Source organism: Gobio gobio, assembly GCF_949357685.1.
Source record: "Gobio gobio genome assembly, chromosome: 11".
Classification (NCBI taxonomy): domain Eukaryota; kingdom Metazoa; phylum Chordata; class Actinopteri; order Cypriniformes; family Gobionidae; genus Gobio; species Gobio gobio.
Window position 1 is genome coordinate 10,196,021 of NC_137104.1, and position 72,089 is coordinate 10,268,109.

The following is a 72,089-nucleotide window of genomic DNA, read 5'->3' on the forward strand; positions in this document are numbered from 1 at the left end:
ATATTTCATGTTTTGTCTGGTCAACTTCATGTCATTTGTAAATATGCATCCTTTCCTGTCATTCAGACCTACAACACATTTCAAAAAAAGTTGGGACAGGAGCAATTTAGGGCTAGTAATGAGGTAAAATGTTTAAATAATGATGTGATTTGAAACAGGTGATGTCAACAGGTGATTGTAATTATGATTTGGTACAAAAGCAGCATCCAAGAAAGGTCTAATCCTTTAGGAGCAAAGATGGGCCGAAGATCGCCAGTTTGCCAACAAATACGTGTGAAAATTATTGAAATGTTTAAAAACAATGTTCCTCAAAGAAAGATAGGAAGAGATTTGGATATTTCACATTCAACAGTGCATAACATAATTAAAAGATTAAAGGAATCTGGAGGAATTTCAGTGCATAAAGGACAAGGGCGCAAGCCTAAGCTGAACAACCGTGATCTCCGATCCCTCAGGCGGCACTGCATCAAGAATCGTCATTCATCTATAAGCGATATCACCACATGGGCTCAGGACTACTTTGGCAAACCTTTGTCAAGTACCACAATACGTAGTTGCATCCACAAATGCCAGATAAAACTGCACTGTGCCAAAAGGAAGCCCAATGTTAACAGTGTCCAGAAGCGCCGTCCACTTCTCCTGGGCTCAGAGGCATCTGGGATGGACCATCACACAGTGGAAATGTGTACTGTGGTCAGATAAATCAGTATTTGAGGTATTTTTTGGGAGGAATGGACGCCGTGTGCTCCGGACCAAAGAAGAAAAGGATCATCCAGACTGTTACCAGCAACAAGTCCAAAAGCCAGGGTCTGTCATGGTATGGGGTTGTGTCAGTGCCCTTGGCAAAGGTAACTTGCACTTCTGTGAAGGCACCATTAATGCTGAAAAGTACATAGAGATTTTGGAGCATAATATGCTGCATTCAAGAAGACATCTTGTCCAGGGACGTCCATGCATATTTCAACAAGACAATGCAAAACCACATTCTGCACACATTACAAAGTCCTGGCTGCGGAGGAAGAGGGTACGGGTACTTGACTGGCCTGCCTGCAGTCCCGACCTGTCTCCAATAGAGAATGTGTGGCGCATATTGAAGCGCAAAATGCAACAACGAAGACCCCATACTGTTGCCCACCTTAAGACTTGTTTGCAGGAAGAATGGGACAAAAATGACACCTGAAACACTTCATCACTTGGTGTCTTCAGTCCCTAAACGTCTTTTAAGTGTTGTGAAAAGGAATGGCAACATTACAAAGTGGTAAATGCTTTACTCTCCCAACTTTTTTTGTAATTTGTTGCAGGTCTGAATGACAGGAAAGGATGCATATTTACAAATTACATGAAGTTGACCAGACAAAACATGAAATATTTTGTGTTCATATTGTCTGCAATGAAATACAAGTCAAAGTAAATTTAGAAATCACTTCTTTTTTTCTTTTTTTGTGAGTTTTCCATACTGTCCCAACTTTTTCTGATTTGGGGTTGTACAACCTCATTGTTTAAAAAACAGTCCAGCTGTCAGAATCCGTTCCCCCACCCCCATGATGAGAGATGTTGATGTATGGATTGGTATATTATAATATTTCAGCACACATCTTTAATCATAATTTTGTTTTATTATAATAACATATCGCAGATAGAGGCATGACACTAAGATGTCAATTGTACCATTTCACCTGTCAGTGATTTTTCTAAACCACATCGTTTGGGGTTCTTTAGATCTTGTTGAAGCCTGACTTTGCTATCCAGCTCATCCATGAAACCCTCATCCACAGACTCACTGTCCCTGTCTTCCTCCGGTCCAGCACCCTCTGCAGGCAAGAACACGTGCAGCTGTGTACGAGACGTGGCAGATGAAGCGCTGGGTAAATGCCCGGTGGGGAGGCAAGTCTTTCCTCTGACAGATAAAGTCTCAAGGTTCATGGGCTGCTTGCACTGCCGCACTAACAGCTGTCGGCCTCTGCTCTCTGTGGGCCGCCGCTGACCGTGAGTAAGGGTTTGTCCAAGCTTTGGTACAGGCCTCAGAGGCTGAGAGAAATGCATGTACACTTGATGATAGCTCTGCTGAGGTGTCTTTGTGTTCTCAGGGGCCTTGCAGGAGGGAAGAGATTTGCGTAAAAGGGGGCGATGGTTTTTTGAAAACCCCTCGAAAACCGCCCTCTGGCCTGGGGTGAACAGGGAAGGCTCACTGACACTGTGAGATCAGAGGAGACCAAAAACAGACACGTATGAGGTTAATCAGAAAATCTTCTGGTATAAACAAAGTCCCTTTAAGACGAGCCATTTCACTTGGTGGCCATATTAGAAATGCCTCTCCTATCTCTTTGAATGGGTAAACATCAAATTCTCCAAAAATGTTATGATTATATTTGAAATCACCAATGAAATCTGACAACAACGGTCTCATTAATTTAGTTTTTAAATGCTTGAAATGTAACAAAAAACTGAATTTTCAGCCTGGACAAAAGCACTGCCTGTTTCTATAGCAACTGGCGCTTCTAAGGCTAAGGCTAGATAAAGAACTACACTACTGTTCAAAATAGTAATGTATTTTGAAAGAAATTAAAGCTGCAGGCCATAACATTTTGCGCTCTAGCGGTTAATAGACAGAACTACATGCATCTTGCGGAAGAACATTGCAGCCGGAGCTACTTCCCTCTGTTTATGTCTGGCGAGTCACGCAGGGACTGTGCTCCTCCGCCGTGGATCCTACCAGTCTGGCCTGAAATAGTCCCAATATAAACACTTATTATAAGTGTACCATAATGATTCAGGGTAAGACAAAAACACGGTTTTGAAAATGGATTCATGTTGTATATTCTCATTATATAATTTTTGTAAATCTTGAACACAAAAAAGTTACGGACAGCAGCTTTAAGTTTAAATATCGCTGCGAGCAGCCATTAGCGGGGCCAAGCGCAAAGAAGACGACAAGACATGCCAACATGGCTGGGAGTGTGAGACCAACTGCAACAATGAGCAATTAAAGGCATTTTAAGATGATTTTAGGCAATAATGGCTGAAAAATCCTATATACAGTCACTAATAATATGATTTAATGGTTTGTCACTTTTGACCAATAGGTGGCGCAGTAACGAAATTGATGTGGTGTGGTCAGAGTGAGAGGACAATGACAAAGGCAAAGTTTGGTGTCAGTATGTCAAAGCATTGCAGAGATACAGCCTCAAGAGTCATTTTGGCATCATGGCTCAACTTTGTCGCTGCACAATATGAAAACAGTTTTGTCTGTTGACATGAAATTAATAATTTTTGCTGTAATAGTCTGAAGATGTTACAGTTCGATTTTGGTGAAAATCAGACAAATGGTCTAGGAGGAGTTTGAAAAAGTAGGTTTCTAAAGGAAATCAAATTGGCGAACAGAATGTAAACAAATATGGTAAAATTGGGATCTATGTTCTTGGCATGACCCAAGGAATCTATTAAATTCAGTTTTATGACAATAGTCAAATTTAATCAAAAGTTATTAGCATTATTGGAAAATTCATTATAACTTTTGTATATGCCTTGAAACTTTTTGAGTACTTTCAGGGCTTAGTGACGAAGACACACACAGAGTTTCGTAATGATACGCCAATGCGTTTGTAAAACATAGCACTTTCTGACAAAATTCAAAATGGCCGACGCCCAAAATGGTTGATATGTGAAAATTGGGTATGGTATGACTCGGCGTGATGCCCCGACTCTAAAGAGACCAGTTTTGTGATATTTGGCTAAAGCTTTCTTAAGTTATAATCAAAAATATAAAAATTTTTGTGGACCAAATGGACCACTAGGTGGCACTTCGCCAAAACGCTGCAGGCAGCCTCAGGTCATGGTTGGCATAACACACACCAAGTTTGGTTAGAATATGCTAAAGCGTTGCGGAGATAGAGCCTGACTTTAATTTTGTACTTTGTCGATTTAATTCGAGCGTTGTTCAATAACAGTTTGACAAATCATCTCGAGTCTAATACGGTTTTGTCAGCATAGTCTGATGATGATCGGGTTCAATTTTTGTGCAAATTGGAGCGACGGCCTAGGAGGAGTTCGCAAAAGTAGGTTTTTCGGTTAATTAAAAATGGCGGGAAATTATTATGACGGATATAATAAAATTATTATATAAGTGACGGTGCAATCGAATTGGTTTGAGCCAAGGAATCAGAGGAAAAAATAATTTTGTTTCTAGCCCTTATGGTTCAAAAGTTATTAGCAAAAATATGAGTCAAACTTTGGACAGGTGGTGGCGCTAGAGGGATTGTTTTAGAGATTCCAAAATTGGTGTGGTTAAATCTGGGACTGTCCTCTATCTGTGTGCCAAATTTCACAACTTTCCCGCAAGCGGTTCTATGGGCTGCCATAGACTTGCGGCGGAATAATAATAATAAGAAATCTAACGATTTCAATAGGTGCCTGCACCTTCGGTGCTTGGCCCCTAATAAGGACGCATTAAAAGGATCAAAGGTGACAGTAAATACATTTATAATGTAACAAAAGATTTCAATATTAATATGAAATGTTTCTTGAGCAGCACATTAAAATAGGTGTGTTTGACTTGACGCTGCGCAGACCGATCGGACCAATTAGAGAGCAGACGGTTCCGCTTCACTCTTACTTTGATGTCATACACCAATCTATCTGCGCAGCGTCTCTTCAAGTCAAACCTAATGGCTGAATCCGAAATCTCCCACTATACCCTCAAATAGGGCATTATTTGAAGGGACAGCCATTTGTAGTGGTGTCCGAAACCATAGTGGAAGTTATCGAGCGCACTCATTCAAACCCACAATGCACTGCAATAATGAGTGTACACTCAACAGCTGTACGAATTCGCTCACTCCTTCAAGTGAACTGTGTTAGTGGACTAACATAGGGAAAGTGATTTGAGGGTTTAGGGGGCGAATTTGGATTCAGCCAATGATTTCTGTAGGATCATGTGACACTGAACACTGGAGTAATTCAGTGTCTTTAATGATATCACATGAATAAATTACATTTGAAAATATATTCATGTAGAAAAGTTATTTAAAATTGTAATATTTCACAATATTACTGTTTTCACTGTCATTTTTAATCAACTAGATGCAGCCTTGGGGCTCGTTCTTTGTACGTCGCTAACTCAGTTAGCTGGATTTGATTGTTGACGATTTGGCATGATCTCGGATTGTTTGGTTCTTCGACGCTCATCCTGGACTTGCTGTCATAGTAACAGGTCCGTAAGCTTAAACCTGCTCATGAGCGGCTTATTTCATGTAAACAGGATTAGATTGCATCTTGAGGTGATACTTAAAATCTGTCCCAGCCACTGCTACTTTATTACAAGAGTGCATTACTGATCCAGGGGCAATAATAATAATTTTAAATAATAATAATATATTTTTTTAATTGTATATGTCTATGATAATGTATATAATATTATAATGTTGTGTATAATACTATAGACACAGCCACTTGGAGATGCAGAGAATTTGATCTTGACCCTTAAGAAACTTTAATACTGTCACGTTACAAATCTGCTTCAAATTGAATTAAAAATGTAATTACAACATTGAAATAAAAATGTAAAGGGTGTACAAGTACTGTATAAAATCGTGAATATATATAATTGGTAGTCATGTTAAAAAAAAAATTATCATTGAACAATAACTTTTATGTTGGTTTGGTCGTTTAGCTGTTTCCTTATAAAGGTCCAGATATTCGTGTGTGTTTTTTTTTGTGTAATTTGCCAAGTTTTTTGCCAGGTGGCTTTTTTTATTATATGATGTCATTACGTTGCTGTCTTGACGCCAGCCAATCGCTGCATTGCTGATCGTGGTTTCAAATATCGATGCATCTGCCCTCTTCAGGGAACACAAGAACACGCAGTGATCTTAGATCATTTAATCCAGATATTTAAATCCAATCCGCAAATTCGTTTGAAGAACCAAATTAGCCAGAGATCAGTTATCATGATGAAAAGATCTGGAATCTGTCAAATCATCTCAGATGTATTAAGCGAGGTACGAAGAACGGACCCCTGGTCAGCATAAGACAAAAAAAAAAAAAAACTATTTTATTAACCACACACTTTTTAATAGTAGTGTTTGAATCAACTGTTAAGATTTTTTTGAAAAAAACAAAACAAATCTATACATTGCAACATCATATCTTTTGCTCTGGAGATGCAGGAATGAATCTATAATGAACATGTTATCATTTCAAAATGATCAATTTTGATAATCTAGTTAGTTCAGGTTGTAAAATGTGGTGAGACAGTCTATTTGTTTTTTACAGTCTATGGGTGAGACTCCCCAAAAATGCAGATATTTTTTAAAAATAAGTATTTCATATTTGTAAAAAAAAAAAAAAATTGACATATTTCCTTAATTTTAAAATATGGCCATCTTACATTGTACTGCTTGAATCCCTGGGAACATTATCTGCCGTCATTGGATAATCGGTGTAATATAGCTGTTGTTGTTTTCCTGTGAGCTGTTTGGGTGTGTTGCCATGCAAGAGGAATGTTTCTCAGGTTTCTAGAGCATTCTCCGTGGTGTGTAGCGGATTTGACACATCCTGTTACTGGCTGATGAAGAGATGTGTTTAATGCAAACCCCAACAAACTCTACTAATCCTGGGCATTGCTGTAAGTATGAAACTGATTGAATTAAAAAAAAATATCTAATAATTACAGAATTTTTTTGTTGATTGAAATACTATAAATATTAATATCACATACAGTGGCAATGATAGTTTGATGTAGTAAAGATTCCACTGTAAAAAGTGGTAACTTGCAATTGTTAAGCAGTTTCGAACTGTTTTAATGCATAAAAAATTGTTTTGTTGGTATAAATCAATGTTTTTACAATATTTTGTACTTGCATAAAACCAGTTTATTTAGCCATTACCATTTTTTCCCCCATGTGTATATAATTATGGACTTTTCTAAAAATGTATCCTGGGGTCCCAGCGCTGATGCTCAGCCCTAGACTTCCAGGCTCCAGATATCAGCTTACCTGAGAGGCATCATGGTGGTCCGACCATGTGTTGATCTGGACAACGATGGAAGCCTGAAATCATCTCTGCTCCGCGAGCCAGGAAGTGGGAGCGCGGAGCCGGAGAGCAGGTACGTCCGGACCAGAGTGCGGTTCCTCTGCATCGCCCACTGATGCTTTAACCCCACAGTGTTCACGCTCAGTCCAGGTCTCGGGGTTGCACTCATGTCTGCACCGACAGCACCAGACGGACTGCGGCCGCCCCTCAGGGGTGCATGCGTCCACATACAGTGATCAATCATTCATGCACATTAAAAATACATCAGGCAAGCCCATTGGTCGCACACCACCAAATTCTCCCTTTCCCTCGTTCCGTTGTCATCTTACAGCACACAGAGAGACTTGAGCGTTTCTGAGACATCCTGGCACATGGAGATATCTGATGTCAGGGTCGTCTTTGAATCATCTTTAATTCAATAAATCATTGGCAAATAAATTCAGACGTACTTCAGAAGAACCATATAAAATAAAGTAGAATGTATGTAGTAGTAGTATATGGTTTAAAATTGGCTAAAGTGAAAATAACATTTTCTTAGCGATGATATTTACTAAATGAAAATAGTAATATATTCTATTCACACCATGTAAAAGTAGTTCTTTGCAATATGTGGAAATAGTAATAAATGCTATTTATACTTTTTGACAGATACAAACTATTTGCACCTCAGTATTGTTGTACATAAACAGGATGCAATAATATTTTATATTTATTAAAATTATTAAATGGATGTCGCCTTAATGGGACAATACATGCCCTCCCTAACCGTACCCAATAAATGCTTTTATTATTATTTAACATTTTGTAAGCACTTTATTTCCATTTTCAGAGCATTTTCTTCATTTTTAAAGTAAATGCCTTTCCGATGTGATTTGTGATGGGAAAAGAGCGAGCTCTGCAAAAGGGAGAGTTGAACCCGGGTCGATCGCGTCAAAAGCCTTATGCTTTACTGACTATGCCACAAAAATCGTCTGTTATTTTTTAAATCTTGTTTTTTTTCAAACAGGCATTGTTAGACGGAGCTAGTGCGAATAGCACTTGCCAACAAGGCCCGCTATTTGCACTTGGTCTAAATAAACACTGCGAATAGGTGTATTTCGCATTCAGGGTTAAGATAATATCAGATGAATGATTCTGGTAAAGCAAAGTTTCCATCAAGAGTTTTCTGACAGTTCCTGTTCTCTTTATTGTAAATCAAATGAGCCAGATTACTGAAACTCTCACCTTTTGTGTCTTTAATGGCTCTTGGAGCCCCTGCCCCATTCTTTTAATAGTTATGCTGATTGGATTAGGACTGATGACACTCGAGTGTGGGGGTGGGTTGCTATAACTAGACTTTATTTGCATGCTTTAAGTTTGTCAGCCAGGGGCCTGTACCATGATGCCGGTTTAGCTGGCTAGCCAGATATGTTCAAGCTTCGTTTGTGCCAATCCTGGGTTTTAGCTACCATTAAAATGGCTTGGCTTTTAGCAGTGTTCATCTCCATAGTAACTTATGCTCCACGGCTAAACTGCTCCAGGGCAGGTTATGTTCTGGATAAGAGATCAAACTGAAATTGGACCAATCAGCTGTGAGCAAAGTGACACACCTCTGATGCAATAAAGTCACTCCCCTGTTTACTCCAAATTAAAGGTTACTACATAGCAAACGATTTTTAAAGACTAAAGCGTCTGGCCCTTAACAATGCTTGTTTATAATAAAAATAGTTTTGAATGATTTAGATATCATTTATTTAATTATTATACCCTTAATCAATTACACATGTATCATTTTAATTAAATCATTAATAGGCACTGTTCAAATAGCCTATATAAAGGTCATACAAATAAGCTTTAAAATCAATAAATAAAGCTATAAAAATTACTACATGTGTGCTTAAATATTCAGTTCTCTCTATATATCAACTAAACTAATTTCATAACTTTTACTTGTATTGACGTATACGATTTTTGCTCTTTCATAGACATCTATTTTGTTCTTCCTGTGTAAATGTGTTTAAATTCTTAATATTTTTCAATCATGTAATACTCTGCAGAAGAGAGAATTGAATCTCAGTTTGACTGATCCACAGCGTGTGATTGGCTGTTCACTACTGATGTCACAGCTAAACTCAGGATCAAAGCCTGAGTTGACAGAGAAAGCTGACGATCAGCATCATGGGACCAACAAAGCCTGAATAGATTGGTCTGGTTTTGTCAACTCGAAACTAATCCTGTAACCCTGAGTTTGTTAAACTACCATCATGGTACGGGCCCCAGGTGTTGTCACCAAATCACTCTCATGGACCTTTTCCTGGACCATTCCCACCTGGTGGAACGACCTGCCTATCAATTAAAGCAGCCGAGTCTGTAGCCATTTTCAAAAAACATCTAAAGACACATCTTTTCCAGTAGCACCTGACCAATTAAGACTAGCACTTAACTTTTTTTTTCTTCTGTTTGTCGGTTTATATAAAAAATAAACAGCTGTTGCCCCTTGTTTGTCTGATTGCTTCTATTGCTCTCTTCATTTTTAAGTCGCTTTGGATAAAAGCGTCTGCTAAATGATTAAATGTAAATTAAGCACAAAGCAATCATATTGAGTGACTGTCAAATGTATCAGTCTGGGACGTGAATTTAACAGCAGTTGACAATCAGAAGTCTAACAATCCCTTAGAGAAAAACACTGTCCAAAAACCCTAGCCCACATTTACTCCACCACACTTCTCAGACTGCAGGTTTATTTTCCTTTTTGAACTACTTCCAGAAGTAGCTGTCAGCCAATAGGACTAAACAGTGATAAAACAAGAGAAACATGGCACCTTGACCTTAACCGATACTGGACAGCAGCCTGGGTGCTACTGGGTTACAGAGGTCTGTCTGTGTTCATAGACCTGCAGATCTCGGAAGAAATCTCACCAGTAAGTTTAATAAACAGTGATTCGATTATGCTAACCCAAAATACCAATATACTAGCAACAACTCTAAGGCATCAATTTTAATGTCAGCTACATAATCAAGGTTCTGCACGTTCAGGTAAAACTTGCAATGGTTTAATCTAAAAAAAAATAAAAAAAATAAAATAAAAACCACAAACCAGACAAAGGAATCTTAACAGTTTATTTTAAAAAAATGGATATAATCCTGATGCATCCAGTGCTGCACTTAAGCTCCCCAGCTGCCATGTCTCATCTGTACGTCACACTCCCACAGGACTATACAGGACAAAGAAAAATAAGGTAAAAATTAGTAAACTGGTTCCATTATTGGATTCTCATCTTGGATTGAAAACAGTAAGATTTAACACCAAGTAACTTGTAGTAGTAAAATGACACATTATACAATATAAAAATTATGGGAGAGAAAAATTAAATATAACTGGTCAACAAATGTTGCTGTAAACCGAGCGGCAACCTCTCGCAATCTCTCTTGAAACCAATACGGAAGTGACTTAAACTGCAATTCACTGACTGGCCGCTAGAGACAGGCTCCAAAAATGGAGTCAATCCCATAGTTTTTGGCAAAACCATTACAGTGCTTGTTGACTTTTACTGCATATGATAATTCATACTCAGAAAGTAGAACTGAAATGACACGTGTTAAAACATTTCACATGCACCTGCAAAAATGTTTCTAGTCATGCATCTCATCAGAGGATTTCTTAAAAATACTATGTAAAAATCTCATCTCGTTCTCGTGAACCCAATCTTGCGTCTCATCTCGTGAGATAAGGGTCTTGTCACACCCCTCATATTTACAACATGTTTTTAATGCACTGATCATTGTAGCCAATCACAGACATATTTGATGAGCTTGTGAGCACAATGGGCAATCAGACGTGATTACGATTACGCTCTAAGCGTCACATTTTTCAAATTTCAGTACCGACTTGGTACCGAAGTCAGTACTTTTGACACTAATGTAAACCTTATTAAAACAGCGCTAGGTGGATTAATGTGAAGATTTAAATTAAAGGGTTAGTTCACGCGTTTGATGACGATTTCAAAACACGGCATCATGAAGCTTCGAATCGTTATGAATCAGCGAGTCGATTCAGCAGTTTGGATCGCCAAATTTCAGCAGTTTGGCGGTTTGACATGCGATCCGAATCATGATTCGACTCACTGATTCATAACGCTTCGAAGCTTCATGATGCAGTGTTTTGAAATCGTCATCACTATATAAGTCGTTATTTAGGGTTTTTTTGCGCACAAAAACTATTCTCGCCGATTCATAAAGTTATTTTAGAACCACTGTAGTGAGATGGACTTTGTAACGACGTCTTTAGTACCTTTTAAGGGTCTTGAGAGTGAACCGTGCCATTGTGCCAATGGAGGCCTTTCAGAGCCATCAGATTTCAACTAAAATATCTTCATTTGTGTTCCGAAGACGAACGGAGGTCTGACGAGTGTCGAACGACATGAGGGTAAGTAATTAATGACAGAATTTTCATTTTTGGGTGAACTAACCCTTTAAGTGAACTTGAAAAAGCTACTTTAAAAAAAAATATTGCTTTCAATTATACTGTAATGCTGAACGACTATAATTATTTTGTGCTTAGTAAAAAAAAAATGTAATAACCATTTGTGGTTTCTAAATTAATATACACACAAATATATGTTTCTATTATAACATCACACACCTGCACATTATGGTCCACTGTGGAGGAACATCCCGTGCCGAACAAGTCAGTAGTTCAGAGAACAGGTTCCTTGGTTGATCTAAAAAGACAAGAACATTTCACTCCATCACACACACAAATGCAGGATCATCGTTTGCTTGCCATCATCTTCAGTGAATGCTTACCCATTTCTGAAACGGTTTGATGCTTCTTAGCCTCCTTCAATCACCCGAGGCCCCTGCAGTAAGAGAACGACAGTGAGGATACAGAAGTAAACCAATACACAGTCCTACCTTAACTGCTGTACATGACTATTATCATTGACATCTAATACTACATATATGAAAAACAAAAGGAGTCATAGCTACTTTAGTTCTCTTTCCAAAACCAAAATTCCCCCCATCATGAAAAAGCACATAACGTGCAAGTAAGTGGTTAGGAATATTCAAGTTACACATAGCTAAGTCCCATTTTTTAAATATACTGCTGAAGAGCATATATTACTTCATGACAAAACACAGTTGCTGTACAGATCACTAACTGACAAGGTAAATGACACTTGGACTCATTTCAATACAGACAAAACAACCTCAAACACGATCGCAGATTTCTAAAAGATAAGGATGTTGGGTTAAAGATCTGCCTCTCTGAGGCAGCCATTAGGTCAAAGGGGTAGTTCTGGCATCACACTCCATAGAGCTGAAAACTCATGGTCCATACTATGGTTATCAAAATGACAGATTGGGACCAAGGCGAATGGATCACAGTGTAGATAAACAGACACCTACACATACATCCAGACAGTCAAAATGCTGATCCAGCATTATACATGTGTTGTAAAGATCTACTCCGATCCTGCACAGGAGCAGGAATACGCACACACACACACACACACTCACCAGAGTGAATTTAGAGCACCATTAATATAGACGGTTCAGTGTTCAGAAACATGGCTGCGATACACTGCTGGAGAATGAGTGCAATACTTTTGTGAAGAATAAAAGAGAATAGATTTGTGAAAACACCAAAGAAAACGTACTTTAAAGTACTTTGATTACCCAGAGTATGTCCCACCCCAGTCCACATAGGATAGTTCATAAAGAGAGGAGGCAGCATTTCTGTGATATATAAATATACCAAATAGTTATGAAGTAAACAGACTGGATAAGACTGCCAGGTTTGAGAAGAGAGAGAAAGAAAAACGATTTGCACTGACATGGATGCATTTTTGCAACAAGACAAAAAAAAAAAAAACTTAAAGGCTATCCAATATTGTGAGTTGTTGCACACTACAACAGACCACGTTGATAGTCCAGGTTTAAAGCACTCAAGAGATTTGAGAGAATATGAGTGGGAAAAGTCTGCTGTGTTATGTAGTGGAATCTAATACGCTTGGCATCAGAAAATAAAGCTGAATTAATAGAAACTGCGTACTAAGATAATCCAAACATCACCTAAGTCAGAGAAATTACTAAATACAGACAACTAATAAATAATTATAAAATTGACAGTGACAGGAAATACTTATATTGTTAAAATATATGACCTATTCAAAGAATTCTGAAACAAGTATCATGGTTTCCACAAAAATATTAATTAATTGCATTACAAAATATTTCTTCAGCCGCAAATCAGCATTAGAATGATTTCTGAAGGATCGTGTGACCCTAAACACTGGAGTAATGTCAAAAATGTAGCTTTGTTATCAGGAATAAGTGACATTTACAAAAATAAGAATTATCTTAAATTGTAATCTCACAATACAACTGTACTCACTGCATTTTGATCAAATAAATTGACTGAAAAAGTACCAAAAAAAACCCCTTATGGACACAAAACTTCCTAACGATAGTGTTTGTATATATACACAAGCAATTGTGTCAGATTTTGCCACTTCACCGCTACAGCTTCCAAATTTCTTTAAGAAAACGGTGTGATTTCTCCACGCACTTCAACAGGACAAAAACCATGTTGCTATTTTCCATTCATTAAAAATAAAACGGGGGGAAAAAAGTCAAATCTGGTATACAAAAAAGATAATAGGCAATTACTCGTTATTTTTTTCTGTTCCAAAAGCAAAATCATGTTTAGAAAGTCCCCACACAAAAGCGCAAAATTAGTTGTGCCTTTTAAAGGTGCACAGCGTAAATTTAAGTGGCAAGGTTGTGAATTGCAACCACCCACAGCTCACCCCCTCCCTTTCGAATCACAGAAGCTACGGTGGCCGGCACAGGACAAAGATGTCATCATCTGAGGCAGCAGAGAGTAGCCAGCGCTCTGTAGAACAGTTTGTCCGTTTAGGGCTACTGTAGAAACATGGCAGCGCAAAATGGTGACTTCACTGTACGGGGACCGCGGTGAATGGAGATAGAAATGGCTCATTCTAAGGTAATAAAAACACAACGGTTCATTATGTAAGGTCTTTATACACCACTGAAAACATGTATATTATATTGAGTTTCTTTCAATAGATCCTCAAATACTACACACTGCACCTTTACCTAAAATCAAAAGTGCGCTAATGAATAAGAGGATTATCTGAACATTTCTATTCAGATTATGGTTCTCAGCACCTTAAAATTCATCATATATGGACCATATTTTGTTTAATCCCTGCCTAAGCAGAAAGAAAATATTGCTTCTCACAGTACATTGAGTCAATAGAATGCCACCCCCCCTCGATCGTGAGGTGCTTGATATTTCATTAGTGTGCAATGCTTAAATGAATGACGCCTGGTCCGTCCCTGAAGACAGCTACTGTGTGGAAGACATTACAGAGCAGCTGAAATACACACAGAGGGAGCCAAAGTACCAAACACATTTCAAATATTGCTTACAAAAACAATTTCTGCACTGTGAATCCATTTTCAGGAGTGTGATGCCAGAACCCTGGTAGTATTTCAACACAGCTGATGAAAGAAGTAGTACTTTATTTTCATGGAACAAAGACAAGATCACTTACCTTTTCCGGTGATATGCAAGCACACCTCTTGATGCAAATAAGTCCAGGCTCAACTGTCCACTGATCTGTAGAACTAATCCTCAATGTTACCAACTGCTGGGGTCTGTGGGTAAGCTGGACACTGGCCCCTAATGCTCAGCTATAGCACCACCATTCACTCAATACACAGTACAGACAGAGACAAGCTCTTGCCATGTTGCTAGGTTCTCAGGAGTCTGAAAAAGGGCAAGTTTCCACTGTATTCTGCCAAGGGGAAAAACAGTCTTAACCGTAGAGTCGGAGTCCCACTATAAATAGTAAATGGAAATCCATGGTCCCAGTGTACAGTGCTAACCACATGCAGGGGATGTCAAAAAACTGAAAAAAGTTGACATACTCTGTGTGAACTACTAGCCTACTAGGAATTTATTTACTTGTGTCTTGATTTATACACTATATAAAAAAATTATTCCAATGGCTCCAAGCTGGATAGAAGTCAAATATTTAACCAAAAATTAAGTGTCATTTATGTGCCTTGTGTCACTCCAAACCAATGTGACTTTCTTGTGACCAAGGTAATTTACGTCTGGTATTAAGATGCCGTTTACACAACAGTTTTCAACTAAAAACGTATGCGTTTTGGCCATTCATTTACACGACAATTGAGTTTTGGGGACCCGAAAACTCAACCTTTTGAAAGCGGGTTTTAATGTTAAGTTTTTGAAAACAAAACCGTTATCGCCTCTGTGTAAACTACAAAAACGTGAATTTGTGAAAACTGAAACGCCATGCGCATGTGTATTAGTTCAGTCAAGTTTATTCAGTCAGTCATTTATTTACAAAGTGACAACGCCAACTACAGGCCTGGCATGACCAATTGTTTTTAGTCGTTTTCACAGATGTCTATAAGCGAAAAACGCAAAAGGAAAAACTTTTGCTTTTACTACATCGTTGACATGTAAACGTACACCTAAACCATCTCTTTTCTCCACTTTAAACCAGGGTCTATGCGGGTAATTTCGAGCCGAAACAGAAGCGACGGAAAAACACAGCAGCAGCTTTCGTTTCTGCTCTGATAGCTGCAAGAACATGCTGAACCCAGCGAGTGTTTTAGAAATCAGGAATGGTGAGAAATTTGTGCTTAGTACATTTTGTCTTCAAACTAAACTTGGGTCTTCAGCTGACAAAGTTTAAATCGTGTCTGGCTAGTGGGCTTCCTATAATGTTTACATGTAGGTGAAGAGTGGCCGGTCTTTTGTGGCCGTTTCGAACACATTCGACCACATGAGCATCTACACAACGAGAGCACTCCGGTCTAATGCGTTTTCAACTACCTTTGGAAGTGGTCAAAGAGTGGTCAAGTTCATACCTTTTAAGACCACTTTTAAACCTGTATTTAGCACCGTCTACTTGTAATCCAATCGACCAAAAATTCTTAATACCAGGTGAAAACAGGGCCTAAAAGGTGTGGTCACATTTATCGTTTATCTATGAAATTTCACACATTTGTCTTTGTAGGCAACCCTTTGAGTCATCTGAAATCTGTTACTCAAAAATGTTACTCAAAAGAAAATCATATAGGTTTGGAATGACACAAGGGTGGGTAAATTATTTGAGTGTCCATCTCTTTAAATATGGTCTGAAGTTGATCAGTGATTCCCCTCCCGATCCCTCTTCTCCCAGTGTGAATCTTGACTAAAATCAAGACAAAAAAAAAAAATGTCCACCTTATTCTTCGTTGCGGCAGTAAGCTATTTTCTGTGAATGTGCGGAGACTTACGATTAATTTGCAGCTAGAGAAACTACAATAATAACAAAATGCTGTAAAAGGTTAAATAATTTGCGCTACACACCAGTGTTTATAATTACAATAAATTAAAATAATCTAAGTTTACAATATCAAGCAGCATAACAGTTTTTGTACAGCTAATATAAATGAAATTGGATAAGACCAGAAGCCTCAACACATTCAAATTACAATGGCCATGTCCCCTCTTTGCGTTAAAAATAAGGTGGATAGTAGTTAACTGTTGAGCTGAATTGATGAAAAATAAGAAAATAAATAATTCCTTAATCACCATCAAACAGCCACAATTAAAATGGTTTGATTGCAGGACTTGGCAGACTGTAAAATAATCATGCGGTTTGCACTTACCAAGCCTGGAGGTGGTGTAGTGTTCTTGAAAATTGAGAAGCCAGTTAATTTTTATCTTTCTCTTCCTGCTTATGTCCAAGAAACTAGCTACAAGAGCTTCAGGTGGGAAGGAGAAAACTCTTCCCATGCATTCAAAGTTTTTGTTCAAGGCGGCCAAAAATTTGAGAAGGTGCAAATGCAGGAGAATATTCAGATTGATTCATTTCCTGATGCTTCCAAACAAACCACCTGTCTTTGCCTAAACACTGAATGCTTAAGTTAATTCAGAAACTCTGACTGGTTGGTTTAGAGCAGCCCAAAATAATAGATTGTGTTTTTTGACAAAGCATAGTAGTGATGCACGGGTCGCGGTTATATCCGCAGACACTGCGGATAATCCACGGGTCAAGTAATAAAAATTACACTTATTTTGTTTTCAAAAACAATGTATATCTCTTCTGGGAAAACATGCCTAGAGCACATCTTAGTGGTCATTATATAAAACACAAAGGAACCTACATGAGACATTGCTTAACTTGATAGCTTTAAAGGGGTCATGAATTGAGAAATCAACTTTCCCTTGAGCTTTGGATATATAAAAGGTCATGGTAATAAGAATATCCTGTAAGTTTCAGAGCTGAAAACTTCCTTCTTAGTCAAAGAAAAGCTTTTATTGACAGCTGGTTCAGCAAACGATCGATCTGCAAATGTGCGGCCCACCGACTCGTGCCTGTAATGACATGTTAGATAAATAACAGGCTTACGTGGAGCTAAACCGGATCGAACTTCTAAGCAATAAAGCTTATGGTATGCTTCAAACATGCCATAAGCTTCCTTCGGATTCCAAAATGCATGGCTGAACTTTATTTTTGATGAAAATCCAGCTCACGTGGAGAAGACATTGCATTTGTTCGCTTTTTCACTGCAGATTCTTTTGTAAACAAGAGACTGGATGAGATTAAAAAAACGATGCTATAGTGGCTTCTGAATCTGACAGGAATGATGTAACAATTACGTTTTTTATATGTGATAGTATTGCATTGTTACGTTTGATATCTACTGATTATGTACGTGTCTAACTAAACATAACTTCCATGCGGTCACAGGCTTTGTATTGGAGTTTGTTCATTGTCCTGCGATTTGGGATCAGACTATAACATGTATGGGCCAGGGCACGGTTCGCCGTTATATCCACCGATTGGGCCGGCCAAGTAATAAAAATAATAACAACATTCTAATTAATTGCGGGTGGATGAGAGATAGAATCTTGTGTTTGTTTGATAAAGACATTTTGCAAGCCCTGTGGGCGAATCATTCCAGTTGCCGTTTCTCCACATAATTCCTCATGTAATGACTGGTGAGATGAAGCTCATTATAATATGCAAAACGGTAATCCAATCATAGCAGTGGGCGTTTACTTTTAAGTCTTCAATGCGGCATGCCCCTAAAAACCAAGCGTTTCAAGAGCTAGGCTCAAAAGCAGTGTAAAAAATAGCCTATTCCTTATGATGTTTTTGAATGTATAAACCACGCAAATGTCATACGTTGACCTCAGACAACAGTATAAAACATTCTAATAACTCGGGTGCGCACCCGCGAACCGTACCAGAGTCCGCTTAAAAAGGGTGGTCTGGGGTACGGTTCATGTGAACTCCGGTACGGTTCTCTGCTGATGTGAACGCAATCGTACTAAAATCGCGGAAGTGAACCGCTATTAATGACGTATGATTTGATAAAAATGCGTTTCATTCATTTTCCTGACGAGCATGACTGACATACTGCAAGCAGAGAGCTGTACATCTCATTTCTGCTCGTCTTCAGCGTTTTTAAGAGCATTTGCAGTACATTTGCGGCATATAGACGCAAGTGTCATTACGTACTGAAGCTTTAGAAACAAAACCAACAGTTAAAAAACTAAAATATAAAAGTGAGGTGAGCAACACTATGCATTTCGCCGCCTTCACACTCGCTGTCGTTACTAAGCAACCGGTTAAACAGCTGCTGCTTTGATGACGCAAACGCACCCCGGTTCGGAACCAAATAATATAATATGAACACAGTCCAGCGGGGGCAGAGGGAGCAATCGAACTCGGGTTCGGTCCAGGCAATCGAACCAAGTGTGAAAGCACCCTTATTTCTAAATGTCAACGATTCCGCTATGTTCATTACGGCAGTTTCACATTGAATGGGTTAGCGGAACACAAACAGCACGCATTTTGTCGCTGCCCATGTTAATGAATAATGAGAGACTCGGCCGTCAGGCATTCGATTGGATGATTTATTTTTAACAGCGGATTCGGGTGACGTCAGAACTGAGCCACGCATCTCTAATGCATAGTGATTTGAAAGCAGTTGATCTTCCACAAAGCTTAGAAATTTAACTAATGTAAATGTGAATTTACTACTTCACAGGGCAAAACAAAATCCCCAAGTTGCCAACATTAAGGGGCAATCGTCAGCTCTCATATGGTATATCACTTGTTTCTTGAAGAAATCAGCTTCTGCAATTGGATGGTTTGATTTAAATTCACAAATTCTGGGGGGGAAAAAAAGTTTAGTCCTTTAAATTCCATATTCGTTTTGGAATTACTCAAAGATCCCTCACTGAACCAACATTACCTTAAAAAAAGAAAATACAATTACGGCAGAAATGTCTTGACCCTCAACAATGCAGTCTAGGAAATTTAGTCTTAAGTTGCTCAAAAAGGAACCACATAATAGAACAAAATGGTGGCTCTCTTGCAATTATGGACTACAATAACTTAATTCTAGAATTAAGAACTATTTAATTCTATTGCATTTTAGGAATTACACAAGAAAAATTCTAAGTTCTCAAATATTTCAGATTTTTTTTATTTTCTTAAAATGATAGGCTTTGGTGTTGTCTGACTTTATATTGGACTCACTGATTAACTTAAGGTAAAACACCTCACGTGTCTTTTTGCACTGCCTGTAGATTACTGTAATCTGCAGCGTTTTTTTAATGTGCAAAAGAGAACTGAATTTGGGGGTCTGAGAGGCAGCTTTATGTGTGTGCTTCGATTCTGTACCTGATCAGGGTAATGACAATTCAGTCAACTGACCCGAGCGTCTCACACTGGCCTCGGGCAGTTCTTATAGTCAAGCCCTGGAACGCATCCTGTATCTGTGTGCATGTGGTCTTACCTTTGGGGATTTGAGACAAGTGAAAGTTATCCTAACTTTAAGAGGTTATTTTAAATTAAGGAATTCAAATTCCTCTTAAATTCATCTTTAGATTAATCATAAGAAGAAAAAAAAAACATTATGCAATGTTTTTTGGAAAAATATTTCTAAAATTGTTTTTCAAACTTTAAAAATAAATCAACTATGAAAAACTGTATTCTCAATCTTTCATGAATCCTGCCCTAGAACTTTTAGAAAATTAACACCAATACTCTAAATGTGGGGCACAAATGTAAGAAGCCACACTAATAATTGTAATGAAGCAAAATAAACTTCATGGTTGTTCCAAATCGGACAAACAGGCCAACAAGGATTTGGTCAATGATAAATAAATGATTACATACCATAATGTCATATTTTGTAGGGGTTTAGGCTCATATTCAAACAGATGACCTAGAGCAAAAGAGGTGACAAACTGACATGAAGTGACCAACCATGGTCTGTTTTAACACACAGTGCTTAAGAGAAAAAAAAAAACTAAGAACAAGACGTAACATACTGGTGTGGTCAATGATGACCTGTCTACTTGCTACCAAATGTCTTGAACAAAGCTCTTGAAGTTTTAATGCCTCGAACCTCACAATCTTTGGCAAATCCAGCGACTAGCTCTTCCTTTTGAAGTGCTCATTGAAGAAGCCTGGGAAATTGTAAATATTTCCATATTCTAATAAAAGACTGAAAATTAAAAGCCAGCAAATCAGACTAGAGCCTGATATTCTGAAAAATCTTCAGCCATTTTGTGAGCATTATGCATTAGACAGCTGGTGAACAGTCCATTGTATTGCGGCTTAGATTAACAGTAGATAAATGGCTAAAATCCAAAACTGTTCCAAACTCGAAGACACTTCGGAAGTCACGAACAAACCTGTTAAGGAAAAAAAATGTATAGAAAACCAAACACAAGAGACAATACATTTTACCACAGTGTATCTGAGAAAATCTGTATGTGAAATTACCTTTTTCCAGCTCCATTCTTGATGCTAAAATTACCTTAAATTACATAAGCCATGTGATTTAAATACAGAACTTTATCTTAAATGTACACTAGCAATAAAACATTAACTCATATTACAACATGGCGTTTAAATTAAGAAAAAAATTGTTTTAATTACAGAATTAATTACATGTTAATAGTAAAAAATTGAAGAAAGTAGAAGAAATCAAGCTAATTGGTAGCGGTGTCCTCACTCCAAAGGAAATAGCAAAATAGAGTGAATTGTAAAAGACCAATGGCATGGGTCAGGAATAAGGAAATTTACAGAAAAGGTAAGTCCAAAAAACAAATGCCCAAAATGTAGGTCTCATGCCAAGTGCAATGAAATTAATTGAGCAATTATATTAATAATTACTAGATATAAATTCAATGAAATTGTCAAATGAATTGCTTCTTTCTCCAGCTTTGACAGCAGCAGAACATGCTAGAAGAAAAGCTACACAGTTTTAACAGTAACTTGGTGGAGAAGGAAGACTAATTTAAACGGGTATATCACCCATTCCAAAATAATGGCTTTGTGGGATGATGCCAATATGGGTTTGTCCCCAAAAGAAATATACACTTTAAATGAATCAGTGATATTACAATATACAAGTCAAGCTTTTAATATGGTTTGTGCAATGTGTTGTCAAAGTTTAATGAGTACAGTAGAGAACTGTTATTAACCAGGGCCTAGAAGGTTTTACAAAGATAATGTGTAAACTTTCTAGAAACAGTGTTACCCAAAACATAAGTCATTTTGATTTGATGCTCATGGTTTACAAGCTGCACAATATAACCTGCAATTGGCCTTACTCCAATACTTACTAATGGTTATCATTAAGATGTTGCAAATTTACAGGAATAACATTTTATGCAGCACCTCTCAAATCATACGAAGACATGGAAGGTAATAGCCTGGATGCCAGCCGAACTTAGCCCCGCCCACAACATTTTGGGAAGTTCGGTCTGGACTTGATCCGTTGTGGAGTAACTATGCTCAAACCAGAGCTGTTCGGACCAATCAAATTGTCAGGGCGGGCTTTATACGATGATGGACAGATGATCAACAGTAACGTAATCATCACGTCACCAAAGAGCGCTTGGGTTGAATTCGTTCTAATCCTAAACGGAGAACTTGTATATGCATTCACCATTACTATTTATCTAAAAAAAATGATCATGTTGATAAGTACTCCGTGTATACTTAAATTCTTTTTTGCAACACCGCCAAAGATCGTTTACACTCGTCATCATCTACTTCTTCCAGCGCGTGTGCAGTTGAGTTCTGTTGACAACTATGCGTCGCTCAACATACGTCACTTACTCCATTGCTCTGATTGGTTGTAGGTCTATCCAATTGAGTGCAGAGGCATTTTCTTTCCTGGTTCGGTTGAAACACGCCCCATAATCACAGCCCAATGGAGCAGCATCAGACTCATATTCTGACTAGAATCCGAGTATGAAGAAGTCAGGCTAGGAAGGTAAAGCAAAGCAAGCAATTTCGTTGTCTTGGCACATTGAAAAATGCTACCAACTATGCAAATTGATTTTGTTGTTGACTGGCAAAATGAAATACAATCAACAGAAACAATGCAGTGGTGTGGTTACTACACACTAAACAATTCAACCACAAACTGTGCTTTCAAGAATGGATGAGATTAGCAATATTTTGAAGATACAATTTTTTATTTGAGTCATCCATCAGAACTAGAAAAGGATATTCTTTTAAAATGGTAAAAATTAAATCACTACAAGAAACATGCTACTTGGTGAACAGGTATCTATGTACCTGCAACTTCTGCACAGTTAGTGGACTTTCACTAGTTCTACTTAGTGGTAATAAATGGGGATGGGTGATTTTTCTGTATTTAAAAAAGATAATTTCATATCTTCCCTAATGCTGCGTTCACACCAAACGCGAATAGAGCGTCAAAATCGTGTCTGCCACGTCTAGTTTGACGCGTGAACATTTTGAATCCATTTGCGCATCCGCTGCGAATTGGACGCGCGTAGAAATCGAGCGTTTGAAGCGAAATAGACGCGCGTTCAAGGCGCTCCAGGAGAAATGTCATAAAACACCACTCTGCCTTTTTTCATTTTCATTAAAAATATATATATATTAAGCATTAATACCCACACAAATGTGGTCCAGGCAACCCCTACATTATCTTCACTGCATGTATATTTAAATATCCTTCAAAAATAAAGTTATGAAACTTCTTTGCCCTCAGTCAAAACGATTTGGCAGACAACAAATTATAGATTCATGAGAGCAAAGATCGCCCGTTTGATCTACACAAGATGCACCACTACAGGACATCAGAATCAGTGGCAAATGTCAGAAGGACTAGCCGCAGAAAGGATGCTCTCGCCGGAGTTAATGAGCGCTGAGCACCTGGATCTCGCAACTCCAAAAACAAGTTTTTTTTTTTTTTTAATCACTCACGCCAGATGCTCTATTCGCCTTTCCATTGACTTAAAATTGAAATCACTCGCGCCAGACACTGTATTCGCGTTTGGTCAACGCGCCTTTCCATTGACTTAACATTGAAATCACTCGCGCCAGACGCTGTATTCGCGTTTGGTCAACGCGCCTTTCCATTGACATAACATTGAAATCATTCGCGCCAGACGCTGTATTCGCGTTTGGTCAACACGCCTTTCCATTGACTTAACATTGAAATCACTCGCGCCAGACGCTGTATTCGTGTTTGGTCAACGCGCCTTTCCATTGACATAACATTGAAATCACTCGCGCCAGACGCTGTATTCGTGTTTGGTCAACGCGCCTTTCCATTGACATAACATTGAAATCACTCGCGCCAGGCGCTCTATTCGCGTTTGGTGTGAGCGCAGCATCAAGTTGTCCTCCAAACAAATGCACAAATTGAAGGCTGTGAAAACAAATACAGTGAATGTATCCATGTAAGCTAGACTGTAAAATTGTGCAAAAAAGGTTAAAATATAAACATTAAATTCTAAACAATTGATTCTTAAAGTAGTTAAAATGAATTAAACTTGATCTAATTAAAAACAAAAGCAGACCTAAAAAAAAAAATTGGTAAGAGGTTGGAGGAACATTCACTCTTAACAGTGAATGTTATATTAAATTTGATTTACCCATTACAAGAGTACCTTTACAGTTATTACTCTTAAAATGTAATTACCTGTACCACCAAAATTGCAGTCTAAATTTTTTTTTTGTAAAATACAAAATATTTCTGAATTATCGCAAGCTATCCGTTTGACATGCATGCACACACCGGCGCTCGTTCAGAGAAGCTTAGAGAGACTCTCTTGCTGCCAGGATAAGCCTTTATGCAAAATAGAAATACTTTTTATATAACTTTCTAACATTTACAGATGAGCGTATACCCGTGAAAAAGCAAGTCATGTAGTGAGGAAACGTCAGCGCAAACTGCATTAATCTACGATTATGAGCTAGTTTGAAGCACTTATATAAAGCATGTCTTATGTTTATCAATCTGGATCTTGCACTCCCACAGCAGCTCACTCTGAAAATAAATGGTAGTCTTATCCTATATCATTTTGTGAAAATATATTGATATACCTTACACAATCTACATTCCACCCATGATAAGATCGTGGCAAATAATAAACCCCTGGTTTCACAGACAAGGCTTAAGCCTAGTCCCAAAGAAAGTAATGTTCCTGCTGATTTAACTGAAAGCAACTTACACTGACACATCTTAAAATATATATCAGTACCATTATTTTGTCTCAAGATGCACACCTATAAAATGGCAGCAGTATACTTTTCAAATTGATACTTGTAAATCTTGTAAACAAAATCAGATTTGTAGTGTTGGTTTAGAATAGATTGGAAAGTTAGATTGTCATCCAGGAACACAAACTCTGATTAATTTGCTTCTCCAACCCCTTTCGGTTACATAAAACGTAACAGGCATTGCTTGTGAATGCAACAAACATTAATCAGAAGAATTCAGTTCAAGTTCCAAGTTTCCAAGGATTGTCAAAAGGCAAACATTTTTAGGTCTATGACATCCACGTGATTCCTCTTTCATCGGAGTTAACCATGTCCAACTGCAAAAAGCCGGTAAAAATGTTGATTTCCCAAAAACTGCAATCACTATGGCACATTCAAACGCTGATCTGTATAAGCATCCCAAATGGCTCACATCTTAACCAATGGTGTGAGTTTAGGGTGGGATTATTGGTTTATCCAACCATTGGAAGATGAAGGTGGGAGTGCACTGGAAACATGTTTCAAGTAAAAAAAAATTCTCAATTACATTTGGTGACACTAATGGCATCAAAGTGACATTCCACCATAAAATCCAAATGAAATTATAGGTGGCACCGCACAAAAAAAAAACTTTGCCTGTATTAACTGAATGGAGGTAAAAAAAAAATAATAATAATAAAAATTGGCAGAATTCGATTTTTTTTCTGCGATTGTGCTCCACACTACGGTAAGTCAAGTCAATTTTAACTTTAATTTTTTTATTTATTTATTATAATTTATGGTCAAAATCAACACAATGTGTTCTGGGTGGAACCAATCTGGGGTCTAATTTCTAAAATGAAAAAGTTATACTCTCATATAATTAAAAAAAAAATGTTTTTAAATAAAAATCAGCAATCCATATTTAACTTAGGCTGCGTTCCACTTCGCTTTTAGCCAAACATTTGCAAACATCCCAAACACTTCCCCTCGGGGGAATCCCCACCGTCATTTTATTTATATAGCCCCCTCGATTTTGACGAAGTCTACTCCGATGTACACTTCAAGCAGCTCTATATCCCACAATTCAACTTGTGACGTCCCAGCAGATTGCGCTTAACTATATTATTTTGATAATCCAATCGCATAGAGTAAGATATAAATTGTTGCGATTTAATTGCATTATACTTGTGTTGACAGTGAAAGTTTATATTTTTTGGTTTGCGTAATTTTATTTCTCCAACAGCTCATATATCTATAGGATTTTAAATATAGTCTCCAACAAGAACTTCTATGCATATAGAATGGTGCCTAAAATAAATTCATAAAAAAGGGGTTTAAATAAATCAGCTCCATAGTGAATTCCAAGTGATCAAGGGCTTAGTGCGTTCTATTTAAACCCATGCTCAAACCTTTTTCCGCCAGTAGTGGGCACTCGTGCAACTTAAGTTATGACAGAGTCCACGAGACGGAAGGAAATTAGCAAGTGAATGGCAATTCGGAGTGAAACGCAGCCCAGGTCATTCAATGTCAATGATAAATCTAAACTTTGAACTATAATATAAAAAGGTATCTAGGGCTGCCCCCTAATAATTGAAGAGAAGCGACTTAGTCGACAAATTTTATTTGGTTGGTTAGCTGGAAAAAATCCTTTCCAAGGAGTGGCGAAGTGCGTGAGGGACAGATCGTTAACAGTGGGTCCTTGTGGTAATTGCAGTATGTTGGGCAGGAAATCTAAACATTCGCCTATCATTTGAAACATGTTAGTAAGTTGCCACTTTACATGGCAACTCGCGCTAACTTTAACCTAGATAAAGGTGTGCTATTATTAGCAAAGTATTGCCGTCACTTGCATTTATTCCTGATAACAGCGCAAAAATCTTAAAATACTCTCATTTGTGTCATACAGCTAAGAGTAATACATCATTCGAAACTGTAAAGAACCTGATATCCTCATTTTGAGAGCGTAGAGAGATTGACTCGATTAAGGAATTTGCAGTGCTTAACTGGGAGTGGGCGGAGCTAACAAGATTGGCGCATGTTGCAACTCTCTGATTGGTGTAATTTTCTGTACAGCATCATGGGTAATGTAGTTTTCTACACTTCGCTGTTAAACAATTATTTTAAAAATAAGATGAAATAATGCAGGCCAACGTCTCCAGCAGAAGAAAATATCATGGATTAACGTCCTCGTAGCTCAGTGTTTCTGTCTTTAAAAGGTGTATAAGTTATGAAGAAAATGAGTTTACTTACGGAACCGACTGTTGCACTCTATTGTAAACACAGTGATCGGTGACTGATATACAGATTGCTATTTTGAATGAAGCTCATAGCTTCGTTGCTAATAGAGATAAGCTGAACAGACGCAGGTATGCCTCTCATCGCTCTCGATAATTCAAATAAATGCTACAATTCATTCGTTCAAATACATGTAATCGAATGCACTACTTTATCTCTGTCTGATTCGAAGCAAACAAAATGCTAGATCTAACGAGCTCTAAATGACAAAAAAAAAGCATCAATGACAACCTTCTAGCTAAAATATTACGCAGCAAACATCTCCGCTTCGCGTTGGGCGGTTCGATGCCTCCACGTTGTGCATTAAAATCATTAAAATGCACTACTAGTCGACTAGAAAAATCTTTAGTTGGGGGCAGCCCTAAAGGTCTCCTCAAGTAGTACAACTACAAGCAACAACCTTTAAGATGAAGAAAATTTACTAGATGCCTGTGTGTGTCAGGTGTTAGATACCCGACACATCACAAAATTAAACATTGTGCCAACAACACCTGAATGGGGTTTGGGAGAACCAACTGCACTCTTTATTGAAAATGTACATGTAGTATTTTAAATGTGAATGGCGCACAACACAGCCATAGAAAGATCAGAACAAATTTACAATATTTCACCAGCATAACACAAGTAACATGACAAGATAAAGGCTAATAAGAAAGGGGATGTTACATGTTGGCAGCACTAAGCCAGTGCTGACTTCAATGGTTTTATTAAACCTATTAAGAATACAAAATAAAAATAGGACGAAAAAAATCTTGCCACAAAATGGGATGAGCTTTCAGGCTAAAATTGCAAGAAAATTCTTTAAACTTAAATACATCAATTGTGACTCCAGAATAGAGCCTCTGGAATTCCACATACAAACTTTGCTTTTAAAGTGCCAGATCAGAAGCGTGGCTTCTTGGCAGATCCATCATATTCCTCACGGACCCTGCCAAATCCTGGGTTTCCAGCACCCATGCCCCTTGGACCACCTGGCCCACCTTGCTGGAAACGCTCATTGCGCTACATGGACCATGTTCAGTTATGTATCAGTTGGGAGGGAGGGGGGTTAAATTTTGTAGAAATTATGGAGTTTACGTCCATGTGTATGGGACAAAAGCAACAAAAAGGTAACGAGTTCCATGAGTTCATATTTTGAGCAAAGTATTATTTAAGTGGGATCCAAGGAAAACAATCGGCGAAACAGTTCCAACACGCAGATCCACAGGTGCCAGAGGTGACATAGGAAAAGGAAGAGAGGGTAATGTATTCATTAGTCAAATACCATTACATTGCATTCCAATAGCGCTGCCAAGAAACTCTGTAGGATACAAATATTAGCCCCATTTGCATGGGAGATTCAGAAGCGGAATCACGTCCAAGTTGGGCTTAATGTTGGATGCCCTAAACTTACGAATATGCCAGAGGTTTGTACTTTTTTACTAGACAAAAACCCTCTTAGCCATATGGGCTATTACAAACTCCTACATTATGAATGCAAAATTAAATGCAAATCAGAATTTTAAAATCTCTAAAATTCTGAACATAAGCATTAAGCATTTATGAATAGTTTTACTTAAATATTATACAATTAGCACTTGTATGGTAACAGTGTTTTTTACATTCAAAGAGATTTGGTGATTTAAAAAACTAAAAATTCTGTATAAATGTCACTTTTGCAAACTATTTAGCCATCACATGAGTACAATTAAAGACAAATGGTAAACATTAAACTATGACGTTCATCTGACACAGGCTAAGACACCTCAGAATGTCAGAACACGCAGTCGTGATGGTTAATTGGATTAAATAGACTGTCTGTAAATGTGACAAAATAGGAAATGGCTGTTTGCGTTTTAACTGCAAACTCCTTACTTTTTCAAAGTTGAACTGAAACGTTTAACCCATCTAGACTAACAAAGTGATGCAGTGAATCGAAAGGTTACAGATGGGAGATGATCAGAATTCTTTAAAAACTGTGAAAGCATAGGGTTAAAATTAAAGTTAAATGTTAAAGTTAACATTAAACATGGTTACTTTTGCATTGACAGAACATTGGCAATCGGCAAAAATAACTATAGGCTATCCACTTGTTCAGAGTCCAATTTTTTTCAGCAAAAATGGCTGACCACTTAAAGTCAAGATGAAACTCTAATTGCAACCCATTGTTGTTCTGTAAAGCAACATTGATAAGCCCAACAATATTAAACATAGAAAAATATTCTGAGGCAGGACTTGAGGGTGAGTTGAAGACTATTCTCCTCTTAAAACAACCAGCACTCATAGGCCTAAATTAAAGGTGACGCTGGTGACATAGTAGTTTGAGCAAGTAACAACTTGTGTTGAAGTATTACAAAATGTTTTCATAAGAATAATATGCACAAGAACAGTAACTTGCATTGAATTAAGTACATGGGGTCCATTTTGATTTCATGTTGACTTTAAGAGTTAAAAATATGAGATTCTTACCTAATAAAAAGTTCATTCAGATATACAACTAAACCTCTTAAGACAAAATACTTGCCTTCAGACACGTAAAGGATCATACAGTTTCAATACAGAATAAAGCCTCTTTGCTTTGCTAATTGCAAATTCCAGGGGTGAGTTCCACTTGTTCAAATTAAACTAGGGATGCATGATATCTGTATGACATCGGCCGATAAACGCTTACTATAAAAATTGGCATCGGACGATATGGAAAAATTATGCCGATGTGATAACGTGTTAATATGCGCCTACAATAACTCGCGTGTGCAAGGAGTGCTATAGCGATAACATGTCAGCAGTGTGGTCATTCTTGAAGTGAACTTGTAAGTCAATAAGCAAAAACATTGCATGTATGGTGATTTATATTGACAGTTTGATAATGTCGCATTGAATTTGTGAATGCGCGTACAGAAGGACATGACCGTCAACAGTGACTGCCCACTCTCTAGTGTTTGCAGGTGCAGTAGCCTCCACAAGGTCCTAGTGCCCGCCCGGCAAAATGTTATATACATTTAGCGGGGGCGCTGTTGTTGTAGTAATAAAATGAAAAGTAGAATACACAAATAACTTGAAGTTAATTTTTCTGAATAAATCAGTTATCATAAACCACAAGCATGACACTTAATGTAAAAGTATTAAACACTTTTATATACAGTTTATTAATCTGTAATAAAATGTCATGAAACGGATGATGAAAGATAATCCAAGGAGCTCTAACTTAAAGCTAAAGACAGCTTCAGCTGATGTCATGCCACCCCCACTTCATGTGCAAAAACGTTAAATCCAAAAATAAAATATTTAGGTTACAACTGCATCTGTCTGGGGTGAAAAATGACTGACCTTATTTTCAGAGCTTTTAATATACTCTTATTATAAAGATAAATAAATGTAAAAAAAGTTATTTTTAACAGGTATCCTTTTAGTAAGACCACCTCAGAAATCTGAAAGCTTTTGCTCAAAATGGTGTTGTTTCCCCAACAAAGGGAAAAAAAACTTTTTCGGTATCGACCAAAATGAGTTGAAAAAGACATATCGGCAAAAATCCAATATCGTGCATCCCTAGATGAAACCACCATCGCATTTTATATCCGACAACAGGATGAGATCATGCTCATTTCGCTTACAGATTCTACTCAAAATTCCTCTTTGAAATGTGGATATACTTTATTCCTACTTGAAGCCTATTGGAAGGAAACCCCAATCCCCCGCCCCATCACTGCCTCTTAACTGGAGTATCAAAAGTCAAAGTAGAACACAGGTAACAAGTTCAACAATCCAACGAATTGTAAAGCACTGGCCTTGCTGCAGAATTACTTTCCTGCAACACAAAGCTTCCCAGCAAGAGCTTGGGCCAGATAAACATGTAATCGGAATTCACAGGTCTGTGATACTATGTATGGAAGGGGTGTGCGATATATACTATACAATAACATTGTAATTGTTGCTTTTGTTGTTTCAATGTGCAATCTGACATCATTGCGGATGTCCCTCACTTTACAAAAACACACTTATAGACTGCATGATGTAGCAGCCTTTTCAATGCATGTAGGACTGAGCGTGCGCATTTAGAGGGCAGGCTCTCACTGCGTGATTTACTATTAAAATGCCATAAAAAGCCCCTTTGTTGAGTACCGGTAGGTGTCTTTTAGGATATATTTATCTCATGATAGTGAAGCAAATCACACGAAGAATGCACATTTTCCAAACAAATATCAGAATACTGATTTTATAGAACAGTTTAATAAACACGTTATTATTAAAAGGACTTATTTTAGGCAAAATATTGTCCGTTTTGCTACATTTCGCAGACAAAAAGAGTTCCACACAAAGCCACAGCATAACTGTTTTGAGTCTCTGAGTAACATGGCAGTGTTTCTTTACCAAATGAATTTGTCGAATCCATTTGTAACTGCAGATTAAGTGCATTTTTTCACCTTTAAACAGTCTGGATAAATACATCTAAATGCCACTTCAGATGCAGCTTCTTTTTGCTCTGTATTGCAAAAACGAATTTAGTTGATACTGGTTTAATTTGATTGGTTACAGCTAGGGATGCACCGGTTGACCGGCCAAAAACCGGAACCGGACGGTTTTTGCTTCTAGCGCGCGATCGGCAACTGGCCGGTTTTCTTTGTATTTTTCTGCCGATTTATCCGGAAGTGCACATACGCCTATATTGCAATCATTCGCGAACATGTCACTTGTGTGTCACTTACAAACGGAAACTGGAGAACTGAGGGAAGAGACGAGATACGCTGAAGTGAATGAAGAGCCGCTTTCCTGCGCGAGCTGAAGTTGCGCGAGCTTACCTCTCCACGCCCTGCACAAGCGTAGATAGTGAGCGTTTGTTCAGCTCAGCTTCTCACGTGTTGGATCGGATGAGAACGAAACAGACTAACTTGTGAAAAAGCCGAAATACTTATTTTTGTAGCCTAAAGAAGAACATGCATGCACTTTAGAAATGAAAAACTATCAGTTCTGTAGCCTATAGGATGATCATTTTTTTTGGTAGCACTTTAGAATAATGGTCATTAGTTAACATTAACAAATAATGAACTGCACTTATAAAGCGTTTATTAATCTTTGTTAATGTTAATTTCAACATTTACTAATGAGAGATAACTGCATTATTAAAATCTTGTTAACATTAGTTAATGCAATGTGAACTAACATGAACAAACCATGAACAGCTGTATTTATATTAACTAACGTTAACAAAGATGAACAAATACAGTAACAAATGTACTGCTCATAGTTAGTTCATGTTAGTTAATACATTAACTAATGTTAAAGGAACTGTATGTAAGAAATGTATTTCAATTAATCATAAAATGGCCCTGATATGTCACTAGACATTAAGAAATCATGTAAATTTCAAATACTTATATCACTGACAACAGTTGTCAGGCCAAGATATTGTCATTTTAAAAGTGAAGTTGCAGCCCTCAACTGATGTTGATGTTGACATGTGTCATGCCTGAAGCGCCACCCTCCACCTATCTACCAATCACGAAGTCAGTAGTGTTTCAGCATTCGGGTTGCCAGCTCTGCTCTAGTTGCCACAGCTGCAGCTACAAACTTTTTGGAAAAACAATGTCTAACTTTACGAAACCTAAACGACCTCGTTATGAATCAGAAAAACGTTGTGACAGTGTCCGAGATAAAACAAGGATTTGTATAAGAGATGCCTTTGAAAGATAGAGACGGCTGAAAACGGAGAATAATTTGAAGACTGATGCCAACGTTGCTAATTTTCTCCTGGACAGGTAAGGTTCATCTATGTTTGGCTAACTTGTACTTAATGTAAATGGACATTTCAAATATTCATGACAGTCGAACAAAGTTATGCATGTTCGTGCAAAGTAACGTTAGGTTAGCGCAGATGGAGGAGGTGGGTCATTGAATTGAAAAGGTAACGTTAAGGAATTGTTTGGTAAATAAAAACGGCGAGTCGTCATTGCTAACATTAGTAATGCATTATCAGAGCCCTTTTCTCTGTCATTATGCTGGGACGCTGAGGAAAACAACATTAGCACGCCTATATATGGCAATGTGAAAACGTATTTGAGACTGTAGCCTAACGTTACCTCAGTAAAAATTATTCCTCATTCGTTCTTCGCATATATAGTGGACAAAACATGCTGCAAGTGGACCTGTATGACCATTGCTAATGTTATTTAGCTTTGCTGTAATTTTACTATAGTATTTTTTCATGTGGGAATGTACTGTCACATACGAGCGTTCATATTTACGATTATATTTGGCTAATCGCCATTAGTAAATTTTTGCGATTCATAATTACTTCACAAAACATCGCTCTTGAAGCATAAACATAATTAACAGAAAGAAAAAAAACTTACTGTGTACGACACGTCACTTGCCATTGAAAGCTCCTTGTAGCAGCCTATGTTCCTGCTGGATCCTGCAGCCTAGCTGGCAACCTCGAGTCAGGGGAGGGGGAGAGGGGATACACCGGTCTACAGTAATTTGAAAGTGATTGCAGTACCAGTTTTGGCCACAGTCCTACATACAGCTCCTTTAATTAATGACCATTATTCTAAAGTGTTACCTTTTATTTTACCTTAAAATTACATTGACTTAATTTGATTTAAAAAGCACCTGCTGTAGCATCTTAGTTTTTTTCGTTGCACTAAACATTATTTGATTTAACATTTTGGAACAATTATATACTTTGGTTTTATTGAATTTCTCTGGTAAAGACTTTTTTTCTTTACACTGAATTTAAAAACAAATGCTGATTTAAGTAACATCTTTGTTTGGATTGCAGAATATGCAGTTGTTGCCTTTAATTTCACCTTTCAGCCTTTTAATTTCCAAATAAATTTCCTGTTAATTTCAGATTGTGGACTTGTTTTCATTAGCCAAAAGCCAATTTAGCCTGTTAAATACCAAATAAACATCTTGTTCATGTATACTTTCATTATTTTATTGTGTAAAAAAAAAAAAAGAAAAAAAAAAAAAAAAAAAAAAAAAATTGGAAATGGCCAGTTTACATAAAAAAATTAATAAAAAAAAAATCGGTATCGGAATCGGCCATGTAAACTCATGATCGGTGCATCACTAGTTACAGCACTATAGCGTCTTATTCTAATTTAATTTATTGATCAAATTTAATAATTTAACAAATGATGCATAGCCTACATTAGGCAAGAACAATTGCCTTTATAAAAAGGTAGCTGAAAAACAAGAGTTTATACATTTCTGTAACTGTTGTAAAAGAACCACTGCACAGAATATAAAGAATAACACTTTAGGAGTCAGCTGTCCACGGCAGTCCTAAACCTGTGAAAGTACCAGCACATCAGCAAAATGCTGTCTAATTGTTGGACAAAAATAACAGAAAATATTGAGGTATCATTTCAATATCGCACACCCCTAATGTATGGACTTAAATTACATAATACAAACTGCTGCTGTACTTGTTTTGAGATATAATGGCTTAAACTCTTGAATTAAAATAGTAGAAATATCCAAAGCACACAAGAAAATGACTATTAGCAATTGTGTGCCATGTTTAAGCAAATATCTTTTCTTTACAGCAAATATGGGTCAAACCCAACTCCATTCTCACCATCCAATGGATGCCAACCAACACACCTCCAACCAGCTCCTCAAAAGCTCAGCCACAGTCACTGTAACTTAATGTCATGATCATTTTGGGATTACGTTGCTCAAGTTTATCTGCACTAAATGCCCAGTCTCTCAAAATTACAAAAAAGAGCTCCAAGCATGGAAATAGCATTGATGACCGTCGCAGCACTGACATGACTTTGACATAGATTTGCAACAGTAAAAAAAAAAAACTACAAAAGTATTTCACCACAAAACCAAGCACAGCATTTTATAAAGGTATTGTTTCACCACATAGTTTCACCAGGCCTTGTGTTTGAAAAGAGGGCATATTGCCATTTCAAAAGGTATTTCAGAGTGCAAACATGCCTGTCTTTAGGTGCAATTTAGACAGGACTTACAAGTACATGTTGTAAGCAGGTGTATAAAAATTCTTGGGCCTTAGTACAGACAGACTTGCAAAGCAACAAGAGAAGGAAAGTGAGGGGAGCTGAGCTTGAGTGCTGACAACACGTTCTGCCACTAGATGGAGGGACTATAAATCAAATCATGGATCACCATGGATCAAAGCACACTTCCCATTGACGGGTCTACAAATAATCCATCCAATTTATAAACCTTCAAGCACAAAATGGCCTCAGTTCCTATGAACCACAATAGCTCAACTCAAAAGATTATCAAGCATTCAATACACAGACATACTCCCGCCACATTCACTCTAGCTTTCAACTCAGGAATACATTACCATTTCGTTGGACACCATGCCCCCTGGTGCGGATCCCCCCATTCCTTGGTGTCCTTCAAAATTCATTCCTGCCAATGGGAACTTCTGGCTAGGTGACCCAAACGGCATATCTGTTTATATTTTTAAAAAGGCATACATTAGTTTCATTGGCCCTGTAAAGCATGACATATGACATGGACAAATATTTTACAATTTACTGAGCCCTTAAACAAAAACTGAGTAATTTGAAACATTAAGTCCCGGGTATACTTAAATTTCTGCATCCGGACCCATCTAGCGCACAGTTGTCTGTACAGCTTTCAAAGTATACTCAACCGCGGATGAGTGCAGATGGCCGAGTTCGACACATGCACAGTACAATTGTTGGGACTCTTCTGGTTTTCATGCGCTGTTATATGTGCACCAGCCGCGCGGTCTCAAATTGTGACGCACGCAGATGTGGTGTGCGGAAGCCCGCGAAACCTCCTGATGACGAAAATTACCTCACAAGGACGGTGCACGAACGCGGACAGCCGAAGTATACTTTGGGCTTTAGGCTTTTATGGCCCATATAGAACTATATATACACTCAAGGAGGGGGGAAAACGGTTTTATTCAGAGGACCAAAATAGAGGAAAAGAAAAAAACCTGTCATGTGGAGCAGTTATTTATATGGTCAAAAAAAGATGCAATTCTGATAGAGTGTAATGTAAATCAATTAAATTATAACAGTATATATATATATATAGCAGACTACTTGCATAAATGGCATGCATCAGCTCCTAATGTCTTCAAACTAGGCATTTAAAAATCATCTTACTGTGATCAAATCTCTGTAGCTTAGTTTTATGATCTGTTTTTTTGCCTCACAATTAAAAGGTAATACAATGATGATTGAGAGATGTATAAATGTTCCACAAAAGCCTGTCATACATTTGACAAAAACATTAGTGTGACAAGTTATGTATGGTTTAATCAAGAAAACCTAATTTGCTTCAGTCCAATACATGTTCATCTTGAAATATTACTAACAATATAAAAGTTATTCTTAGGTTTACGTTTTAAAAATCATTAATGATTTCACAGCAAAAGTAGTAATTCTCAACGAATGCTGTAAACTATAGAGGGAGTCAATTGGTACCTGGTGCTACAATATTGAAGGTTAAAATTAACTGATTTGTATACCAAAACTTAAAATCACACACAAAGGACATTTTTATAATAATAAAGTCATAATACTAACTAAATTAAATAATTGTTTCTACTCCAATTCATTTTTTTTATCTAAACTTATTTAAAACATCAAATATTGGAGATCAATAAAAAAAAAAATCTTGCATCTCAAAATAGTCTTTATAGAATTCATGGGATAGTTCACCCAAAAATGAACATTGGCCCTTTCCCAAATGGCACACTTCATGTGCACTTTCGGTCTTTGGACTTACAATGGCCGTTGCGTGCGCGTGTCTGTTAAAGGGGTGGTTGCATGCGATTTCCCTTTTTAAACTTTAGTTAGTGTGTAATGTTGCTGCTTGAGCATAAACAGTATCAGCAAAGTTACAGCGCTGAAAGTTCAATGCAAACGGAGATAGTCTTTTAAAGTTATGGCAGTTTATTGCCTACAAAAATGGCCGGTTTGGACTACAACAAGCTTCTTCCCGGGTTGGTGACATCATAAACCCTTGCTATTAACATAAACACTGCCCCCGTGAACACGCAACAAAGTGGGCGAGGCCATGTCGCAGTCATTACGAAAGAGAGAGAGAGAGCTGTTGCAGAACTACAAACTACATTTGGCCATCTAACCAATCTAAGACCATTGCGTTTTTCAGAGGGATGGGCTTCATAGAATCAGGAAGCAAACGAGCCGCTCAAAGGACAGTGGAGACAGCGGTGTGGAATAAAGGTAAAATATAAGAAAAATATGCGTTAAAAAAAAGAAGAAGTATTAAGACATGTTATACTGCGCCCCATAAACACAACCAAGCCTAGAAAAAAACCACGGAACCACCCCTTTAAGTCCCATTTGTCATTTTAGGTCTCAGAAGGGTGCTCACGAGCACCCCCCTTTGAGGTCGATATGCACCCTTAAAGCACACTTCTGCAGAGCCCGCACTTGTGCGGGTTACGCAGCGGACTTCTTCCCGGCAGTCAAAGCGGCATTACGCCGTGAAAGGGCAGACGCAGAGGAAGACCGTGAGGATTTAGGGTGCCATTTGGGACAGGGCCATTCTGTCATCATTTACTCACCCTCAAGTTGTTCCAAACCTGTATGCATTTCTTTGTTCTGCTGTGCACAAACGAAGATATTTGGAAGATATTTCTTCCTACTATGGCAGTCAATGGCGGGGCGAAATCTGCTTGGTTAAATATTCTTCCAAATAACTTCCTGTGTGTACAGGAGAACAAAGTATTGTATAACTTCAGGGTCAGTAAATGACAATTTTCATTAACTGACTATCTGACTAATTGGAGGTCAGATAGAAAAATTAAATGACGAGTTGGTCATTGAATGGCTTTGAGGTAAATGTAACATTAAGTGACATTGTTTAATAGCCAATTTAATGGCGCCTTTCCACGGAGCACGAGACATGATACGGACTTCGGTAAGTTGCACTGTATCGTGAAGGAATTGAAAATAATCAAAGATATTTGATATTTGAAATCCAACAAAGAAATGTGCTTTACTGTTGTCAACCCATTTGCTTATCAGAAGGGCCATCTGGAAGACAAAAGACACAGTGGGGGAAGTTTGGTCTGATTGGTCAGTTTGAATGTTATGTTTGAGTTTGGTCAGTTTGAAAGAATACATTTGGTTTCAGTCACATGGTCAAGGAATAGATAAAAGAAGATTGGAACTGTGGCCTTCTCTCTTTTTCTCTCTGGCTCTTGAGGTCATTGGGGACTTCTCTTCTTTGCTCTCTTCCTCCCTCTCCCACTCGCTTTCGCTTTCTCTCTCTCTCTCTATCCCTCAGGTAACATTTTATTCATGCTGTGTACGATTAATGGTATAAGTTTATCATCTCATACATCCATATTGAAACTATTTTAAGTGTAACCATAACCAGATTTTGTCATTAAATCCTTTCTATTACGAATACTGTGCTAACTAGTTTTGATTTAGTATTGACTTTGAAGTGCTCCCTATTGCAATACAATATAGTCACATTATAGCAACGCTCTCCCACATTTTTTGCTATTGTAACTGCACTTATCTCAGTCATTGGTATAAGTTGCAGTGGGTGGAAATAGACAGAAATGTACAGTTTTCTGCCATCTTTCTGATAACGTTTCTTTAAGGCCCAGGTATACTTCGTAATTTTCGTCATTCGGAGGGCTCGCGGCCGGCCGCACACCCCGTCCACACCACGGTCCGCGTGCAACAGCGCATGCACCAGCAGTACAGAAGAGTCCACTAGGTGGCAATACGCACTAGCATAAACACAGTGTTCAGCCGTCGAAGAAGAGTGTGCAAAGACTGGTTTAAAAACAACACGCTTGAACAAAAAAAGAGAATTTTTTTATTCTTCGATGTTTCTTCCAAACTATGTTGCAATGGTGGATGCACTTCAGTTCTTCTCCGATCATGCCCAGCGAATGTCCCGTTGATGACAGGACTCAGTGCTGCCCTCCGATGTCTGGTAGAGCATAGGAAAAAAACGTAGCGCGCATATGTCGAAGGCGATCATCCGCGCGCATCTGTTGTGTAGTATACTTTGAAAGACGCGCGGACAGGGCTGGGCACGTGACGCGTCCGGGCGCGGTAAGTGAAGTATACCCGGGGCTTTAGTCTTCTGGCAACCCTGCAGATTGAACCATCTGCAGGAGTCCTCTCTTACATCGTTGAACATACCATCTGATCACATTACACTTAAGTTATCCATATATACTCTTGAATTATATCGGTAGACAACAGGGGTGTGTGTAACGGTACACAAACTGCTCGGTACGTACCTCGGTTTTGAAGTCACGGTTCGGTACAGCAGTTTTACAAAATTGCTTTTTATTTATTTGTATTCAACAGTGGTTTACTGAAAAAAAAAAAACGGTCTGTCCTTAAATGAATTCAATTATAACTAAATGTTTCTTAAAGAAAATGCTGTAAACTATATAGGGAGCCCTTACACATTAATATTTAAGGTTAACAACAGAGCCCAAATGATTAGCCTAAATTCAGTTGCTATTTATTTTTAGATATAATAATCAACACTCATAAGCTTCACATAAGGCAGTTTTTGCATTAACTTCTAAATTTAATTGTATTTTTCTCTTCTCCAATTCGTTGTTGAAATATAATCATATACACAGTGGCTGTCATTTTCATGACAGATTTATTTAAACATACATTAAATAAACCAGACATCACTATCAGGTTCAGTAGAATATAATGAATATATAGGCTAATATAGTGAATATATTTAGTGAAAGTTGATTTCTCTAGTTAACAGCTATGGACACTGACGGACTTCTGAGGTAACAGTTAAATGTGTTGCTTCGTGACATTGTTTACAAGGTGTTTTATTGTCTTTCCGCGGTTGACATACGATACATTTCAGTAAGTTGTAATGTATCCTCAACATACCTTAAGAGATATTAATTTATGTTTATTCTTTAGGAAGAGATGATCGCATTCACTCACGCGCCGTGCTGCCGCTTGAAGTTGAACTGACGCGTCTATACAGTCACGTCACATTAAAGAGCATCAAAACGGCATTTATCGTTTGAATTTCGTGATAAATTGGACTGAATACTTAATATGTTCGTGTGGGAACTCGGATTGAAGTGTGTTCCACGCTTAAAACAAGCCGACTGTTAACTGTTAAAGATTGCATTCGGTACACATGCACCAAACCGAAATCCCTGTACCGAAACGGTTCGATACGAATATGTGTACCGTTTAACCCCTAGTAGACAACAGCATGTTCATTTTATGAGCTTTCAGATCTAGAATGTATCTTACCAGCCAATCCCAGGCCTCCACTGGAATTCATTCTCATCTCCCTCTCTCTCTGTAAAAAAAGAAAAAAGGTTTTCATCCAATTCAGTATTTAAATGCTGAGCTTTCTAACGGTATTGCTTACATTATCCATGAAGCCACCCATTCTGTAGGACTCCTCACGTTTACGCCTCATCTGTTCTTCAAGTTCCCTCTGTCGCAACATCTCCTCCTCTCTCCTACGGCGTTCCTCTTCCTGCCTGTGGGTGAGAACAATCAGTCAGTTAACTACTATCACAGCAAGGGTTTCCAGCACCACAATACACAACATCAGACATACCTGAGTTGCATCTCTTTACGTTTCTGCATCTCCTGACTGTGCATTTCTTCCATCCGACGAAGTTCCTCCTGACGCCTGAGAAGGTCTTTAAAAACAAAATGAACCCCCAAAATAATTATAATCCCATATTCTTAAATTAGAACAACATAGTTAAAAGGCCAAACACAAATACACTGACTAAGAGACGATACTCACCCTGTCTGAGCATGTTCGCTTGATGCTCATGATAAGCATCTTCCATCTCTGCTTCCAGCTTCTCACGGGCCTCACGAATGTTTTTCTCCACTTGCTGCCTCTGTTGTTTCTCCATCTCATCAAGGGACTTCCAACGCTGGGAGTATTCAAACTCAAAGGTGCCAGGACGGGCAAACCGAGGAGGCTGATCTCGCTCCCTGAGGACAAATCAAAGGCCATTAACATGATTGACAAATACTCCAAGGGGTGGGGTGCAAGGTTATTTTCGTAAACGAAAACTGAAACTAAGACTAAACTATTGGTCAAAAAACATTTTCGTAAACTGAAATAAAATTAAAAAATCATAATAAATGAAAAACTAAAACTAAACGAAACTAACAACTCTTACTGAAAAACTAACTGAAATAAAATAATTAGCAAAAATAAATATTCGTTTTCATATTTAATAAGCTATCTTTACTGTGGCGGAAAATCTGCCCTGTGGCGGTCGAGGGAGCTACAGCGCGTGAAGTGAGCTGAGGAGATTAACCGCTGTCCTGTGATGCAACGCATGCAGTGAACATATGAACACACATCGCTAGTCCCGTTCAACAGCTGCTCACAAAGAATGCGTTCGTGGCAGTGAAATGGGAAATTACACAAGGTAATGAGACGCACGTTGAACTTAAACTCACTGCTTTTGGAACACCGTTACATACACGAGAGATGCCGGTGCAACAGCAACTATAGTAGCAAGTGCTACTGTGTGTTTGAGATTTCATGTTCGCATAATATTGACAGGCTCAAAGGTGTTATCATTGTTTTTACAAATCGTTTACTACTAATAATATTATCATCAGTGTGGAGACATTTCCCCACAAAGTAGGGAATACCAGGACACACACACACAAACATGCAGACAGCATACACTTCATTATTTAATCACACTGTCTTCACAACAGTTTGTGTTGGCTGTAGTCAGATGACTTTAGCTGTGGTCACACTGCTAGCCTTCATTGTACTACTGAAGAAATAATCTTTTAATTGTTTAACAATATTTCATCTTTAATATGAATGAGTTTGTCTGGAATTTATCATTTTTACGTTGCATTTATTTGGTTCTTTGTTCAATCTCAGACCATTTTTTTGTCATATAGGTCATAGTTTGACTTGAGATTTTTTGCTTAAAGGTAAAGACGCAACTTTATGCATGTTTTGTAAGATTCCCCTCTCCGTTAAACATGTTCTGTTGGACTGTCCTTTGTTAAAACAAGAATTCTCTTTTATCAAGTTATTTCACTTAAAACTTATTTAGTAAGATTATGCTTGAAAAGGCTTTGGATATGACGTGTTTGTTTGCTTGGTTTTATTGTATTTATATGATATTTGTATTTTTGTAATTACATTTTTGCCATGAATATAGCCTTAGCTGATGACATGGCATTAAATAAAACAATCTGTATTACATTATTTTATTTATATTATTAAGATGTCTGCATAAGAGTAAACTTTAATCGGTGCAAACATTAAACTTTGCTGAAATTAAAAATCTTGATTTGGTCTCTACACTTCGTTCTGGTAACTCTGCTAAACTATAATTACTAAAACTGAAACTAAATATATAAAAACGAAATAGAAATGTGTTTACAAAATAAAAACTAAACTAGCTCCATAATTTATAAAACTAACTAAAACTAAACTGAAAATTGTTGCAAAATCGAAAACGATAATAAAATAAAAACCAATTTAAAAATGCAAAACTATAATAACCTTGGTGGGGTGGGGTATTTGAAATGAATAAGGCAGTCTTACAAAACTAGGCTTGTGGAGTATAATAAACATCTTTGTTACTGCTGCCAAATCACCTGCACCCAATTGCTTGCCACACCATCTGTCAAACTTAATTAACATGTTTTACAACCACCAGAGCTCTAAATTGACTGCTAATCTCAAGAGACTTTGATTCTAGTCACAGAATGTAAAATAAAAAGATAATTTGGAACTTACTTCTGATAACTGGGGTTCTTCTGTGCAAGCTTCTCTGGCAAACCATCCTCATCATCGTACTGCTCTAACAATTCAACCACAACCGGACGGGGTGACCTAGCAAAATATAAAGAAAGGAAATAATTTTTCTACAAGTCTATCCAGTAAAATGAATGACCATATTATATATATTATAAGAACTTTCTTACGTTGTGAGAAGGAATACTCCGTCACTGATACGATCCATAGCCTTACGTGCAGCTGGTTTGGAAGAAAACTCAACAATGCCCTTCCCTGTTGAGCGGCCACGGTCATCTACGATAACTACAGCCCTCTCCACCACACCAAACTGAGAGAAGGCCTCTTCCAGAAGCTCGTTGGACACAAATGGAGATAAGTTGCGCACAGAAAGCGCAGCAGAATGAGTGGCAAAACGAACTCTGAGAGGCCTGCCTTTCATCGGAATATCATCGAGCTCAGCTTTTGCAACCTCAGCCAAGGCACGGGATTCCTGAAGACAAAAAAAGACCACGTTAAATTTGATACATATCTAAAAAATAAAAAAACACCTTACATGGAAAGAAGTTAAGTCTTACCAGTCTGATGAATCCAAAACCTTTGCTTTGATTGATGAAAATCTCACTGGGCTCCCCATACTTTGCAAACAGCTTCCTGAATTCGGTTTCAGATATGTCGTTTGGTAGGTTGCCAATGAACAGACGGCAACGTTGAGTGTAGGTTTTCTCACCAGGCTTGCGCAGCAAAGATAGAGTTGCCTTCAATTCCTAAAAACCAAAAAGTACACAATAAAATCCAAGTCTGCTGGTACACCTATCGACCAAAATGCTCAATCAATGCTACTTCACAATGCTTGCGAACGGCCAATGCAAACACGACCTAGCCTATATTTATCAAACAACAAGGGTACACTAAAACTTCCAAATTATAGCAAAACGTGTTGTTAACGTTCGTAGAGTGAAACAAACGTCTAAACAAAATTACATTCAATGCCTTTTATACCGACAGAGCTAACGTTACCGAAACACCGGGGAACACGTAAGTTAACGGTTATGGAGTCCAACCTTTGTTTAAGCGTCTACAAAATGGCGGATCAGAAAAACTCCGCAACCCCCTACTACTGAAAAATGTGTTTTAGAATGACATGTTTATACATTTAATTTACTCACATCCCTCATATTCTCACCAAAAACGACACATTTTTTATTATTTTAACAATTTGTTATTGTTATTTTACCTGAGGCTGAGAGCCGTCGTTGCTCGTGGTAGTCTGTTGTTGCGGTGGAAACATCTTTTCCGGTTCTTTCTGCATGGGTTTTTGACCATTCCCCATACCAACTTTTGGTTGGTTCTTTCTGAACTGGTTCTGTGGGGAACCGAGGTCTGGATTCTTCGCGTTATTCTGTGGCGGTGGAGACTGCATTTGCGGTGGAGGCTGGACCTTCTGTGGCGGTGGAGCCTGGACCTTCTGTGGCGGTGGAGCCTGGACCTTCTGTGGCGGTGGAGCCTGGACCTTCTGTGGCGGTGGAGCCTGGATCTTCTGTGGCGGTGGAGACTGGATCTTCTGTGGCGGTGGAGACTGGATCTGCGGTGGAGCCTGGATCTTCTGTGGCGGTGGAGACTGGATCTGCGGGGGAGTCTGGATCTTCGGCGGAGCGGCGACGGGAGTCTGCTGTGGCGAAGGGCCTTTGTTGTTGCTCTGCTGGGCCAGACCAGGGCCTTGCGCCGGAGGTGACTGGATCACTGGCTTGTTCTGATTGGATTCCTGCGGCTTCTGTGGTGTAGAGGCCTGGTTCGGCTGATTTCCCTGGTTCTGTTTAAACCCGCCACCCATATGGTGTCCTCGGTTTTGATAAGGATGCTGGTTTTGATTTCGAAAGTTAGGGTTTCCCATCCCACCACGCATCCCCATCCCCATCCCCATTCCCATCCCCATCCCTCCGCGGCCTCGGTACTGGAATCCTCCACGGTTACGGGAGCGGTCACGAGACATTTTTACGCAAGCGGACAGGAGAACTGTTAAAAAGCCTAGATTAAGTTAAATAACGATATTTATTCAAAACTACAGATAAGATGCCGAAGAGGAGTAGATAACCTGCTCTCTGAACGCTGCCTTTGTAAAATGGCCGTCGGTTGCATGAGAAGACCGTAGAAATGGGAGGAATGACGCGCTCAAGAGCCTCCGCCCCAAAATCAAATCCTAGCGGTCCAAAGGGTTACTGGCGCACTCTAGTGGCGCTCGTGAGTCAGTGCAACCATTACTGAGTGTGCTAAATGTAGGTAACGTTACTTGGCTTTTTTAAAAAAATTTAAAACTCTGTCTGATTTTTACATGTAGGGAATATTTTGTGAAAGACTACTTTTTATCGGTCGATAGTAAATTACCCAGATATACAAACTTTTAAATAGAGTGTACTTATTATGGAAAAATACCGTTTAATAATATACAGTAATGCCTGCTTTGCATGTAAATATGAATGACGTGATTTTTAATTAAATTTTATTTTTACGTGTTTGAAAGACAATTCCAAAGACAGTAGGCTAGCTAATACATAGTTAAATCTCTCACTGAGTAATAATTTAAAAAAAAAATTATGAATCTGTTTGTCAGAAGTTGACTATGCAATGTTGCAATGGACCCTTTTCCCATTTCCGGGTTTGTCAGAAGCGGAAGTCGTCATAGTTGGGTAAACTCTATCTATCTATCTATCTATCTATCTATCTATCTATCTATCTATCTATCTATCTATCTATCTATCTATCTATCTATCTATCTATCTATCTATCTATCTATCTATCTGTCTATCTGTCTGTCTGTCTGTCTGTCTGTCTGTCTGTCTGTCTGTCTGTCTGTCTTTTTCATGGACTTATCGATAATTTTTTTTACATAATTGACATTGATTGTTTAATATCCTTACAAATATCATACAAATTATGTATGTCATCTCTGTGAAAAATGTGGGATTAAATGGGTGAAAAACTTTTTGAATTTAAAGATCAAGGTAAATTGTACTTAAAGGGGTGGTAAAACACATTCTTTTGAAGGCTTGATTGTGTTTGTGGGGTGCACTGTAACGTGTTCATGCTTCGTTTAAAAAAAAAAAAAATCATTATTTTTCATATATTTGACCTTTATTCTACACTGCTCTGTCCCTCCTTGTAAAACGGTCTAATGCTTTCCGGGTTGTATGAAGCCAGTACCTCAAAAATACGCAATGGGCTCTGATTGGTTAGCTGGCCCAGTGTGTTGTGATTCGCTAACCGTCTAGTGCACGTTTGTCGGAAACGTCACGCCCCTTACCTTTACCGGTTAGACTGTGCTTTGGCAGTATTAGAAACAACGGCGTCAATAAAACCATATGAGCCCAAATCAGACCCAGAACATTTTAGTGAAGATGATCGAGCAGAACCTGTTCAGTCCTCAAGAGTAAAGACTGCGGATCTATAGTGATCGCTACTGAATGGCACTTTTGTATTTTTAGAACGATTATAGCCAAATATCTGTCGCAAGAACTAACCCAAAACGAACACTAAGCACTGGCTTTACTAGTAAGTTAGCCAAATCACACACAGAACCATGTTTAGCAAGCCTGTAGATAAACAATACATAAAAGCTCTAATCAAAGAATCATTTACACTAATGCCAAGTTCGCTGTTGAGATTTTAACGTTAGTGTTTGTAACATTAGGTGTTCGTCGGATAACGTTAAGTATGAATGAGCATTTAACAGACTGGTTTGCAGAACAGTATTGTCATCTGTTTACTTCCTTGCTACAACGTACAATGTATTACAGGAAAACACATTGATGAAAAATAAATCAGACTTACAGGTTGTGGCCCGTAAACAGCTTCTGTTTGTAAATCCAGCTTTCAGGACAAGCCGTTGTGCATATCCTAACTCGCGAAAATGGTGGAAGTTTTCCTCCGTGAAATGTGCAGCGCGCGCGTCGTGCATCCACGCACTGGCAGTGTTTGTCTCACGCAGCTGACGTTGTTCAAATCCGGCATTGAACTCGCGAAGTGTGTGGAAGTTTTCCTCCGTGAGATGTGCTGCGGGAGCCCCGCGCGCGCCTGTTCCCCTCCGTCTCAAACACACATGTGCATATAACATGCTGTATGTTAAACGCTCTGCAACGCACCCCCGTCCCACAAGGAAGGCTGAACAGAGCAAGTACCCCAGACCTGCAATCCGGATGAAAATAACAGCGTTTCCTCGGCATCGCGGCAACAACACTCCAGCCTAACTATACCACAACAGCGCCGCGATACAAAATGGCCTCACCCCCCCCTTAGTTAATATTCTCGGAGGAGGGGTTTATGTAAATATTGAGCCTGTTGATGTCACCAACCCTGGAGGAATGTCTGTAGTCGCCTGCTGGCCATTTGCTGTAGTCCTTAGAAACTGATTTCTTTAAAAGCAAATATCTCCCTTTGCTTTAAACTTTGAACGTTGTATCTTTGCAGATGTTGTTTATGCTCAAGCAGCAACATTACACGCTAGCTAAAGTTAGGATAGTGAAATCGTGGTTTACCACCCCTTTAATTTGTCTTCTGGGAAACAGGTTGATTTGTCTTTTGGGGAAAAAAATGATATTTAAACAAAATAAGAACTATTTGGACATCCTGTTCAAAAGTTTTCTCCCCCGGCTCTTAATGCATCACGTTATCTTTACAGTTTTTCTCAGTCGCTTTGGTACATTTCTCAAATCATCCTCGACATTTGCAAAACAGTTCGTACAAAAAGCGAAACACCATGGATTACCTGCAAATGCCAGCCTCTTGCTCAAAATCCTTAGTTCATCTCCCAAAAGTAAATATCTGTGTCAATGAATGAAGATGTCAGTGTCACCAGAATAACAAGTCCTTGTGTCATTGTAGACAGTCAAATTGCTCAGTCATATTGTCAATATAACAGTGTACTCTGGAGGGATGTTCTGATGTAAACTATGGTTTTGAGTTTTTGAAAGTTAAAGAGTTTGATTGCAAGAGAATGGTCAAGATTCACATTTACGCTTTTACTGTTTGTACTGTAATTTGTTGACAGACCATGTCATTGTGATACAGAAAGGAAGAGACAGCACTTCATAGCACAAAGAAAAAAAACAGAAAAACAAACATAGAAATGTGAACATAGGACAATCTCCATATGGAAAACTGTACATGAAGTGCTGTAGGAATTACAGTGCAGTCTTCCTATACACCTCCTGACGTTCCTGTCTGTTGGGCCACACATTCTCATCCACATCACAAAGAATATCTTTAGAAAAAAAGTCTAATGGAAATGTATAGAAATATGCTTGACATATTATAACTTTTTGCATGTAAAGACTTATGCTATGAACTAATGCCTAAATGTTGTGGGGGGTGATACTATTCAACAGAGACCCATTATAATACATTTTGATCAACATGACATGAGCAGTTGATAATGTAGGAAACAGCAGATAATTGTTCATAATCTTTTGCATGGATGTACCAAAGCATTTGCAACTTGTTCGAATAAATGAAAAACTGCTTTTTTGATGTGCCTGAAAAATGTACCAAAGCGACTGAGAAAAACGGTAATTTGTCTTCTTGGAAACAGGTTAATTTGTTTTCTGGGGAAAAAAAAAAATATTTGGACATCTTCATACTGTTCAAAAGTGTTCACCCCCGCCTCTCAATCCATCGTGTTATCTTCTGTACCAAATAAATAAAAAAATAACATGCATTTTATATGATTCCTCTTATTTTGTAAAAATAATTACAATTTTGCAGATTATGCAAGGGGTATGTAAACTTTTGAGCACAACTGTATATACACTCACCTAAAGGATTATTAGGAACACCTGTTCAATTTCTCATTAATGCAATTATCTAATCAACCAATCACATGGATATTGCTTCAATGCATTTAGGGGTGTGGTCCTGGTCAAGACAATCTCCTGAACTCCAAACTGAATGTCAGAATGGGAAAGAAAGGTGATTTAAGCAATTTTGAGCGTGGCATGGTTGTTGGTGCCAGACGGGCTGGTCTGAGTATTTCACAATCTGCTCAGTTACTGGGATTTTCACGCACAACCATTACTAGGGTTTGCAAAGAATGGTGTGAAAAGGGAAAAACATCCAGTATGTGGCAGTCCTGTGGGCGAAAATGCCTTGTTGATGCTAGAGGTCAGAGGAGAATGGGCCGACTGATTCAAGCTGATAGAAGAGCAACTTTGACTGAAATAACCACTTGTTACAACCGAGGTATGCAGCAAAGCATTTGTAAAGCCACAACACACACAACCTTGAGGGGGATGGGCTACAACAGCAGAAGACCCCACCGGGTACCACGCATCTCCACTCCAAATAGGAAAAAGAGGCTACAATTTGCACAAGCTCACCAAAATTGGACAGTTGAAGACTGGAAAAATTTTGCCTGGTCTGATGAGTCTCGATTTCTGTTAAGACATTCAGATGATAGAGTCAGAATTTGGCGTAAACAGAATGAGAACATGGATCCATCATGCCTTGTTACCACTGTGCAGGCTGGTGGTGGTGGTGTAATGGTGTGGGGGATGTTTTCTTGGCACACTTTAGGCCCCTTAGTGCCAATTGGGCATCGTTTAAATGCCATGGCCTACCTGAGCATTGTTTCTGACCATGTCCATCCCTTTATGACCACCATGTACCCATCCTCTGATGGCTACTTCCAGCAGGATAATGCACCATGTCACAAAGCTCGAATCATTTCAAATTGGTTTCTTGAACATGACAATGAGTTCACTGTACTAAAATGGCCCCCACAGTCACCAGATCTCAACCCAATAGAGCATCTTTGGGATGTGATGGAACGGGAGCTTCGTGCCCTGGATGTGCATCCCACAAATCTCCATCAACTGCAAGATGCTATCCTATCAATATGGGCCAACATTTCTAAAGAATGCTTTCAGCACCTTGTTGAATCAATGCCACGTAGAATTCAGGGAGTTCTGAAGGCAAAAGGGGGTCAAACACAGTATTAGTAATACTAGTAATAATAGTAATAATCCTTTAGGTGAGTGTAAGAAGCTGTCTAGAACCTTTTCTTCTAGGACTCTACCTTATACCTTCCTGATATCTTCAAGAAGAGATGAAGCAAAAGTAGCCAGGTTTATTTTATTTTTTTGCCGGTAAAAAGAAATAGCATCCCTATTCCACACCATTCATTCTTTCAGATGCTACTCAAGAGACTATTTCTCATGCTAACAGATAAGGATGATATTTGTGAGGAAATAGGCTTTTCATATTGGGTTAAAAAATAAATGACAACAGTTCCTAGTCTCTGTTTTTATGTGAGCTCCATCAGATGAGGACAAACATTCTCTTGCAGTTTACTGTCAGTGACTATTTTTACTTTAAAAAAGTAACATTAATACATATATTTATGGCTTTGATGTTTGTATTGTGTGGTGAACATTTTATAAAAGCAAGGTACTCGAGGCCTGCTGTAGCCTATGTTTTTCGATCCGTGCTGTGCCTAACAATACTCTTCGGTTGTGACTGTATTAAGAATACAGCACGGCCTTTTGTACCTTATTACATATAATCAGTTTTCATGTTGTGACAAATATAGTGATGTATACAGTGCAGCCCCATGTAGTCTGGGTACCTATCAACCCGAACCACTTCAGTTTAGTACATTAGATTAGTTGCTCAGTGCATTCTCAGAATTAAATGTACCGATGCAATGCCACAAAAAAGCCAGACTATGCCTCAGCCCTAGTAAGAATGCATTTTGTAATTGCTGTGTTAATGCATTATGCCATCCATCTCTAAGCACCATTAAACAGTCTGTGTAAAAATAACTAAATGCCACTTCAGGAGCACTTCTGTGTTACTGAGTTCTGTGTCATCTACCTTCCTGGTAAGTTTCCTTGTAAGTCCAACCCTAAGCCCACTGACAACTCTTGACTTGAACAAGGACAGGATGTTGTGTTCTGTGTGGTTTGGCCAAAAAGGCTCTAAAAAATAAAGAGTTTTTCATGATCTGAGTCATTTCAATTCATACCATTTCTTTCAAGGCCGTCGCTAGCGGGGTGAAAGGTGGGGATGTTTCTAGGGCTTAGGCTGCCAACACTTTTACAGAGGTCTAATGTCCTTGCATTAGTCAGCCTGTGTAATGAGAACACATTCATTTGTGGGTGCTTCAGAGCAAAACTACTCAATTTAAAAGAGGGTTTCAGCATCTTTAAGTTTCAGCACTGTCAATTTAAATGATTTTTTGTTAATTACTTCAGTGTGACAAGAGAAAATTTAGTTTAGCTCATTATAATGGGTTGTATTGCTTCAACAGTCCAATTATTTTTGACACAACTTCAAACAAAAGTTTTTGCTTTAGGTTTTTGACTCTAAACTGTTATTCCACTTTAAACTGAAGTGTGTGGCATCTAGTTGCTGACCCTCAGTGTTTCAATTCGAATGTACTCTCAGTGTACACTCAACACTCACTCAATACACTTGTACTGAACTCTACCAATACATTTTAAGTATACACTGTCTGCTTATCAAATACTCTTAAAGTAACCCACTCTTCTGATACACTTACATTTCAAGGACACGCAACATTACATCAAACATTAATGAACACTTACAATTCAACTTCAAGTAGCTTGCCTGCCCTAAAACACTTACTCTCACTCAGTTACATCTGGATTACTTCCATGTTGACCCCGCCCCCAGCGCCTGACGTAATCGGTTCTTACTTCTAGCCCTGTTCTAGCTCAGCAATGTTTTGGTGCTACTTAAGAACCACTTTTCCTGGCTCGGAGCTGGGGCTTTGGGTGTGGAAACACAAAGAACCGATTTGAAACTAGGCTCTGGCTCCGAGCTTGCTCTAGCACTACCTTGGTGGAAAAGGGGTATTTGTGTTTCCACACCCAAAGCCCCAGCTCCGAGCCAGGAAAAGTGGTTCTTAAGTAGCACCAAAACATTGCTGGGCTAGAACAGGGCTAGAAGTAAGAACCGATTACGTCAGGCGCTGGGGGCGGGGACAACAAGACGAACACAATCTTGAGATCCGCCATTTTTGAAAAAGCAGCTAATAGCGCAAACAGCTGCTGCTCGTTTGTAATCTCCGTCTATACAAATTACGGCAAACTGCATGAATGCGTTGGATTCGCTGTGATTTGATGCCGATGTAGGATCGTAAAGCCATGTGAATCAATAGTAACGCAACATTTGCATTGTTGATGGAAGGCTTGTTCGCAGCGGTGCTGTGCAGACCGATCGCCGTATGATAACGAGTCCAGCGAGAGCATATGACTCCTTATGCTTTTGATTCACTCATGCGTTTTTTTTATTTATCATACGTGGATCGGTCTGCGCAGTGACGATGCATCTCGAACAAGCCTGGTGTGTTTGTGTTTCCCGCTGCCCAGGGTTGCCAGGTTTTCACAACAAAACCCGCCCAATTGCTACTCAAAACAAGCCCAAATGCGTTTCAGGGGGGCTTTCCCGGTAAAATTCCCGGGGCTAAATATCACATAATTGGGGTTGCTTCAACCCACTGACATGGAAAACAGCCCGCAGCAACAGTGATGAAGTAGCCCAATTCCGTGGGAAAACCGCGGACTTGGCAACACTGCCGCTGCCTTGCTAGCGTTGCTGAGAAAGATGAGACGTATACAGTGATTTAAGACATGGCTCTGTTGTGGCTCTCAGCATGTGGAAAAGCAAACGGTTCTAAGAAGGCTCCTCAGTCGAACTGGGATTAGCACCCGGTTCATTCTGGTGGAAAAGGGGTAAAAGAACCGATTTGAAACTAGGCTCTGGCTCCGAACTAGCTCTAGCACTGCCTTGGTGGAAAAGGGGTAAGAGAGGACCGCAGAAACGCAGCGCTGTCCTGTGTCTAAAGTGAAGTCACTAAAGTAGCTTAGAAACTCAACCGTTATAGGCATATATTTTAATACCTTTTGAAGTAAGTACAAACCACAGCTTCATAATTAATAGAGACAGTATGAGAAATTCACACACACACTCTCTCATTAATGCATTCAAATAAATGTAATGTAGGCCTACTGTGTTAATTTATCTGTATCTGATGTACAACAAGCAGAAACCTGCCCAATAGACAATAACTGCTGAAAGTGAACCGTTCCCTTCAAGTATTTTAAAATCACAAAGAAATGCATTTTTTCATTAGAAAATACTTACTCAAAAACCTTATGAGGGAAAAAAAAAGAAAAGCAAAAAAAAAAAAAAAAAAAGCGAAATAATCGTTCATTAATCGTAATCGAGGTAAAGTGTTCAATTAATCAAGGTTTTTATTTTTGGTCAAATCGTTACAGCCCTACCACCAACCTCAACTTTCAGATGCCATCTTACTTTTTTTTTTTAGCTCAACTGTCACAGAATGGAAAGCACAGGGTTGAAGGATATCAAATGCACTGAAGGATACATCTATGGTGCCTTCAAAAATCAAACAGAAGTATCTCAGGAGACAGGAAGTGAAGCTGACATTGGATTCAGACATGCCTTGATGCCTTCCTACCTTGGAATACATCCTCCGAAGGCAGCATTGTTAAGTTTTCGGATGCAGCCGTACACTCAAAGGCTAGAGAATACCCATAATGCACTGTAAGGGTCGCGCCAAATTAATTCCCATGTTTGAACAGAAGAGGCCGCTCACAGCTGAATAATCCATCCATCCATTTCCAAAACGCTGGTCCAATGTGGGTACAGAGTATCATACAGGTATAGATCCCTTTTTAATTGATTACAGAGTTCAAGATACATCTTTTCATTACTACTGGAGCTGCCAGTTTTCTAAGTTTCAAGTGATTATTAAACAGAAAGCACTAACTATGCAAAAGCAGCAGCCATTCCTTTCCTTCTATTAGTGGACTGATGTAGGGAATAGTGAATGAGGGTATAGGGGGAAATTTCGAGCACAGCTATCGTCTTGGAAATGGGGCAAGGTTTACATATAATAGACATATAACTGCCCCAATAGACCTTATTCAGAGCAACGCCATGACAGGTATGAAAGCGAGGCTGTGAGGGATAGACTTATTGTGTTTTCAATGGCATCTGCTGTAAAAAGCTGTATAAAGCTCCTAGATCACTCATTATTTTCCACAGCTCTGGAGTTTTTTGTCTACTGAACTTTCTTGGAAAGATGTTTTACGTCAGCAGAACCATTCAAAAACACATTAAATAACAGTACAGCCCACTGCAGAGATGTATGTCTATCCTTCACAGACTTGCTTTCATTCCCTTTAAAAATCAAAGATGGCACTTCTATGAATAATTGGAGCGTGCTGCAGTTCCATTTTTTACCACAGACATTGGAAAATTGTGGGGTGCTGTAGTACTAAACACTTTCTCAGCTTGAATTAAATTAGTTTTGTTTTACTTTTATGGTTAAAATCTGTCCAGTAACTTGTACCTGTTTGTCAGGTTTGTGGTTAGAACAAAATCCTAAACCTTCTGCTGCTGCTTTATTTTTTCTTTGCACTAGAGGACAGTATCAGCACATATAAGAACTTCAGTTTTCTCTTGCCTCTTCTTTTCAGTGAGCATACTTATAGCTTACATAATTGTTGATTTTTTAACATTTCAGGACAGCTTTTTTCATTTCATCAGGTTATGCTTTAACAGAGCAACATAGAATACAACAATTAAATACATAAAAAACAAGAGAAGCCTGCGGGGTGATCTTTTCCTTTCCCTTTTTTTCTAAAAGAAAAAATATTATGCAGAATGTTGTATGGATCACAGCATTTATGTTTATCATTTCATTCCAATGCATTTTTCATGAGATAAGAAATCTATGAAGGCAACTGTTATTAAGTCTTTCCATTTAAAAATGACACGAGTGTGCTCTAGGTTGTTACTAATGAGTTTTGCCTGAAACATTTGATTGCTTCTGACACATTTAAGAAAATCAAACAAATATGATTACTGCCATTAGTAACTAATACAGGAATAAATATATGTTAAACACAAACATCAATTAGTCTGTTTTGAACAATTGTTTCTGCTCAGTGCGCTCTGAGTTAATTCCCAGGGTGATGAGAACACATTCATTTGTTGGTGCTTCAGTGCAAATCTACTCAATTTAAAAGAGGGTTTAACATCTTTAAGTCTCAGCACTGTCAATTTAAATGATCATTTTTTTTTGTTAATTACTTCAGTGTGACAAGAGAAAATGTAGTTTAGCTCATTAAAATGGGTTGTATTGTCTTGACAGTCCAATTTTTTGACACAACTTCAAACTAAAGTTTGTTGGCCTGAAGCTAAACATGCCCTGAAGCTTTTCAGCTTCAGATTTTTGACTTTAAACAGTTATTCAAACTGAAGTTTGCCGCGTCTAGTTGCTGACCCTCACTCTGACATTGTCTGTTTGAATGTACTCTCAGTGTACACTCAATACACTCACTCAATACACTTGTACTGAACACTACCAATATTTTTTAAGTAAACACTGGCTGCTTTTCAAATACTCTTAAAGTAAACCACTCTTCTGATACACTTACATTTCAAGGACACGCAATATTATAGCAAACATTAATGAACACTTTCAATTCAACTTCAAGTAGCTTGCCTGCCCTAGAACACTCACTCTCACTCAGTTACATCTGGATTACTTCCATTAGCATAAGTGCGTTTACATTATATGTTACTCCCAGATACATTTAAAACAAGATTTTGCCCAGAATATTCATGTAAAAATGAATGCACACGATACAGACATTGCAGGTTTTTCCACAAGACAGTAGGGAAAAAGTTGTTTCTTGAGATTTCTTTATTCATTCAAATCAATTGCAAAAAGATATCCCCATCGGAGGAGCTGAAAGGGTGCAGGGTGAAGATAGTATCCTCATTCTCAGAAGAAAAGGTTCTATTTAGAACCTTAAAGGATTCGGTCAGGCGCTTCATGCCTTTTTGGGGTTCCATCATGGGATCATTTTATAGATTTAGTTTTATAATTTATTATTAAAGTTTATGAATTAAACAGCTCGTAAACATAATTTTTAACATGTTAAACATGAAAGTATGCAATTATTACGACATTTTTTCTTGGACCTTTTTGGCAAGTCAAGAACCTTATACCCTACAAGGTTCTTGACTTGGCAAAAAGTCCAAAAAGACTTGCCAAAAAGGCTATATAGAGTCCCACTGAACCTTTTTTTCCTAATATATATATATATATATATATATATATATATATATATATATATATATATATATATATATATATATATATATATATATATATAGAGAGAGAGAGAGAGAGAGAGAGAGAGAGAGAGAGAGAGAGAGAGAGAGAGAGAGAACAACACTCCCTTATTACCATGGCATGATCCTAAACTAATACAATCAATTCCTACTAAAAGAGAGTATAAAATATACACATTTAATTCATATCACACACCCAAATCAAAAATCAATACACTTTCAAATCAAATAATTTTAAAACATGTACAAACTGTAAACTCTCATTAATAATTTCACACAAAGCCCCCTTATAACATCAAATCAATTCAAAAGACATAATATCCCCCATAGCCTTGAAACCGAAAGTCAATTAAAATTCTGGAGAGAGAGAGAGAGAGAGAGAGAGAGAGAGAGAGAGAGAGAGAGAGAGAGAGAGAGAGAGAGAGAGAGAGAGTGAGTAAAATGATCAGGAATTAAATGTTGAGTTAAAGACTATGTTTATCAGCCACTTGATGGCTCTAGTGCTGCACCATCGAGGAGAGATTTAGGCCCAGATATATTGAGTCACGGCTTCAAGGAGACACTAAATGTAAAATACCCAAGAGAAATACACTTTATCTTACCATTTCAGAGCCATCAAAATAGTTTGGGATGTATTCAGTTTCTTATGTAATTATATGAATGCGTGATGATGTGGTTGTTTTGTTACCGTACGTTCTTATGTTGTTTGATGCCTCTCTTTGGTTACTATTGTAATAAAGTATTGTGTTATAGTCTTGTAGTTGTGCTTGATGGTGGTGATGGACACAAGACAAATTTATGAGAGATGAAGAGATAAAGAATGATGATAATTGTGAACTGCTATTACTAGAACTGCTAGACAATAACACTGAATAACACACACTTTGCAGAGTTAGACGTGTTCCTGGGTCAACATATTTTGTTAACCCTGTAACAATGTTCCTATTCGAAAATGTAGTTGTACCCACATCTCTACCCCTAAACTTAATCCTACCCATAATTTATGTATAAAATCAGAGGGAAATGATAGATGAATAACACAAGCACCAAAAACAGATTTGAAGCCTAAACTGTAAACTTGTCTCTTAAATCTGATTAGTTGATTTGAATGCTGTTCCAGGATCAACAAAGACGTTTACCCAGGAACATGTTGAACTCTGCAAAATCAGGTTCTGCGAATAAGCACAGATAATGTAGGTTCATTCTCCCATATATAACAATAGGGACATGTGGGTTGCATTTATATGTATCTGTAAAAAAACAGTCTGACATGAAGCATCATGCATAGAGTGGACAAAAAAGGGTATTATAAATGTTCAGTAAAAACCATTGAATAAGTTTACCTTGCTTAGAAAGTGTTTATTGTGTCTTGTGAAAATATGGCAGCTTATTGTTTTATCACTAGTTTAATCAAATAGACCAACACTTAATCTTTAGTTAGAATGCTATTGCAACTAAAAGTCAATTTTATTGTCCCTTTTTTCCTTGGCAAGGCATCAAGAAAACAGAGGTGGACAAAGTACACAACTCCATTACTCAAGTAAAAGTAAAAGTACCACTGGTCAAATATTACTCCGTTACAAGTGAAAGTTGTAAAAAACTATTTTTACTTAAGTAAAAGTACAGAAGTACTTGTTTATAAAAGTACTTAAGTATCAAAAGTAAATTTCCTTTTTTATGTCAATGCATTATTTTATTATCGTTGCATTGTTGTATGAATGCACGCTATAGCCATCACGGTGGTTTAAGCCAGTCAGTGATGCTCTATCCGACATGCTAGCATATGACTATCTTGAAATAATTTAAATACTTGTATAAAAGTTAGAAAGCTGCTGTCACTTTAAGGCAGAATGCACAAATCCTATACACTGATACACATCCGATATTCCCCCAACTGTTTACGTTCACTTATGACATAATCAACTTTGTTTACGTGAATACTTTCCAAAATGAACATTTTGACATTTTGTGTGTATTGGTCTGTTTAAGTGTGAAAAAAACACAAAAGAAAGCTCTATTCAGTAAATACTCTGGCATCTCAGAGGCACAAAAAAACAGACTGAACTGAGCTCTTTCATCATCCATATGTCTATGCTTCTCTTTCTCCCTGACATTTACGTTTTTTTAACATTTTATGAGACATTCATCAAGTGTATGTCAACGAAACTAATCTTTAATCTTTTCAGAAAACTGAAACTTACTTTCTAATATGGCCATGGGTGCACACACTGTGCCGAGGAACCGTCTTCCTCCATTTTGCTATAAACTGATCAGTGTTCAAAAATTTTGGGGAAATTATGACCCTACAAAAGTGATTACTTATAGGCTGTTCTGAAAAAAAAAAAAAAATTCATCCACTGACTTGCAAAGCTGCTACAGAAACGACTTTCGACTTTGAGGACCTTGATAGAAATGTAGTGGAGTAAAAAGTATGATATTTGCCTTTCAAATGTAGTGAAGTAAAAGTAAAAGTTTCCCTAAAAAATAATACTTCAGTAAAGTACAGATACTCAAAAAGTGTACTTAAGTACAGTACTCAAGTAAATGTACTTCGTGTCCACCTCTGCAAGAAAAGCAAATTTAGTTCAGGGGAAACCTTGCAGTTTAGCGTTTAGAAACACTATTCACAACAACAGACAGATAGACATGAGGGACACTCCATACCGACTATATACAAACAGTAGACAAAGCAAGCATAAATCAGCTAGAGCAATATCCTGTAACAATATAAAACAAAAAAATCAATTGCTTGTGTTTTATAGTGTGTGTAATAATTTGTCAAATTGCATGAAAGAGATAAATTATTAAATGTTACGTGTGCAATGAATCTAATGTGATGTGCAATTTATTGGCCCATATAATCCAGATAAGTCTATATGCGGGACGGGTATATGTCATGTATATGAGCAGTCAGAAATAAAGAAAGAATTCTAACCGCCTGTGGACAGAAAGGTCTTTGTGGTGTTTGGATGGATCCTTACCCTCCATCCTGAGGGTAGTTGAGTGCACAAGTTGTTTGAAGGATGAGTGAGGTTCTTCCTGATGACAGTGGACTTTCTTTTGCTCCACACAGTGTAGATGTCTTCAATGGCAAGGAGGTGGTCGCCAGTCATAGTAAAAACTGCCCACTGGGCACTTTTCAACATAGACCTTCCTGTCAGAGCTTCGATAGCAGACAGTAATGCTGTTTGTCAGAACACCCTTATGACACATATGTAGAAGCTGCCGAGGATGGGGGTCTTCTGGTCAGTCTTTTCTACACGGCTGTCTGGAATACTTCATTCTGATTGGTCAATCGCGGTCAGATATGTAGTGGCCAGATGCTCAAACTGCCACTACTTTCATGTCTCACTGTGGACTAGCGCTCTTTTGTTTCATTTGACTGGATCTGGTGCCATCTTTTCTCAGTTTTCCAATGTAAAAATGACACCAGTATTAATTAGTATAACGGCCCTTCACATAGAATGCATTTTTTTCCATTCCACTGCACCAATTTTCCATTGTTTTCCAATAGCTATGTTTCCATCCAAAGTTGTGAATGCAACTTATGCGCAAAATTGCAATATCGCATAAAACATTTGCGAATAAAGCACCGTTTCCATCCAGTGAGTCGAAGAGAACATAATCGTCACTTCCTGATAAACTACCACTAAAAAAATCCCTAAGAAACACCATATATAATAATTTTCGTCTATAATAAATAATTTGCGTCTCAATAAACTTGTTGTCTTGCTTTCAGAGGCAGATGCTGCTGTTTGGGAACGCAGTCATGTAAGACATTCTAGGAGGGAAATATACCGAGCATCTTTGACAACAGACTTCTGAATGACCAAAACAGCATTTTAGATGGTTTGCAAACAAGATTTTTCCGTTGGTTAGTACAGTTATGCTGTTACATCACGAAAGTCAGATGATTTTTTTTAATGGGCATCAAGGAATTTATTTGGTAAATGCATATCCATCGTAGTTTATGCGCATGTTTTCGAATCGGATAGAACATTTATCCGACTCAAACGAGCATGCACGTTTTTAATGCGCATTTTTAGAATTTGTGCGCATCTTGGCGTTTCCATTCAGCATTTTTTGATGCAACATCCCAAAATGCGCATAAAAATAGGTGGATGGAAACATAGCTAATGTAAACAAGCTAGATGGACATCTTTGGGGCCGTTCACACAGAATGTGTTTTTCCATTCCACTGCGCATTTCATTGTTTTTCAAAGGAAAAACGTGCTAGACAGATGTCTGTTCACGTCTCGTGTCGTTTGCAGCCTCTCGCGCATGATAGAGTTAAAAGAAGTTAAAAGACCCTTTTTTTCACTGACCTGCTTCTTGTGTTTTTAAACAGTAAAAGTGCACTCTGTGTGAACCAACCCTTAAACACGCAATGCTCAAGTTAAAGGTATGTAGGCATTTTTAAATAATTTATAAACACTTTGTTATACTGGTTGAAACTCTTTTCACATTCACAAGTCGTCTAAATAAAAAAAAATAAAATAAAAATGTCTCAGGACCAAAAAACAAATCATTGCATTCGGTCCGTTCATGGAACACAAAGTGAGAAATTTATAACAAAATGCCTACAATAAAAATGAGTGGTGACAGAGGCTATCAAACTATTAAATTATTATTTTTTTGGGGTAAACTATCCCTTCAAGATCTTTGAAAATCAACTTTGTAGTTTTGGCAACACTGTGTTAATTGCTAACCTTAACTAAGGTCAAAACCCAAATGACACAGGACGTGATGAACTCTGCAGGCACTGAAATAATGACTACAGACGTAGGCTTTAACATGTTGGAATTTGCATTGCAATTAAAAATATCAGTAAAGACTGAGGCAAAGTCATCTATAATTTTAGGGTTGGAGAAGATATCAAAACAGGGTCTGTTGCTTTGCTGCTGTTCTGACTTCACAGCACTTTCCAACTCTAATGCTCATTTCGATTGAATGATATTGTAGGCCTGATTGTTTGTGGATAAAGCAACAGAAGAATTTGCTAAGGGATAAAAAAGTGGAGCTGCACATTCAAATTCAAGATATCCTTTCTGGCCTTTTCTTCTTCTCCTTTCAATGAAAGTATTCTTTTTCGCTCTTTGTTTAGGGGTATACTGTTCAGTGACGATGACAGAAATTATAAACCATGTATGAAAAATGTTTTCACGTTATTCGATTTTTAACACACACAAAAAGCGCGGTAAAATGCAATTTGCTTTATAAGTTTACAGCAAAATCAGAGTACAAGCATGTTTTAGCTTTAAATAAAAAAGACAAGCCAAAATAACAGTAGATAGATATGAATATTATAAGTAAACCATTTTGAAAATCAACCTTTTTTGAAAAATATTGTTAGCTGATGCTAACTGGCTGGCTAACTAGCTAGCTGATGCTAATGTGAGGTAATTTTTAAATATAAAGTCCCAATATTTTTATTCAATCACCTAGCCAGATTACATTTGTTGGAAAAACAAAGAATGTGATGTTCAGAATATGGTCACTACAGTATTTATGATAGTGGGAAGCGATGCTCCCTGGGGGCTGGGGGTATTTTTCCCCACAGACTAGGTTTGAAAAAAAAGTTATGTCATTCTGAAAATATAATTATATTTTCCTTAAATAACACGTACTCACTAACTACAGGCCTTGCTCTTCTCATATCATATAAAACTCTGATGTTCTGCAAAACAGCAAGAACCATTCACACAGAACACGTTTTTCCTTTCTCCTGCACTACATTTAATTGTTTTTCAATGTAAAAACGTGCTAGAAAGACGTCTTTAACGTCTGTTGTGTACACGCCTCGCGTCGTTTGCACATTTCGTCTTGCAACGTTTGCACACCTCGCATCGTTTACACATTTAGTCTTGCGTCGTTTGAACATCCCGACGCCACCCACACTGATGGGACTGATGTTTAGATGATTTAAATATGCGCTGCATGCTTTTCTCTTAATAACAAAATGAACACACAACAAAAATGACAGCAGTGAGAAAACAGCAGTTAAGAAAGCATCTGATCATGGTGACGTAGCAGGGGTTAAATCACGGCAAAATCAAACTCGAAATGGGCTGAAAACATGATGACTGCAGGGGGTTTTAGTGAGCAATCAGCTTGGGCAAAATTAAGATACATCTTCGTTTCTGAACTGCTGAAAATAAGTTAAAATAAGCTATTAAAAAGAACATTAGTTCTGAGCTGAACATTAGTTCACAAATAATATACATTGTTTAAATTGTTACTGCCGTTAGTTATTATTTTGGAATAACTGTAAAAATGCGCAAAAACACTAACTTGATGAAATTTATACTTGGTTTTAATAAATAGAAATTTGCATAAGCCCCGTTTCCGCCGAAATTACCCAGAACAATTTGTTCCAGGAACTTTTTTCCCCCAGACATGTTGCTGTCCCATCGTGGTCTAAAGTACCCTGAAGATTAGTCCGGTGACGTAGGACTGCGCGTGACTTTCCAGAGCCCACTGGATTTCGTCCTCCGCAAATACAATTAATAAAGCCTGAACCTCGTTGTCCGTCCATCGGTCGTGTTTTTTAAACTTTTAAACTTTTTTAAACAACTCTTACTGCACGCACCGTAACTGACTTTTAGGTTGAAATAAAATGTGTGAGCTCAACCAATTAGCATGTTCAGGGCCCAAGTCCCACCCCGCAAAGTTCCTGAACTTTGAAAAATTACTACATCGCAAGCAGGGCCGTTTTGAGTGGGAAATCTTTACCCGGAACTTTATTTTGACCCCGGTTCCCCGGGAACACACTGAGTACCATCCCAAAGTGCCTAGTGCCTGGGGAATGTTCCTGCGGTGGAAACGCGGCTATTGCTATAGCAAAAAAAAAAAAAAAAATTATTTTTAATCTGCGCTGTAGATATGTTTGCATGAGGTCTGCAATTCAGCGTTCCAGTCAAGTCACGTCACATTTATTTATATACCACTTTATACATTTTTAGATTGCTTTAAACCAAACAGCTTTACAGTATTAAACATGAAAAAAATAAATAAATAAAAACTATGCACTTGGATATCAACTATAAAGCAGCTCTCCAGTGTTTGTTTGCACACATGGACATCTGACCTCAACCTTGAAATGAACCAGAGTAGATTTCCATGTCAAAGAGGGTGGAGCCCCAGAGCCAACCCTATCTATTACGTAATCGCCACAGACCAATGGTAGTTCGAAGGTGTTTAAACACCAGAGCAAACTTTTCTAGAACATTTGCTTTTGGCAAACTTCGTTTTAGCCTTTTAAACTAGAGGAAAAACAGGCATTCAATTATAATTTTATTTTTTTTTTCTTGTTATATTGTTTAAAATGGATTGATTGAGGAATACTAAGAAGGTTGATGTCTAACTTTAAGAAGGCATACATTTCCTCCCACAAGAGTTTGTAGTTTTTCTAGGTCTTCAAACAATCTCTGTGTTAAGAACTATAAGCTTTAAATTAACATCTACTTTATTAAAACACACTTCCGCTGAATGCTGCAAAAGAATCTTTTTTAATCGCTTCACTTTACATTTCACAGAAATGTTGTCATTTTGTAACATTGTGGGTGGCGAAGGCATACATTTCCTCCCACAAGAGTTTGTAGTTTTTATAGGTCTTCACACAATCTCTGTGTTAAAAACTATAAGCTTTAAATTAACATCTGCTTTATTAAAACACACTTCCACTGAACGCTGCAAAGGAATCTTTTTGAATAGCTTCGCTTTACATTTTACAGATGGCTAATCTATAGTGTATTGGTATAGTGATAGATGCACATAGTAAGCAGTCAGACGTCAATGATAATGCACTGGTTGAAGGTCATTGGCTTTGAGCACCCACAGAGTGTCTGCCCACATAGTCGAGTGGGTATCTTTAGAGAAAAAGAGGAGATGCTCGAGCTGAAGGATGGGTACATTATCCTCAGGATCATGGGCTCATTGTTGGGGGATCAAAGTGCTATTTATTCCTGGAGTTGAATAACGCAACATGGTCCTTAAGTGAGTCAATTAGGGGAGAAAAGGGAGTGAGCAGAGAATGATAACAGGAGATCAGAGCAGACATTATGTTAAAAGCCATCTAACCTTGGATATTAAAACACACAAATGTTGAGAAAGGTGCATATGCCTTTTTCTTGGTCTCAACGCTTTAACATTGCCTTTATTATATTACATTACGTGTTCAATGTCAGCATTGTATGTTAATCATAATATACTACACTGAACTTGGGCACTATAAAGATTCAATGCATTTTAACTAATGCATTAAATGCTGCTTTAATGGAGCACTTCTCGGAAAATGTGCACACAGCAGCATGATGCTAATGCACACTCCTCCGAAATCTTATGAAATGCAGAATCTGAAAGATTAAAGTGGTTTTGATCACTATGTTTATTTCTTGATGAAATGTGCACATTCACCCAAGAGAAAATAATGAATGTCTCAAGGGGAGTTATCGCGCATTTCCGTCTTCCTACAAACATTTCTGAATTTATTGAAATGCTTTAGTGAACCGCCCTGCTGCACCCTTCACTGGGAAGGCAAGCATTTCCCCCACTTCCCTGATTCTGATCCATCAGAAATTGTTGGAGAGCCTGACAAGTTTAGTTCACAAATGTGTCAGATTTCTGTGAGCTGCTCATAAAAACTTTGAAGCTGTCCTAGATGCAGTCATCATATTAAACTCAAATATACAGTACACTCCAAAAATTAAAAAAAGTTTTAAAGTGGGGCTTTGGACAGTATCAACATTTCTTGTCATAAAAACTGTAAAAAAATACATAATCAATACCCGTTGTTTTGACAACATATGTTTTTTTTATCAGTTATACAAGATTCAACTCTTTTAAAAAAAAATCAGTTTAACGTAATTTAAGTTGAAATTACTTAAACATCCAAGTTGATTGTATTTAAAAATTGAAGGCAGATGACTTTTAATGACCTTTAAGCGTTTGTTCATGAAGGCACCTCACAAAACTGATTTCTTAGGCAGTGTAACAGTTTGATGATCTACAGAAAAATAGAGAGAGTGTTGGTGAGAACTAAATGACTACATTACTAATTTCTCGCTAGAAATGACATTAGAAGTGGAAAATGTTGTCCAAAAACGTACATTTACACACAAACTGACCAGCAAACGCAACGTTCAGACGGCGTCTTTTTTTCCAGCTCAACTGTCACAGAATGGAAAGCACAGGATTGTGGGATATCAAAGGCAGCGAAGGATACATTTATTCAAAACTCGATCAGATGAAGGTCTCTCAGGAGACAGGAAGTGAATCATTAGATTCAGACGTGCCTTGATGCCTTCCTACTTTGAAATGTGTCCTCCGAAGGCAGCATTTTCCAGGTTTCGGACGCAGCCCTGGAGAACCACTAGAGAGTTTAGCTCTAACCCCAATCAAACACACATGAACAAGCTAATCAAGGTCTTTAGGATTACTAAAGTTACAGGCAGGTGAGTGTTTTTTCAGGGTTGGAACTAAACGAAGCAGTGGCTCTCCAGGATCAACGTTCCCTACCCCTGCCCTAAAGGAACATGGTGAAGGAAACTGGTGTCACAGTTTTTGTGTTCTCTCGCAAATGTTCTGCGCTCCCCCGAGAAATGTTGAGAGAAAAGAATGCACATTTTTGGCAAGAGAACGCAAAAGCAGTGAAATACATTTTTTCCTCCCATCTCATCTTTTTTCCATCACCATGTCCCTTTGGGCTCTGTACAATTTACGGAGCGCCTAAAGGGACATGGTGATGGAAAAAACATGTCTCGGGGGAATGCAAAGTTTCTCGGGGGGCCGCAAAGGTTTTGCAAACGAATGCAAAGTTTCTCTGAGGAATGTAAAACATTTGTGAGAGAAAGCAAAAGCATTGACTTATTATTTTTCCTCCCACCTCCCAAGGTTTTAGGTGAATCACCAGTGGGTTGCATTTTATTGTGTGTGCATATTAAGCCAAACTTTTAAAATACAAGCAAACTTCTAGATCGGGGGTGTCCAAACTCGGTCCTGGAGGGCCACTGTCCTGCAGAGTTTAGCTCCAACTTGCCTCAACACACCTGCAGTTTCTAGTATCCCTAATAAGACCTTGATTAGCTGGTTCAGGTGTGTTTAATTGGGGTTGGAGCTAAACTTTGGTGGACAATGGCCCTCCAGGATCAGGATGGGACACCCCTGTTCTAGATTATCGAACTACAAACTATTTGATTGACATATTCAGAGACTGTTGATAGGTAGGACAGCAATCAATGGCTTGAGAAGACCCTTTAAAAGAGGATCTTTAACAGGTGAGCTGCATCAGTCAGACATCTCAGTCATCTGGATTCCCTGAATTTCCTTTACAAATTCCGCAAATGTCTTTGGGGTAATATGGTCCCGGCCTGTGGCTCACCCTGCCTCTCATATGGTGTGAACAGCGAGGATTAGTTCTAAGGTGCTGGGGAGAGATAAACAGTGGCAGTCATGCAGATGTACTCTCATATAAACGTTGTGCATTTCCCCTTGAGCCTGACCTTCCCTGCATGGCAACTGGCATAGATGATAATGATGTAGGAGGCAATTTTCTTTCTGAGGTCACAGGGGGGAAGAATTTGAGATATTTGAAACTCTAGAAGACCACAGGGACCATGTAGGAGATGCTAATGGCTGTTTGGAAGTGTGGGTCTCATATGAACTGTCTTACACTGAGGTTTTGTGCTTGGTTGAACTTTATTAACTCATTTTTATTCTTATAAGCTCATTGTAGCTTCCTTTTAGTTTGATGGCAACTCATTTTTATTTTTATTTTCACTCCAGTTAATTTGCTCTATTGAAACTTTCTGCAAAGTTTTAAAGTCGAAAGTGCACGATAAATAAAGTTATTGTCTCCCAAAAGAAAGAATCGACTCTGAACCGCATATACGAGTCACCTGTAATTCAAATCTCACTGCGTGACGGTTCTACATCAATAGAAAAGACATTTGAATAATGCCTGTCTATGCTGTACATTGTCTGCCCGTGAACATCTTGACCTGCCCACAAACACACCATTTTACTTATGACTGCTGTCAAATCTCGGATTTTCTCCTCAGAATCACAACCTGTAAGTATGTGTAACCCCTCCTGTTCGAACCACCCGCTCCAAGCGGGATTCAAACCCGGGTCCGCCAGCATGAGAGTCGGACGCTCTTACAAGGAGGCTAAAGGCTGCAACCCCTAGTGTCAGTCGCTAGAGCGTCTCTTGAGATCAGGGAAGTGAGGTTTACTCGCACAGCAACTACTAGCTGGCCTCCGTTACATATGATTAATTATTGATGTATATTTTCTACCGGGTGTTCAAATATGTAGTTTTGTGTTTTTATATTGTGTCAGTTTCCAGTTATATATCCGGCTAACTCGTGTTGTCTTACTTCTGCTAAGCAGCGGTTGGCCACTATTACCTAAAACCGTGTCTATTAATGCAGATCGTCTGTCGTTCTAACTACTTTGAGTAAAGATAAAAGATGGAGCAAGATTTATTTTACAAACTTTTGTTACATCACTCATTCACGTTAGTGCTGGGATAACGTATGTGCTGTAATTGATACAGTTCCCGCATGTGCACCGCAATAAAAAGAAGAAATGTACTCATGGGTTTGTTGATGGACATAATGCTGATGGTAAGGAAATACAGCTGCAACATCTCATAATGTACCTCAAAATGAAAAGTCCTGCTCAAATCGTCCTTGCGACCGAGGTTCAGGTTGAATAACTAGTTCTTCCAATGTTTCATCATCGGACTCGTGCTCGGATTGATATGTTAAAATCAACGCCATCATTACTGTCTTTACAGTGTGTACAATCGCTGAGCTTTTGGAAGCCTCCGGAGCTGAAGTTCAGTTATGGTAATGGGTGTTTAGCTTCCGAAACACGTGCTATACGTGGTAGACCAATCAACAGACTGGGCCATCTGGCCAATCAGAGCAGAACAGGCTTGCGGAAAGGAGGGATTTAGAGAGACTGAATCATCCATCGAGTCGTTTGAGAATCATTGAACAATGTGAGAAAATTAAAGTGTTTTTTGACCTTTGATGCTGTAAACCTGTTGTAGGAGACCTCAACAAAATTAGGAAACTTTAACATAGCACAATGGGGCACTTTAAATACATTACAATGGAAAAAAATTGGTGTAGGATTTACTTTGAAACAATTTTTGACTCAGAAATTGCTAGTAAATTACAAGTAATGGCAAATAACACATTGAATGAAAGGGGTTATATGAAAGAATTTTCATTTATAAATCCTTGTTTTTGACAATGTATGAGCCTTGTCAGTGCTTAAAGGGTTAGTTCACCCAAAAATGAAAATTCTGTCATTAATTACTTACCCTCATGTCGTTCGACACCCGTCAGACCTCCGTTCATCTTCGGAACACAAATGAAGATATTTTAGTTGAAATCTGATGGCTCTGAAAGGCCTCCATTGGCACAATGCACGGTTCACTCTCAAGACCCTTAAAAGGTACTAAAGACGTCGTTACAAAGTCCATCTCACTACAGTGGTTCTACAATAACTTCATGGAGTGACGAGAATAGTTTCTGTGCGCAAAAAAACCCTAAATAACGACTTATATAGTGATGATGATTTCAAAACACGGCATCATGAAGCTTCGAAGCGTTATGAATCAGTGAGTCGATTCAGCAGTTTGAATCGCCAAATTTCAGCAGTTTGGCGGTTTGACACGCGATCCGAATCATGATTCGACTCACTGATTCGTAACGCTTCGAAGCTTCATGATGCCGTGTTTTGAAATCGTCATCACTATATAAGTCGTTATTTAGGGTTTTTTTGCGCACAAAAACTATTCTGGTCTCTTCATAAAGTTATTGTAGAGCCGCTGTAGTGAGATGGACTTTGTAACGACATCTTTAGTACCTTTTAAGGGTCTTGAGAGTGAACCGTGCCATTGTGCCAATGGAGGCCTTTCAGAGCCATCAGATTTCAACTAAAATATCTTCATTTGTGTTCTGAAGATGAACGGAGGTCTTACGGGTGTCGAACGACATGAGGGTAAGTAATTAATGACAGAATTTTCATTTTTGGGTGAACTAACCCTTCAATTTGTAAAGTGGGAGGTCCCGGAGCGCAGAGGGGGGGTGGATCCGGCGACTCAAAACGCAGGTTGGAGGTAATGGAACAAAATTTTTTTTACACTGCCTATACCAGTGCTTCTCAATCTTTTTTCAATAACGTGCCCCCTATCATTTTTTTTTCTCAGCAAAGTTATTAAAAATCATTTGAGATAGAAATAAAAGTTATGACTATAGTGATGTGCCCAGTCAGAATTATTAGATTTATTAAAGAAATGAAAAACATTTGCAATAATAAACAATATCACTACCGATAACGATCATCATATATAAATAAAATATAGACCTATATTTTATATATATATATATATATATATATATATATATATGATGTGTTTATAACATTTTTGCTATAAAAAACAATTGTAATAAAAGATAGGATCATAAGATGCGCAAATTCGGGTGACATGATTTTTTTACCACTTTCATTAAGTTTTGCTTTTTAGAAAGCCTTTCTTTGAAACGAATTTCGTTTTGTATAAATTGTATATTAATTTTAGTAAATGTTGCATCAACTAATTGCTTGTATTTAATAAATTAAAAGCAAATATAACAGACAATATAATAACCGTGACATGGAGGCACCGTTGCGCTGCGTTCACTTGCATTGCGCGTGAACTGCAGCGCACCTAATCAAAAATAAATTAAACTCAGCATAGGCCTGTGCATACATTAGCCATTAAATATATTTGTTGCATTGGATGGATCAGTATCACAATTATTACAATATTACCAAACGAGGGCGAGGCTAACAGCGATCTCAAGGTTGCACAACAAGCGCGAATAGCATGTGTCACTTAAAGTGCTTCCCCTTTTGTCGTCAATTTCCCCTCTCCCTCTCTGTCTTTACTCTAAATTAAACATTCACCTCAAAACGCATCGAAAGTTGAACACAATTTTTTTATGGAACTTTCATAGGGAATAAATACGAACACGACCAATATCATTGAACACTACACAAATTATTATTAATATTTTTTTTTGGACGATTAATTTGAATAGTGACATATGAGGTGCCGGATTCAATAAAAAAGGTTCCAGATTCAACATCGGAGGTGCTGGAACATGTTCCGGCTCAAATTAAGCCCTGAACCTTGTAACGAAACCCCGGCTTCCTGTATTGGCTATGTGTGTTAACCTCACTCCCCTGGTCTCAAGAGGCACGACAGTGACTGACGCTAACGCCTGTGGTCTTTAGCGTTCTTGTTAGCGTGCCCACCTCCCATGCTGGAGACGCTGATTAGAATCTGACTGGTTACATTTGAAGCTGTGACCTGGATGGGAATGAGGTTTAGGGGGGTGAGTGTAGCGGGCCAGTAAGAGCTGTGCGTGTAAACCTCACTCCCCTGGCCTCAAGAGGCACACTAGCGGCTGATGCTAGGAGCTGTGGTCTTTAGCGTCCTTGCTGCCGCACCCGCCTCCTACACTGGAGACCCCTGTTCGAATCCTGCTTGGAGTAGGTCGAATAGGACCAGTTACATGTGAACGGTGCCTGGATGTTCGCTGTTATTTCCAACTTTTTACATCAAAGTGAAGAACGAAAAATAACTTTACCGTGAGTCTGTCAGGGTCTTGAATCAGTCTCTTGTATTGTGATAGACTCAATCAGGCATCTACTTTGTACTGCTGCTGTTCTAAGAAGTATGATATATCAGCTAAAACCTGATATTGTAGCACAATCCCCAGACCAAATTTAAAGTCTGTCTGATGAAAAACAAATAGCAAACTTGTCTGTGATATTATTGACTGCAGCCATGCTGGCTCTAATATACTTTCCTTCTCTTTCTCTTAACATTAAACTTTTGTGCACTGCAGATTTTATAACCTGTATACACTGTGGATACAGGGTGATTTCCTTTAGTTGAGATGATGTTGCAGAGCAAGCATGAATCAAAATTGATCACTTGGGACAGAGTGTGTTCAGGCAGAAGGAGTTTGGTTCAAGCAAGGTCATGGTTTCCCACCGCTTCTAACAACAGCCGAGATCTACTGTTCCTTATCTTGTGTACCAAAAAGGATTTAAAGATTTCTTTCTCTCTTTCTTTGTTCAGTACTTCACTGGATGAACAGATGACCTGCTATTTTTTTTTTTTCCCAATTTGTCTGTTGGGCTATAAATCATGTAGTCCAGACGTTTTGGACTGGAATGGGGCACAGAGTACACAGACTGATTCAAAGTATTCATATAAGTCATAAAAAATAAGTAAAATAATAATGGTAATAATAATAATCATTATTATTATTGTATTAATTTTTGTTGTTGTTGTTGTTTTAAAATCGAACATTTTTGAAAAATATGTAAAAAAATTAATGAAATTGTCTAGTGCACAGAAAATAAACAAAGCTAACATTAAGTCCTTTATCTATAAAGGGAAAACACACACACACACACACACACACACACACACGTACACACGCGCACACACACACACACACGCACACGCACACGCACACGCACACGCACACACAATTTGTTTTGCTATTTAAGTATGGACATACCACAGGCATAATGGTATACTGTACAAACTGTACATTTTATACCCCTACACTACCCCTGCCCCAAAACCTACCCATCACAGGAAACATTCTGCATTTTTACATTTTTAATAAAACATTGTTTCGTATGTTTTTAAAGCTATTTTACAGTTTTTTTTATTCGCTTTGGTACTATTTTCACAAGCAAGGTGTGCATTTTCAAAACTCATGGTACTAATATCACAACAGATCACACTTGTAACACAGCTAGTCATTCTTTCAAAACCTGATGTAATGATTTCATTCAGTGGCACATATTTTCAGTCCACATAATCATTGTTTCAAACACAAGATTATTGTAATATGTAATGAGAACATTTGGTTCAATCACTGAAACACAACAGTGTGATCTTCTGTCAGTTTAGTACTTTTAACAATCAGTTCATCCAACAGCAAACAATGCAAGAAACATGTTTCAAATCACCCTTGTTGCTGAATTATCTACAGTAACACAGGCTACAGATGCCACATATGAAAATACGCTTACATTACCTAATTTATGTAATTTAATCTATAATGTTTGTATTAGTATCTAACTATTCAGTGTGTTATCAAAAGGTGTGATGAAGTTACGACACAGCCATGAGGTTCTGGGCTATAGAACAGAGTTTGCTGCCAATACAGTAAATGCTCTCACTGTACCATATGACTG

At 38.2% G+C, this 72,089-nt stretch overlaps 1 protein-coding gene across 2 annotated transcripts; it reads right to left on the reverse strand.

Annotated features, from left to right (window-relative positions):
• Positions 1–10,114: 10,114 nt before the first annotated feature.
• sfpq (splicing factor proline/glutamine-rich) lies at positions 10,115–44,762 on the reverse strand. 2 transcript variants are annotated; one of them, XR_013817487.1, is made up of 12 exons: positions 43,861–44,751; positions 43,202–43,390; positions 42,815–43,116; positions 42,627–42,722; positions 40,641–40,837; positions 40,446–40,530; positions 40,251–40,365; positions 40,130–40,178; positions 35,191–35,300; positions 11,815–11,867; positions 11,651–11,729; positions 10,115–10,223 (listed from the first exon to the last, which is right to left on the reverse strand). XR_013817487.1 is itself a non-coding variant. In XM_079829042.1 (10 exons), the coding sequence occupies exons 1-10, from the start codon at positions 44,614–44,616 to the stop codon at positions 27,771–27,773; spliced, it is 2,019 nt and encodes a 672-aa protein (XP_079685168.1). In that variant the 5' UTR covers positions 44,617–44,762; the 3' UTR covers positions 27,385–27,770. The 2 variants fall into 2 exon arrangements, 1 of the variants encoding a protein (XP_079685168.1); XM_079829042.1 differs by lacking the exons at positions 10,115–10,223; positions 11,651–11,729; positions 11,815–11,867 and adding an exon at positions 27,385–27,890 and having other exon boundaries at positions 43,861–44,762.
• Between the last annotated feature and the right edge of the window lie 27,327 nt (positions 44,763–72,089).

Coding starts and splice junctions, on each gene's coding strand:
- sfpq (XM_079829042.1), bottom strand. CDS start 44,616: ATGTCTCGTGACCGCTCCCGTAACCGTGGAGGATTCCAGTACCGAGGC. Junction 40,838..42,626: donor AAGAACCCCAGTTATCAGAA/GTAAGTTCCAAA, acceptor ATTTGTCCTCAG/GGAGCGAGATCAGCCTCCTC. Junction 40,531..40,640: donor AGCGAACATGCTCAGACAGG/GTGAGTATCGTC, acceptor TTGTTTTTAAAG/ACCTTCTCAGGCGTCAGGAG.